The sequence below is a fragment of the Pan troglodytes genome, chromosome 13 (genome assembly GCF_028858775.2).
Source record: "Pan troglodytes isolate AG18354 chromosome 13, NHGRI_mPanTro3-v2.0_pri, whole genome shotgun sequence".
Taxonomy (NCBI): domain Eukaryota; kingdom Metazoa; phylum Chordata; class Mammalia; order Primates; family Hominidae; genus Pan; species Pan troglodytes.
The window spans coordinates 78,122,501-78,176,381 of NC_072411.2; the positions used below are offsets into that span (position 1 = coordinate 78,122,501).

Consider the following 53,881-nt stretch of genomic DNA (forward strand, 5'->3'; position numbering starts at 1 on the left):
CGTGGCAACCTCTTTTGCCATCACTTTTTGCATAAAATATGCAAGATGCTTCCATTCCATCGGCACTGAAACCAAAGATCAAAAAGAGAGAAAGGTGTTGGACCGAAAAGGAGGCGGCGCAACGGCCACCCCTTCCAGCACCTCGGCTTTGTCCTTCCCGGGGAAGGCGGCCACAGCCCTACCCGCCTTGCTCCTGAACGTAGTAAACAATCTCACAAACAACCACCGCTGCCCACGCTCTCCATCCGTCCTCCCGGCCTTATCAGACCTCCGTTCTCCCGCACTCTTCCGGCAGGGTCCCTAATAAGCTCAGGCTGAAAGAACGTTTGCCACCTCCCCCACCCTCGTTGAAAGAAAAGGAAGGAAGAAAAACAGCAGCAGCGAGAAACCTCCGGGGCGACTCCTCCCCCGCCCCCAAGCACCAGCGCACAGCATCCCCCTCTGTCTTTGTTGTGGTTCTCCGTTGCTTCGGGCCACGCGGTTCAGCCAAGCAACCCGGACCTGAGAGTGCACAGCCAGGACTAGCTTAGGGGGCGAGGGGTTGGTCTTTGGGAAACCAATCGCTCAGGACAGAGGTGGAAAGTGGGTCCCGGGAGCCAGAAAAGAGAGAGAAGGGCAGACGGCTGGGTGGCAAATACAAAAATAGAAATAATTTAGGGGGATGCCCGCCAGGCTTTTGCGCCTGCTCCTTCTCCCCCAATTCGGAGCAGGTTCCCTTCGGCCTCCCGCACCCCGGGGCGCCCCCTGGCGGCAGCGGCAGCAGCGGGCAACGCGCGGAGGGCTCAGGGGGCGCACAGGGGACTCCCGGGCACACTCAGAGCGGCGGGCGCGGCCCCCTGGCGGTGGCGACGTAGTTATCTGGTGAGCGGAGCCTCGTCCCTCTGGTCCGGCGGGCTCACGGCCGTCTTACTAAGCACCGCGGCCGAGTAGGGCAGGAAGCCGCTCTCGGAACGCGGCGCCGCCGCGCTGCAGCCGAAGTCCGAGCCTCCCCCGGCCCCTGCGCCCCCGCCGCCGCCGCCGCCACCACCACCACCCCCGCCACCGCCACCCCGGGAACCCAGGGCTGCGGCAGCTGCTGCCGCGGCTGCCGCCGCCGACTGACTGCTGTGGCAACTGAGGCACGAGCAGGGTGCAGAGCCGCCGCTGGGGGGCGCGCCGGCCGCCGCCGCCGAGGAGGCCGCAGCCGCTGCGGCTGCCGCGGCTGCCGCGGCAGAGGCCGCGCTGTTGAGCCCCGCGGCGGCCGCGGGAGCCTGGTAGAGACCAGGGTGGCGGAAGCTACACAGCAGCTCCGGCCGAGAGTAGGGGTGCGAGAGGGCGCGGAAGGTGTCCAGTGGCCGGATGGAAGTAGCGAAGGGCGACGAAGCCGCGGCCGCCGCGCCTGAGGCTGCAGCCGCGGCCGCCGCCGCCGTGACGCCCACGTGCGGGTAGTAGTGCAGCGGCACGTGCGAGTGGAAGGGGTAGGGCAGGCTTCCGGTGGCGGCCGCGTGCGTCATCATGTAGGTGTAGAAGCTGGGGTCGGCTGGGTGCGGCCAGGACATGGCCAGGCGCTGCCGCTTGTCCTTCATGCGCCGGTTCTGGAACCACACCTGCGGGGAGAGACGCGCCGCAGCCTGGGTTAGGGAGCGCCCCGTGTTCCCAGCTCCTGTCCCAGGACCTCTGCCCCTCCCGGACCTCTGAATGGCTTGGCCTACTTCTCTCCGACCAAGCCGAACCCCGAGTACCCTGTGCTCTCCCAGCTGGGAAAGTGTGGACGGCAGTGTGTGGACCGCCGTGGGCACACCGTCCTCAACGAAGAGGGTCCTCTCCCCCTCGTCCGGCTGCTGCTGCTCCTCAGGCTTTTATTCCCTTACTTCTTGCTGCACTTTTTTGTCCCAGTCCAACCTTTCCTCTCCCTCCCGCCACCCACCAGCGCCGGTCTCGCTGAGCACCCGTCTCTCAATCCCAGGATTTGTACGGGGATTCTGGGCAGCCTTTGAAGAGAGGCTGCCGCTCAGCTTTTCTGAGAGGTCGCCGCGCGAAGTCTTGAGCCCTCCAAACTGCAAGGACCTGCCCCTAGGGGCACGGGTCCGATTTTGATATTGAAGGGATGATTTTGTTGGAATCGTTTGCCTTAAATGAGTGGGTAGAGCAATGTCTCCATAAACGGGGAAGGGGACGTTTCCACCCCTCCCAACACTATCTAATAAAGACATCATTCGTCACAACTCTAAATTAAAGAAAGCCCGATCAAACCAGAGGGAGACTTCCACACTCCTCCCCTACCCCGTGGAGATTTTTTCTTTTTTCTGCAGTGTCGAACGCTCCATGAAGGGCTCACCAAATCGCCTAACCTCCCGGCTATCTCTCCCAGACGTATAATAAAATTAATAACCTAAAGTTATATATAAATAAGAACAATTTCGTTGCATTTTTCCCCGCAGGAGGTTGCCCTTTTTTCGTTGCCCAAGAGGAAAATGTTCAGGAAACTACTGTCTCAAACCAATCGATTTTAAAGATACAGTATCCTTTTCTCCGTGTAACGATTTATGCGGAAAATAAATCTCCAAGCTCAAGAGCAAATGAAAAGTTTCACCTCTGGTTCCTGCTTGAGGAACAAAGACCAACTGGGCTTGCCGCCTAGGGGAAAGTGGGGCCGTGGGTATGGGCGAGGGGGCATCTGGCCAGGCGTTGGGCACAATGGAGCAGGGGCGAGTGCTTTCAGCATTGGAGTCACCATTCGGGGGCCTTCTTAGATCCGTCAGGCCGGACAACCGTTCGGATTCGGTGGCCGGGAAATAAATAAGCCAATTCCTTTGGTGACTACCCCCCGCGGATTTCCAGACACTTAGCTAAATCTAGCCACCCAGAAAGGGGAAAGGGGAAAAAGAAACAATCAACCCAGATGCCCCCAGGGAGGCCAGAGCAGGCATGCACTGGAATTGATACCTTGATGGTGGTTTCGGGCAGGTTGAGTGCCGCGGCCAGCTCGCACCGGCGGGGCCGCGACACATAGTTCTCCCGGTAGAACTCCTTCTCCAGGCGCGCGATCTGCTCGCGGGTGAACGCCGTACGGTAGCGCCGCACTTGATCCGCGCCAGAGCCGGAGCCACCCAGCGCCGCGCTCCCGCCGCTGCCTCCGCTGCCTCCATGCAGGCTTCCGAGGCCTGAGCCCGACGCCGACGTCGTGGTGCCGGCAGCCGAGCCGCTCTCTGCGTACCCTGGCAAACAAACGACCAACAGCGCATGAGTGGCTGTAGGACCAACAGCCCGGCGCTGGTGCTGCGCGCGGATCGGGGAAGCCCCGTCAGGAAGGAGAGTCGCTGCCGGAATTGATGGGGTCTGTCATGCTTACAAATTGCTGCCGTTAATGGAATCAATAAAGTTTGGGGAGCCCTTCATAAGCAAATAATAGAAACGGAATTAGGAGGTTTCTTTTTTAATAATTAGAAATTTTCAACCAAGGAGGAAAAGTGGCCGAGGGAAAATGCCTACCTCTGGGCGCAGTTTGGGAAGCTCTGGGTCTCCCATGGTCTGGAGACCGCAGGGCAGCTTTTTATACGGCCTCTAACCTTTATCTGAGTCTTCGGGGTTTCAAATATTTTAAGAGTTCCAACACAGCAGTAGCTCAAACCCAAGCCAATAGGGGGTGAAATCTACTTTTCAACTCTTTCTCCCGCTGACCTAAGCAGAGACGCCGGCGAGGCTTCCTCCGACTTACCCAGAAGAATGCCCCCTCCAGCCCTGAGGGCACAGGGGCAGGGGAGTTCAGAGTAGTTGCCCAGGGTACCTTTCCCAAAAGCAACTCGGCTGCTGACTAGGGGTCTACCGGCTCGCTCGGGCTCTTAGACACGAGCGCAGAAACATTTTCTCGGACTCAGGAGCGAGGGCGGGTGGGCCTGGTGTTCCAGGCTCCGCAGGCCTGAGCCTCGCGGGAAAGCTCAAGGAGCAGAACTGGAAGGCACGGTCCCAGACATGCGTCCCGCCCCCGCCCGTGCTAGCTCGGTGTAGCTTGCTTGTGGAGGGTCTGAGAGGGGCAAAGGCACCGGGAAGGGCTGGCGGGGGCCGCGGAGGAGCAAAGAGGATGGGACTGGAGAGCGCGGTGCGGCCGGCGCGGTTACCTTTGCCATTGTTTTCCTTAAGCTGAGCGGCGCCGAGGCCCCCGGGGGAGCGAAGCGCGGAGCAGCCCACCTCCACGTCGCTGCTCATGTCGGCCTCAGCGGCCGCCTCTGAATAATGGCCCGGCTTCTTGCGGCTCTCGGCGGCGGAGGAGATTTCGGAGGAGACGGTGCTTTCGCTGCCCGTGTGCTGCAGGTTGAACAAAGTGTCTATTTCGAATTTGCCCTTGGCAGGGAGTTCTCCCAGAGCGCTGTGCAGTGGGGCAGACGGCAGGCGCGGGCTTAGGCGAGCCGGGTGCTGCGAATTTTCCAGGGCCTCGAGCACAGCATTGCCAGCCGAGTCGGACAAATTGGAGAATCTCTTGCCCGCCGTAGGGCTGTGCAGCCCTCTCTCCATCAGAATCATCTCTTTTCTTATTCTTTCCATCATCTCAGCTTTCTTAAAAATGTCACAGTGGCCCTGCTGTCCCGTCCTAATGATAGGCTTCGCCTAGGGCTAATTCTCATTCAGCCCCAGCGAACGCCTCTAAATATTATTATCGCTTTCGGAGGGAGGCGGAAAAATTGTGGGATGCCAGAGCGAGGGAATGACTGGTCAAAATGACCCATACATCCTTCCAAGCCCGAGATGTCATTCATCAAAAAGTAGCGCCCGCTCGTCATTAAGGTACGAATGACGCTGTTCGAATAATCATTTATTGTAACAGGTTTATAAGCAAATAAATACACGCTCCTGTCAGTGGGTAATGAAGGCAGCTTCAGAGCAGACAAATAGATCCAGGTAGGAGGCGAGAAGAGACAAGTGAGGAGGAAGGCTCCGGTCCTTTGCCCGCTCTGAGCCAGTTCTGCTCGCCCGGGGGTTTGGCCTCGGGGGTGAAATTGACAGTCTGATTAATAGAGCGCGCCGCGGCACATTTCCCCCTTCATTTAGGGGCATCATTACGCTCTCAGTTTGCTAGGTTGCCCCTTAGGTCCTAATCATGCAGCGCCTTCTTCATTTTTCCTTGGACACAGATACGTATTAAATAATAGATAATGGTTTGACTTTCCAGAGTAGGTCCTCGGGAAGGTTTTTTTTTTTTTTTTTTTTTTTTTTTTTTTTTTTTTTTTTTTTTTACCATTTACAAGCTGGGGGCATAAGTAGGGGGAGATAAGGGGGAGGATGCAGGAAGAGTTGCGTAAGGAGAAGACCTTGCGCCTCTCCTGTCTGGATTACTTATCTTTCGGATTTCAGAACCAAATATGTATTTTATTTAACGAATAGGACGCCGGAGTTCTTTCCCTCCCTATTTCTTCACCTCAGCCTAAATGCTCTCCTCCCACCCCGGGAGAGAGAGAGAGAGGAAGAGAGGGAGAGAGGGAGAGAGAGAGGGAGAGGGAGACGGAGTGAGAGAGAGAGAGAGAGAGAGAGAGAGAGAGAGAGAGAGAGGGAAATAGAAATATCCTAGAGTTTTGAAAGCGCTTTCTTGCTACGTGGCCGCGGAGGTGCATTGGGCCCGCGCCTCCAAACGGAAATCATTAGGTCCTCTCTGATTTTCTAACACCGTTTGCAGAGTGAGATCTGAACTCGAAGTCCCCGGTTTTTTACTTTTATAATCCTGCTGATAGAAAGCCTTCTCGCCTACGCATTTTCCTGAGGGGAAACGAACTAGGCTGGACGATTTGATAGCAGAATTCGACAGCTAACTTTAAACACAGTGGAGATTTACAGCGCCATACGGGCGCTCCGAATCCACTCTCAGGTTGCCAGATTTTCCCCTCCCTCCTCAAATAGAATTATTTGCGGCAAAGGCGCTGGATTTCGAGGTCAAAAGAGGAAAGAGGAGACAGCCTTCTTCCCCTACCTCCCCGCTGCCCTCCCTTCCCCTTTGCTTTTCTTCCTTCTCTCTTTCCTCCCCTCATCAACCCCAGCCCCTTACCTGCGGCCACAGGTATTCCCAGCGTTCGGTCCGGGCGCAGAGAGTCGCCGAACAGCCCTTACAGCAGCTCTCTGCGACCTGGGCTTGGCGGCTGAGCCTCTTGGCGATAACTTTGATAGTCATAATGACGCCGGTGGCAACCATTTTAACGAAGATCAATCTTCACTCCAGGCCGCTCCTCATCTCCCGCGGTTGCGCCCACCCTTCCCTGACCCTCCAAGCACTGTGCCCGCCCGCCAACGGCCCAGCCGGAGAGAGATTCGCGGACACTGGCGGAGGCGAGGGAGGACGGGGATGGGACGCGGAGGTCCGCCCGTGAGCTTCTGAAGCGGCTGAGAGACCCTGACAATCTGGGCGCTGGGCGCGGGTCCTGCATCCCCGCATTTAGCCTCAATCCGAACCCCAACCAGGGCCCCCTCTTCTTTCTCCCGACACACCCAGAACATTGGGGTGTGTTAGGGGGCAAGCTCGAGATCTATTCGTCTATGGCTCTTGGCGCTTTCCTTTTAACCTTAGACCCGTTGGGGGCGCGTCAGGAATGTAAGGGGAAGCGAGGTGTGAAGTATATTTATATACATATATACACACATATAGTCAATGCCAAAAGTTTATCTTCTGTTCCCCTCGGCGCCAACTTATTTCAACAACGCAAGCTTTGCTTAGAAAATCAATTCCACATCTTTAAGGTAATAAACGGAAAGCTCGATAGGCAGGCGGTGCCTGGGGGAACGGGGAACAGGCAGGGAACGCAGAGTGGGCATCCAGCGCACCGGGACTGGGACTTGACCCAGCGTCCACCTCTGCCCCTGCCCCATTGGCCACCCAGCTCCGAGCTCCCTGAGTTCTCATTGCGCCGGCTTTGGGGCCACCAGCGCGGTGGGAGCCCAGCCCTGCCAACGCCCCCACCTGCTCCCTCCCTGCTCCGCAGCCCGGATGCCCAATTCTACCATGCCTGACAGTCGCTGCCCCTGTGACCCAGGAAGGGTCCCCCTACCCAGTCCTCGCTTGCTCCAGGGACTGAATGGGGCACCTTGGTTCAGGCTCGGGTCATGCTGGGGTGGTGGGGGTGGGAGTGGTGCGAGACCCTGGCGGGAGTGTGGGTGAACCGAGGCACTGCTTGAGTGGAAATCCGTGGATGCCTTTATTGCTGTCGTTTGGCGCCCCCATCTGTTTTCCTCGCGGTTTCGGCTGCTGTGAGTTGGTTTTCAAGTCGGAGAGGCAGTCACTGGGGACTAAGGTGAGGACTGACGACCCCTTCCTCTATCACTCAGCCCGAGGCTCTCCCACATCTTCCCTTCCTCTGGGACCCGACGCCTCTGGTCCCAAAGGCTGCGCCAAACCGGACCTCAGTCTGTCGAAAGGGAAAACACTATTTCTCAGCAGCACCTTCATTCATTAGTGGCTTTGGAAACTATTTTTGCACCTTTTAAATGACACTGATAGTGCATTTCTAGCACGTTTATTACAAAAAACATGTCAGAGACCGTGTCAGCGAAACTACTCACAGTAAAAGACACCTATAATGTTTCCACTAAACTGGGTGTAGCAGGCAATAATGTTTCATGAGGTACAGTGACCATTCCATTCCAATATTTAATGTCCCTTAATTTATTTAGAGATTCCACTCCCACTAGTAGTAATATTGGCTAACTTATACGAAACTCTTACTTTGCCATTCCAAGTGCTTTTTACATGTTATCTCAGCTAAGGTTCACAGTAACTCTGTGAGATTTAAACTATTATCCCTTTTCCAGAGATTATGAGCCAGAGGGGTTCAGGGACTTGTGATTTAAACTTATCTCCGATGATAAAGTCAAAAGTGTTGTTTAAAGCCTTGGGCAGCATTTTTTAGGTTAATTCTCTCATTTTGCATATGCCTTATGTAAATACAGGCCTACCTCAAAAACATTGAACCTATATAGACGGTAGTAAGAAGAGTGCAGTTCTGTTGATTTGTGTGTGTATTTTGTTGTAGTTGTTGTTGGTGGTGGTTTTTGTTTGTTTTGTTTGTTTGTTTGTCTGTTTGTTTTTGAGACAGAGTCTCGCTCTGTTGCCCAGGCTGGAGTGCAATGGCAAGATCTCAGCTCACCGCAACCTCCGCCTCCCGGGTTCAAGCGATTTTCCTGCCTCAGCCTCCTGAGCAGCTGGGATTACAGGCATACGCCACCACGCCCGGCTAATTTTTGTAGTTTTAGTAGAGACAGGATTTCACCAAGTTGGCCGGGCTGGTCTCGAACTCCTACCTCCAAAGTGCTGGGATTATAGGCGTGAGCCACCGCGCCCCTCCCTGTTGATGCTTTTTGATGAAATACCCAAACTTGCACGTCTCCCAGAATGTGAAGGCCAAGGCTGGGAACGGGCCTGTCAAATGTTCCGGGTGGTTTGATGCAGCCTCTGTGACCGTCAAGGCCTCTTACCCACTACCAAGGTACAGAACCCACTAGATAAAACAAGAATCCAACCCAAGCCCGCATGCTTTGGCAGAAATTTTTAAGATGGGGTGGGGAGTACAGGAAGGACTTCCTTCGCATGGACTGAAAAGCCCTTTTTGTTCTAAAGGAGTAATGACTTTGAAGAGGCCTAATTTTTTGGTTCGGCTTCCAGACTAAATATTTGTTTCTTGAGCAGCAGCGGGTCCTCTGAGGTGAAGTGGTAAATACTTTTGGCCTATGACTGCAGGTAATAAAAATCTGTCCGGGCTGCCCGAGGGGAGGGGCGCCGGTAAAGCCGTAGCTGCAGCGAAGCCCCGCGTCTGCCGCTGCCGGAGCCTGGCTCTCCTCTTACGCGGGGGTCTGCGGACAATTGGGGCCGACAACTTGCGGGCCCGCCTTGGGACGCATGCTTGCTCGAGAGCTGGGGCTGCAGGGTGCAGTGGGACAGTAGGACCGCGAAAGCCTGGGCTTCGAGCCTCGGGCTCCCTGTCTTTAGGCGAAGTGCGGTTTCCACGGGTGCAGGTTTCGCTGCATAAGGGAAGACTCGGATTTCGAGCCCTCGGCAGGCCAGCTTCTAGCTCTCGGTCCCTTCCGGGTCTCTCCGGTTGCTTCTGTCTTTCCTCCTCCCTCTCCCGTCGCAATCCCGCTCCCCACGGAGGAAGGTCGTGGTGCGGGAGTTGGGGGATACTTTCTTCCTGGGCTCGGTCTACGCAGACCCATCGCCTGCCTCAAGTTCCTGTGCCCTCAGACGCCACGGGAAAACTTGCAGGGACATCTAGCGCCAGGCGTGGGGAACTGCGCGCCGCCGGGCCGGGAAGTGGAGCCGAACACTGCCCCTCCGCCTCCCTCTCGGCTCCCCCTTCGTGCTTGGGCACTTTCCTCACCTTCATCCCTTTGCCCTGCCGGTAAGGACAATGTGGATTCCCCATAGAGACAATGGACTCTGCGGAATGGAGATAGGTAGGTAGACAGACATTTTCTTTTATCTCAAGCTACCGACAGAGTGAGAATTTACTGGACTTCCCAATAGTTTTGCTAGGGAAGTGTATTCCAAGGACAACCCCTCACCTTGAAATGTCGGATAAAACTTCAGCAAATTAGGGTCCCAGCTTTTATTTTCCAAAAAAAGGCAACAAGTTGCTCTGGGCCTCTGGCTCCTGCCCCACCCTCCTGCGTCCCTTTCACAGTGAGATTAGTGCTTCTCTTCAAAGGAAAGAATCCTCACTGTGTTTAATTTTCTCCAAGGCTGGAGAAGTTCTCTCCATCCCAAAGAAGGGCCCGCTGTCCTGCATGAGGCAAACCTGGTTCCACCAAATAATGTTTCTGATTTGGAGGGGGTTTGGAACTGTTGTTGCTGCAAACGATTTTCATTTGATAAAGCCTAATCGTGTTGTGAAACCCAAACGGAATATGTCTCAAAGGTAGAAAGTACTCAAATGTGGCTTCCACTGTCTAGCTGTTGCTAGGGTCCCCTTTTTTCACACTAGGTTTGGTTTGTTGTTGTTGTTGTTGTTGTTGTTGTTTCTTTTGATATCTCCAGGCTGAGTAAAACTGGGTGTTGCCTGGAGAGGGAAAATTAGCTCCAAAGTTGGCAGAACACAGATTTGGTTAAGAACACTGTCCAGCCACTTCTGCTAGACTTAAGATTTTACTTTGGAATTAAGACTCTATTTCTACACCGAATATTTGGCTTCTTACAAGTTAATTAGGAGGGTGTCCTGCACTTCCTGATCTTGGCCATCAAGACAAGTGCTTTCAAAGGAGTCCCCAGGACCCCACTCTGATAGAATCCTGTGATCCTGGCCTTAATGGCCACTGATTATGTGGTTAATTGAGCTCATTGCTGTCTTGGCAAGCAGAGCAACTTCAATAAATCTAAATCACAGCCTGTATCTGCCCGTTCCCCCAAACCAGGACAAGAGCAAAATTTGAAACATCATCTACTAGGATGAAAGGAGAGAATATGACTTCCAGAACAGCACTGATGCTTTAAAAGGATGCCTCTGGAAGAAAAGGAGGAAGAGGAGCAAGTGGTGGGAGAGTACAGTGGGACTTTGGGCACCAAAGGGTCATCCTGAGTTTTTCACCAAAATCAGGAACAGCGGCAAAACTGGTTTCACTGAAGAAGACACACGTTTGGAGACATGTGTAGTCTCCAAGGATTTTCACTTAACAAAGCCTATTTCTGTTGTTAAAAACTCCTGCATAATGCACCCACACACAAACACAAGGCTTGGTCTGTGCTCCTGGCCACCTAAAGAAACTGATTCCCAGTAAGTTTAAACCTGAATGAAATGTTTCTGCAAATTCAGCCTCAAAATTCCTCCTCTACCTGGCATCCCTGGCTTGTAAACTATGTGTCTCATTAGTTCATAAACAAAGCAGCCCTGACTTTGCCTTGTACTCAACCACAGCCCTAGGAGCCAGTAGCATTTGTCCAGAGGTGCTGGGCTTGGGAGCCCAAGTGGACAAAGTCAGACCCCCTTTCCTCAGGGCAAAGCCCTCCCACAGGGCTGGGACCCCAAAGGCTATGCTGGAAGCAGGTTCAGCAGCAGGATATCAAGGGGCAAAGCTCCTAATTCAAAATCTTCCTGGCTTCTGAACAACCATTAGGATGGACAGAGAAACCTTTTGCCCTGCTCTGAGAGGGTCCCACAGGGCTTTTGGAAGCAGAGCCACCATTGAGAAATCCCTTTCAACCTGAATAGTAATTCAGATTTTTCTCCCACTCCTGCACAACTTAATTTGCTGAATGGAAAATTTAGCCAGAAGTGATGGGCTGCTTGAAATCAACAAAACTTGACACATTCTTCCCATTTTCATTTTACTTTATTGTTAAACACATAATTGATCATTAAAATGTACTTATCAGTGAGAAAATGAAGCAGAAGCCCAAGGCACAAAACCACAGGGATATTTAATTTTAAGAGACTGAAAGTTTGTTGGTTCTAGTTATATCTTAGAAATATTTCAACGAATTTGTTTTTTGGAGTCATAAAAAGTTAAAACTATCTTCATGTTTTCTCTGTCTGAGGAAGAAAAAATGAGACAAAGGGAAAATAAAAGCATTTCATGGTGGCCCATGGTTGGTGGTTTGGTACCAAAATTGTTTCATAAAGACCCAGCCAAACCCTCTTTAAAAGTTAGCAATCCTGTCGCCTCGCCACAGTTGGCCTTTTTAAAATGCTGGTTGAACTTTCATTGCTGACTTTTGCCTTCTTTTCCCAAATAGTGAAAAAAATTTTCTCATCAGCAAACTTCTATTCCCTATGATTTCCTGTAAATTCAGGCCCCTCCCATCTCAAATTTGATCATGAACATGTCTAGAACTTCAAAAAGATGAAACGAATTCTCTTGCTTTTCCTTTCCAACACCCCTCTCATAACTTTCCCCTTTATTTGAGCCTTTTATGGTTACTGCGTTTTGCATGTCAACACTCCTAACACCAGCAGCCCACCCTGAAATGCCAGGCCAGGCCAAGGAGGGCCTCCCTAGCTCTCTTCCTCATCTTACTCAGGGCATCTTTGGTCGGGGAACAGTGGTGCTGGGTGACAAGCTTTCACCAATCACAGGCTTAGGGGAGTGATTTTCTTGGAGATGGGCTGGCTTGGGCAGTGCATGCCACAGAACCAAATGGGTTCTGAAGGATCCCATATCCACCCCCAGAACCCTGGGCTCATTGGATCTAATATTGTTCCTAAGGCAGAGCCCCAAAGTCACAGCAGGACTCTCATTGGTGCCCCATTAGTTGCTGAGATTGAGGGATGGTGGGCTGGAGCTCTGAGGCTGAGGAGCAACAGAAAGGGATGATGAGGGATAGGGCTGTAATCCCTAACACCCTGGCAGCTTGGTTCCAGAGCTGGACCTAGCCCCACCAGCACTGCCCTGAGCCCACCTAACCCCTTGAAGTCAGACCGTTTCTCTGGGCTGCTCCTATCACAAAATCCGAATTTGCTTGGAACAAGCGCCCTCTTAATTTGCCCCTCTCAGTTCTCTGCAGTTGGCAGCTTGGAAAAGGAAGCGAAACAAAGGTCCCTGGGAAAGTAAAGTTTTCAATTAATTTGGTGTGAGGAACGGGCGGGAGTGGGTGGTGACTGCAAAATGCGAGGCCGGTCGGCTGCTGGAGAGACACAGAAGTTTCACGGTGGGAGGCTGAGTGGCTTTCTCCCCCGGCGCCGTTCTCAGGGTCTTTCTGCGGGTCGAAGAAGGACCCGCTGGAGCTGAGAGGCCCAGGTCGGAAGCGACTCCCGGCTGGCCCAAGAGTAGAGGCGAATAGCGTTGAGTAGGCATCCATGGACTTTTCTTTCTGGGACAGATTGTCAGGCTCACTGCGCGGATGCCTGTCTTTCATCTGTTTAAGTCTCTGCCGCCAGCCCCAAGGGCGCTTCGTGGGCATTTTCCGAACGGACAGCGTGTGTGTATAGGAAGGGTCTGCTCCAATGCCTCTTACCTGTGTGAAATGCCTTTGCCGGGTACCAGTGCACAAGGTAGGGCAAATTAGCTCACTCGGATTTAGGGTCTAGAAGTCGACTAACTGAGGGATTCAGCAACAGGATAAAAATGGGCCTGTTTTCACATCATTCTGATCGTCTCTGTCCTTCGTCTTCATTTTGCTGTGCAACTCGGGGAGCCGAGGAGAGGTGGCAAAAACAGCGGTTGCCGAGACAAGGCGCAGGCCTTGGCGCCCGCCTCAGTCGCAGACAGGGCCTGGGATGGGCCGTCGCGCACTCAACTCGTGGGGGTGGCTGCAGCGCGTACGCCTGGGTCGGGGGGGACGGCGGGAATGGGAGGTGGACCCTGCAAGGGGCAGGAGAGGGGTGGGGGCCGGAGTGGGTGGGTCCAGCCAGGCCTGGGCCGGGAGCCAGGCTCCCCCGCGTCCCTACCCCCACGTGGCCGCGCGCAGCCAATGGCACGCCCCCGGCGGGCGCCCTCGGGGCGGGAGGCGGCCCCCAGACCGGCCCAGGCCCCCTCCCAACCTGAACTTCGTTTTTATAAACGTCCCGCGATGAGCTAACCTGTTGGAGGGCGGGCGGGCCGGAGGCGGGAGGCTCACAGAGGGAGAGAGGGCTAGAGGAAGAGGGCGGGAGCGAGCGAACCAGAGAGAAAGGAGAGGAGGGAGGAGGCGCGCCGCGCCATGGTGTCCTGCGCGGGGCCAGGGCCAGGGCCGGGGCCGGGCCAGGCCGGGCCATGAGCCGCGCCGGGAGCTGGGACATGGACGGGCTGCGGGCAGACGGCGGGGGCGCCGGTGGCGCCCCGGCCTCTTCCTCCTCCTCCTCGGTGGCGGCGGCGGCGGCGTCAGGCCAGTGCCGCGGCTTTCTCTCCGCGCCTGTGTTCGCCGGGACGCATTCGGGGCGGGCGGCGGCGGCGGCGGCGGCGGCTGCGGCGGCGGCAGCGGCAGCCTCCGGCTTTGCGTACCCCGGGACCTCTGAGCGCACGGGCTCTTCCTCGTCGTCGTCCTCTTCTGCCGTTGTGGCGGCGCGCCCGGAGGCTCCCCTAGCCAAAGAGTGCCCAGCACCCACGCCTGCAGCGGCCGCTGCAGCGCCCCCGAGCGCTCCAGCGCTGGGCTACGGCTACCACTTCGGCAACGGCTACTACAGCTGCCGTATGTCGCACGGCGTGGGCTTACAGCAGAATGCGCTCAAGTCATCGCCGCACGCCTCGCTGGGAGGCTTTCCCGTGGAGAAGTACATGGACGTGTCAGGCCTGGCGAGCAGCAGCGTGCCGACCAACGAGGTGCCAGCGCGAGCCAAGGAGGTATCCTTCTACCAGGGCTATACGAGCCCTTACCAGCACGTGCCCGGCTATATCGACATGGTGTCCACTTTCGGCTCCGGGGAGCCTCGGCACGAGGCCTACATCTCCATGGAGGGGTACCAGTCCTGGACGCTGGCTAACGGGTGGAACAGCCAGGTGTACTGCACCAAGGACCAGCCACAGGGGTCCCACTTTTGGAAATCGTCCTTTCCAGGTAGGGGCGATGGAGAAAAGGGACCGACACGAGGGAGGGGGAGAGAGAAGGAGAAAAGAAAGGACTAAGAGTATGCGCTCCTACTTGGGAGTGGGAGTTGTGCCTGTGCTCCACACCTGACCAGGGTTAACCCAGTGGAAATTTGTCCAGTTCGTGTGAAATCTGTAAATTCCTCCTCTGATTTCAACTGCCTCCGTCACTGCCCTTTCTTTCCTGTGTGCAGCGCAGACACGTTTTTCTCCTAAAGTTGAGAGTCTCTGCGTGCCCTTTCCTTGGGCCTCTCCCTTTTCTCCTAAAGAGACCTTTTTCCTAAGAAACCTGACAGAGTTGGGTCCCCCCATTTTCAAAGACATCACTGCCCCAAGATGACTACTAAGGCTTGTTAGATCAAGCCCACGAACTCCTAACATAGGAACGCGGGAAATCAAAATTTGAGCAAAAGACCTGAGTTGGTATGTGTCTATGTATGTAAGTTTGTTTTTATACAACCGACATTTGCAGAAACTGTCCTCATGAACGTGCCCAATAACCACACCATAAAATTGCAAGCTTGTTAAGATGCCGGTTTGAGAAACTATGATAATCAATCAAATTAACCATTGTTGTTAAGTGCAAATAATCCTTCTTTAATAACAGGTAAGTGTTATGTCTATGTACATAATAAAGACCAAACAGCATGGCATTTTTAAAAAATTTCCTGCACCCCTGCAAACACACACACACACACACACACACACACACAGTCCTCAGCTAGGTGCTCCAAATATCCCAGCCTAATTTTTCTTGTGCTTTTGTTTGTATCAGGGGATGTGGCTCTAAATCAGCCGGACATGTGCGTCTACCGAAGAGGGAGGAAGAAGAGAGTGCCTTACACCAAACTGCAGCTCAAAGAACTGGAGAACGAGTATGCCATTAACAAGTTCATTAACAAGGACAAGCGGCGGCGTATCTCGGCTGCTACGAACCTATCTGAGAGACAAGTGACCATTTGGTTTCAGAACCGAAGAGTGAAGGACAAGAAAATTGTCTCCAAGCTCAAAGATACTGTCTCCTGATGTGGTCCAGGTTGGCCACAGACAGCTTAGAAGCCATTCGGTTGTCTCCAAAAGGCCTTTGGAAAGACTTGAATATGTATTTAATTCCCCCCACCCCCTGCCAATGGTGGCAAATTTTGTGAATTGTTTTTCTCTCTTCCCCTGATCTGGCTCTAAAACCTTCTGCTGCCCAACCTGACTTTGTAGTTCTGATTTTTACTTGTTTATTATTGGTTTTGTTCTTGCCTAGGGTTTTAAAAATATCTGTTTTTAATGTTTTGTTTCTCCCTCCAGGCCAGTATAAAGGGACTTGAAGTATTTTTTAATAATCCGCCCCCAATGAACTTCAGAAGTGCCATTCTGATTTAAGGGTTTTTTTAAAAAATTACTTTATTTGTTCGTTCCCAGCACTGATTATCTTCATAATCCTTTAGGACAGAATGGTTTTCAGTCGTTCATATCCTGTAATTAGGTAATTGAATCATTAGCTCTCAGCAGTTGCCCTGAGGCAAGTGGAAAGGCAGGCACTGCTCTGGGGTCACCAGGAAAGTCTAAAAACAGGAGGCTGAAGGTACTGTGATGGCTTTAAAAGTGGCCACCTTATTAAATAGGGTTTGTATCAATATTGAAATGAAGACAATCTTTCCAACTTTGGGTGTTTCACTTGCTGTTTTAATTGTTTGTTTTTAACACTTTGTAGGTTTGTGTTTTCATAATCTTTAATTTGAAACTCATGTGTCCTCATGGATCGTGGATGCCTTCATTTCTTGAGCTCTCAATGCAGACATTTAAATGGCTGCAATCAGTAGAGTGACCCGCGGATGGCATAAATGCACCTCCTTTTCTTGGCCTTGGATCTATGGGTCTGGGATTGTGGTCATCTCCTCAATCCTCAAAAAGAGGCTGAATCAATGTGGCCATGGGTGGGAACTTACATACAGAACCCAATGAAGAACTTGACTGTCTAAACAAGGGGGCCTCGCATGGAGCTGTAAAGCATCTAACAAATATGAAAAATGTGAAGTTCCAAGGTCCAAGAAGAAAAATAATGATGTTTCTGAAAGTGATGATAAATAATTACTTTTAAAGTGCTGCATATTTATACAATTGAGAGATTATTTTTGTAAATGCAATGTCTGTGAGCTGGGATACATGGGCAGTGCTTCAGACATTTAAAAATCACTTTTTACTCCTAGGGAGATGCCAATAAACAGAACTCTTTTGTTTCTTCTGAGTCCTTATACATTTGTTTTATTTTTTCAAGTTTGTGTTTCTTCTTGAAACGATTCGTATTTATTACAAAATCTTGGTATCTTGAACACAATTATGTTCTCTATAGATGAAGGAAACTCAACACTAATTCTGGTTTCTGGAACCTTCATGCTCTCCACTTTTGGCCCCCTCCCTCCCTTTTGCCCATGACTTTAACATAAGTAGTGATGTTTTAAAATGAGGATATCATTTACAGTGTTTTAAATGATATTTTATTTTATACCAGGCCAGCTCAAAAGACAATAAAATTTTACTTTCCTTTCAGTATTGTCAATTTATTTATATAGTTCTATTTATTTTTTAATCCATATGTATTTGTATGCCTGTGCATAGAAAAACTTACTCACTTGAAAATTTTCAACCTAGAAAGACCATTATAAACATCTGGACTAGGAAGGTCTTGAAATTAGAAAGACATACCCATATTTGGCAATCGAAAAAGAAACATTTCAAGCTTATCCCATATCGCCTTCTCCGGGCAGTCTGCACAGAGCAGTTGACAACTGAAAACATAAAACCTAAACTTTCAGACGCAATTTTTAGGCACTAGAATTTTCTGTTTGAGGCCTTTTTGCCACTCAGGGAAATGGCCGGTGAGGAACTGGATGACTCCTCATGGTTAGCTCCCCACACAATCAACTCAGTGGTTGCTAACGTTTTCGTGTGTAAGTTACATAGTGATATTTAAAACCTCACTTAGTGTGCAAACTCTCCTGGTGGGAGGGCTCCCTCATGACTTTGAGAGAGAAAACGCAGAGAGCTAAGACTTGGAGCTACTTTCGTTTTCCCTGTCCCAGCTTGATTTCTTTCAAATCTTACTGCCGACCGTGGACAGCTAACTTCGTTTTTGAGGGGGAGGGACAGAGACAGAGAAACAGAGAGATATGATCGCGATTCAATCTCTGCAGAAGAAATAACCCGTGTACAAGGGGCCACACCATCCCCCACCTTACACTTCGGGAAGGGTCGTTACCGTTTTTGTGGTTTTTCTCAAAAGATGTGTTTTCATCAGAAACGGGCACCATTTTTCCTTTCTCCTCATCGCCAACTTCCCCTCCATTTTTTGTGAGTCCCACACTCCGGAGTTTCACTCCATTTCCCGTGTCTATTTCTCGGGTTTCCCATCGTGGGTAGGGGAGATTGCCTCGAGGTTTTCCTTTCATCTCTAGTTTGCATGTCACTTCCCCCCCTCCCCCCGCCTTGGAGAAATGGTAGGTTTGCTGAAGCTTAAAACTGTGCTCAAACGCTCTCTGGAGGAATTTGGATTGAGGGCTAAATCAATAACGAAGAAGGCTTTGTTATTCATATGCATTCCCTTTATATTCCAAATTGCAGAGGGAGGAGAGGAACTGGTAAGTGGCCCAGGCACTGGGAGGGAGGCCCTCGGGGAGCCCGGAAGGCTAAGGTGGCTTGGAGAGAGGCCTTTCCTTCGGTTGGAGACAGGCGGCAGGAGAGCTCCTCAGAAACCCGGCAGGTTTTTAGCGCCGCGGGTGGGGGAACGAGGTCCCCGTGTCGCGTGATTCAAGAGGCGAAGGAAGCACTGGAGCCGGGACCCACGGTCAGACAAAGGGGCGACTGCAGTGCTTCCCCGCCTCTGGCAGCCCCCTGGGTCCCTCTGGCTCCGCTGTCAGGGGCGGCCTTGCCGCCAAGATCTCCGGCTTTCGGAGGCGCTAGGCTGCGTCTGAAAGCGGGCTGTGACCGCGCGGGCTGGCGACCCCAGGGCGGCCGCACCGCCCTTCACTGTTGATCTTGACCGTGCGGCTGCGCCCCGATAGGCATGGAGCGCGCTCGCCATCTCCTGGGCGTTGGGCGGCATTGGCAGAGCTCTCTATTCGCTCCTCAGCCAAATCCTGTTCCATTTTCTCAATCACCAGCCAAGCCACCTCCCGCCACTACTTTCCACCCCGACCCTCCCTCGATCCGGGTCCCCAGCTCGCATAAGACTTTGCCTGCCAGACCTCGAAAGTCATAAACCCGGGGGATGAAGTGGGAAGACTGCCCAAGGAGCAATGGAGGGAACCTAGTTGTTCTTGTTTTTCCTGTTTTTCACTTAGTTCTTTTATGCCTTTAGTCCTGAGGCGCAAACAGCTGTTGTAGGGCTGCCTAAAGGTCCGAAAGAGACACCCCTCGGCTTGGAAATAACGAGGAATCGTCGTGCACTGAAACGTGAGGAGAGACTGCAGGGACCCCTGGAGCTGGAGCTTTCGGGAGTAACGAAGCTGCAGCTCCTCGAAAATAGGATGGGTTCCCCAAAATAAGAGCTCTTAGGGATCTGAGGCTTGTATTCCCTTAAGTATCTAGGAACTGGGATTGCAGTTTGTGCTTGCCCCCACCTCCCAAGACAGGACGAGAGCGAGTGAGTCTCTATGCCTGGGCTCCTAAGGAAACTCTCTGGCAGAGCCAGAGGAGCCCCAGACGTCCCCACCCCCACGTCCTCACTCCCTCTCTCCCCCCAACCAGAGCAGGAGGAAGAGGCCGATTGCGTTCCCCAGAGCCACCCAATTGGTCGCCATAACTCACACAATAAAGTGGCAGCGCGGCGGTCAGTCTTGCCCTCCGGCGGCGCCTGTGTGGTCTCAGTGCGGGAGCCCGCGATCTAACCAATTCCAGCTTGGCTCGGAGACCGAGGGTCCTGCTGCAGGCTGAGACTGGCGCCGGTCACGGGGTCTCCCAGGGTCTTGGGATCAGAGGCAGGAGGGGAGGACCCCTAGTCCTCTGGCCGGACTAGGCAAGAGGGCCAGCTGCGGGGTCTGAGCACACCGCTCCCGGCTAAGAACTGCTGCCTTTCCCACTTCCCTGTTTGTCAGACCCGTGAACTCCCTATCCCCGGCACCCCTGGGGGCGCTGAGGCAAGGAACTCTGCTAGCCAGCTGCCTCCGAACGCCCGCTGTTCCCCGGCCAGGTGGCTCTGGCTCTTCTGCCTTTCCACACCTTTCCACACCCAGTCGGGGGAGTTCGTCCTGCTTTGCCCTCCACTTGGTGGATGGGGACACCTCGGAGTTCTGGTTTGCAGTGTGTAGTCCTGGAGGGGACTCCTGAAGATAAAAGGAATGTAGCCTTTGGCCACGATTGGTGGATCGAGCTGATGGGTTCCCTGGCGGACATTCTCCATGGACCTTTATGGCAATTTCCCTATGATCAGAGTTCTTAGCCATGGGGACACAAACCAGAAATAGTGTGGCCTCCTTCCTGGATCCCAAAATTGGGTAGTTTGCGATGCCCTTTTTGTGTCTGCGGCCTGGGACTGAGGGCTCAAGTAGCGAATGGGTCTTTGCTGCCAGATCCTCGGGCAGAGGTCTCTGGAGAAACCCTCTCTGTGGGAGTGATTGGGGTAAAAGTGACATTGCTCAGGCCAAGGGACAGAGCTCCTGGTGCCGCCGGACCGCGCCCTCTCCGGATAAGTCGAGAGGCGCCGGTTAATGGAAAATGCCTCCGCTGCAACTTAAAGCCGGTAGAAGCAAGCCGGGCCCAGAAAGCCTGCGGAAAACGAATCGCAAAGCCAATCACGACCAAGAAGAGTCCCAGGGGACACTTGGGCAGAGTCACCCTCTTGCCCGATGTCCCCAGCTGCTGAAGCCGGGCCTGGAAACCCGCAGACAGTTAGTCTTCGCTCAACATGATTTGGCTCTGCTGGCAGCCTCGTCCTTCGCCATCGAACATTGCGGGTGTTATCATAATACTCTGAAGGGGGGGAAAACGGGTCGGGGGGATGTAGGCGGTGCTGAAATGACCGGCTTTGAAGAACCTGCAGGCAAAGTTTCGTCCAATCGTCTGAGCCTGTCCTCTTATTCCCGGTTGTAACTAAATACTGTTGCGAGCGCAGCCGAAGCCCTTTGTTGGAGATGTGTGAGCGCAGTCTCTACAGAGCGGGCTATGTGGGCTCGCTTCTGAATCTGCAGTCGCCAGACTCTTTCTACTTCTCCAACCTGCGGCCGAATGGCGGCCAGCTGGCCGCACTTCCCCCTATCTCCTACCCGCGCGGCGCGCTGCCCTGGGCCACCACGCCCGCCTCCTGCGCCCCCGCGCAGCCTGCGGGCGCCACTGCCTTCGGCGGCTTCACGCAGCCCTACCTGGCTGGCTCCGGGCCTCTCGGCCTGCAGCCCCCAACAGCCAAGGACGGACCCGAAGAGCAGGCTAAGTTCTATGCGCCCGAAGCGGCCGCTGGGCCAGAGGAGCGCGGTCGTACCCGGCCGTCCTTCGCCCCCGAGTCTAGCCTGGCTCCTGCAGTGGCTGCTCTCAAAGCGGCCAAGTATGACTACGCTGGTGTGGGTCGTGCCACGCCGGGCTCCACGACCCTGCTCCAGGGGGCTCCCTGCGCCCCTGGCTTCAAGGACGACACCAAGGGCCCGCTCAACTTGAACATGACAGTGCAGGCGGCGGGCGTTGCCTCTTGCCTGCGACCTTCACTGCCCGACGGTAAACGGTGCCCATGCTCCCCGGGCCGGTTTGGGCCGGGATGGGAGGTGGGGTTCAAGGGAGAGTGTAAGGGGAGGTGAACAGCCTGGGGGCGGGCAATAGACAGAGTACGGGCTGGGTTGACGTGGGTTGGGGCTGTGTTGCAGGCCTGCCGTGGGGGGCGGCCCCGGGGAGGGCCCGCAAGAAGCGGAAACCCTACACGAAGCAGCAGATTGCGGAGTTGGAGAACGAATTCCTCGTCAACGAATTCATCAACAGGCAGAAACGCAAGGAATTGTCCAATAGGCTGAACCTCAGCGACCAGCAAGTCAAAATCTGGTTCCAGAACAGGCGTATGAAGAAGAAGCGCGTGGTGCTTCGGGAGCAGGCGCTGGCGCTCTACTAGCCGCGCGCGTGGCCAGGGCCGGGTTGGATCTGCCCTTTTGGACAGAGGCCTTGTTTGGGGAGGGGGATCTGGGGCTAAGGCTAAGGCTTTTCCTTCGGTTCCTTCTCTGCTGGTCCCAGAAGCCACCAAGAGATTTACAGACCAGGCCAGCTGGGCCTCCTTGCTTTCCTCAGTCCCTGAGAAGCCCGTGAGAAACGTGCGGAAGTACCAGTGCAACTCTGGCTGGCCTTAAGGCTTCCACGTTGGGGGACTGAGGCCAACTCTCCTTGCTCCTGGCTGGGGCATTTGCACCCACCGCTCATTCTTGCTCCCTGGTACCTGGATTTTTCTGTTTCCACCCAATTCGTTCTCCCTTTCCCCCTCTCTCCAGCCCCTTCAGCGTATAGCAGTCGCCTAGTTAGGGCTCAGAGTGGAAGGCCTCCTGAGGGAATGGAAAGGACTGTGGGTACAATTAGGTCTCTGCAGCAGAAGCCCTTTGTGGCAAGGCCAGGATCTTCACTCTGGAGAAAGGAAAGGGCACCATCCACCCTCCACCCTCCTGTCTGCTCTGGCTGATTTGAGAGGACAAAAGCCACACTAGATCTGCAGACTTTGGGAGGAAAAGGGAGGGAAGGGGAGGGGCTGGGTAGTGGGGTAAACTTGGAGATATCTCGAAATGAGAAATGCGAAATAGGATGGCCTATTTCCAGCTGGGTAGAATACGGTGGAACCTTCGTTTCCTGAGATGGGATGAGAGAGACTGGGGCTCCAGACAAGTGCCATCTCCAGACAAGACTGGCAAACATTGCCCTACTCCCACCTTCTCAAACATGCCTAGGCCAGGCCTATGAACCCTGTAACTGGATCCCCAGAGCCTAGCTCTGGTGAAAGGAGCTGTTGGTCTGCTTTGAAGCTCTGTTGCACAGGGAGGAGGGAAAAATATCCAGGGGAGGAGAAGGGAGTGAATAAGAGGAGGAGGGGTACTGCACTCCAACTGTAAATATGGCTTTCCAGTTGAGGTGAGTAAAGGTGTTGGTGCATCTTTCTTTCTTCAATTACCTTAATGGAACCCCATAAGGATAGGCCTTCTCAAGAGTCAAGGGGAGGGGAAGGAAGTCTCTTAGATTCTCTGCCCTGCTAGCTGCTCTTGACAAAGCAAAGAGGACCAGAAGTTCCTCTCACCGTCTCTACCATCTGCCAACTCTACCAGAGGCTCAGCTACTGTGCCCCTTCTGAGGCATGTCTGGCCTGTCCCAGTGGAGACTTTAAGGCCCTGGGCCCTGCCAGCCTTGCCTCATGGAGGCAGGGGTTCCCAAATGCCAGGTGGAGTTGTTCTGGGTGTACTGGAGTGTCCCGCCTTAATCTCAGTGAACCAAGCCTCCCCCTGCCAGCTCATTCCACTATCCCTGCCTCTTCTCCCTCTCCTTCTGACATGTAGCACTCCTCCTTTGCAATTCCTAGCACGATGCACAACAACTCAAGGATTCAGGATTCCTTCCCAAAGTCCAGTGATTTCTTTTCAGTGGAGGACCTGGCCCTAAACCTGGAGTGGGCCCCTCACAGAGAGCCCTGAGCCTTAGCCCAACTGACTTCAGTTGATATTTAAACTAATTTCATTTTCTAGGCTATCTAATAGTTATCATGCATGTTTTGTTTTGATTTTGTCAAAAACAGTAGCTTGTATATATCAGACACAATATATACAAATGTTTTGAGTGAAAATAAATATCCAGGTCTGAGCCAAGCTGTCAAGGGGCTGAAGTCAATTTTTCAAAATGTTTTGGATTCCACCTTAATGTTTTTCAGGCCACCAAATTCATTTTTCTTTTCTGGTTGTTGTTTCACCGCGGGTGTTGACTGTTCGTTAAATGAGAAAATGGCTTCCGAGGCAGTCAGGAAATGGTGTGTAAAAGCCTACGAACCAAATATGTTTGGAATATCCAAAAGGGAAGGACCATGGCAGATCTGAGTGTGTCTCACACATTAAGGGGACTCTCAGTTTGTTGCAAGCTGGGACTTCCACACTTAGCCTAAATTCTCAAATTTTAAAGCTTGCTGGTATTCGGGGTCTGTAAAGATTTGAGGTTCTTCAGATGTCAAAACAAAACATCTGTCTCCACCGAGTTTTGGTCTGACTTCTCTGGAACCGGCTATGTCCTGCTAAATCCTTGATACCAGCAGGTTTACCAGGCACCCAGCAGACTCCCTTGGGAAATGGGGCCTCAAAACTCCCTAGTCCATCTGAACCTCTAGCTTAGTCCAGGAAAGTCAGGGCCTGCTTGCTACTCATTTTCTTGCAAACCCCAGCTCCTAGCTGGTGGAGGTGGAAACTAGCTTTTAGCTAGAGGAAGAATTAGCAAAACCACTAAATCACTAACACTGAATATTCAACATTTCAACTCCCCTTCCCAGAAGCAAATTTGGTGTATAATTGAAATTTTTAATTGTTCTTTAATTGTATACACACACACAACTATATATACCTATATGTATATATATTCAATAGGAGAGAAAGAAGCAAGAGCTGCCAAGGCCCTATGGCTCAAAAGGATTCTCCACCTGGCTGGGCACATAGAGGCGATGGTACCCAGAGCAGGATCTCCAAGTCTGAGTCTGCATTCAGAGGTTTGCCTCCTCAAAAACAACTGAACAAAGGCTGAAGCCGCACTGAGCCCTCGGAAGGCTGGGGAAAGGAGGAGGAAAGCATATGAACTCAGATCCAGGCCTTAAGACAGAAAACACGGAGGCCGTTTCTTTCCAAAATATATCATTAAATCATCGTGTTCTTTCCCTTTAGCCTGGGATGAGTTGGGGGAGGGGATATTCATGGAGATCACTCCTCAAAGAAAATTAAATTATTCTAAATATAAAAGCATATCTCTTGGTTCAGCAGTCTTTTCCAAATCTATCCTGTTTGCTATTTCACACAAATACAAAGACTCTGGTGTCTCCTTCCATAGCCCGGGTTCCCGCAGAGATTTGGAACCACTAGGAAATTTGTTAAAAAAAAAAAAAAAAAAAAAAAGCTGAAGAGAAAGGACGCTAAAATCTGAGTGCTCAACATTCCCTTCAGAAAGACAAATGTGTCCTCTGAAATGCTGCAGTCCAAGCGGGCCTCTTGACCAAGAAAACGGTTTTAAAACGAGAAAAAAACAGCTTCATCTGGCATTCAATCAGTTGGGAACTCAGAGGGCGGCGGGGAAGGGGGGACGCTTTTAAGGCCTGGGGGTTCTCCCCCAGGGAGGCGGGCTGAGGAGGCTTCCGGGATGCCGGCGGGTGGAAGAGAAATCTGGAATCGTTGTAAATATTCATGTGGGGGGATGCCCCTTCACCCTTCACCCGCCTCTCCCAGCTGCATTCCCCCCTCAGTGATAGTGGGGGAGGGCAAGGCGACTGCCCCACTGTCCTTAGACAAAGGTGATCTCCCCATATTTTTGTTCTCCAGTCGCTTGACTTAAGAAGTCCATTCCGAAGGCTCTGCAGGGAAGGAACTGGCTCTGGGTGTTTTCCCTGCATTTCTCTTCTTTCGTTTCTTAAAAGAGCATAAATAATTAAAGTTTGGCAGGGAGGAAAAGCTTTCTTGCAGAACTGTAGTGGCAATAAATGAAATGACTCAGAATCCCTTCCCCAGTCAGCTTTTACGAGAGCTGCCAGACAGTGTCTGTTCACGTTCTCCAGATACCAGGGGCGCCCTGACAAAGTTAAGGTCAAGTTAGTGTCTTATCTTGGGTGGCTCAAAATCACCGCATCGCGTCCCGGCGCTGTGCGGAAAGCTCTTTCTCGCGGAGCGGCTGGCTGCGCCCCGAAGGCCTGGTGCGCTCCCTGCGTTTCGGGTGGGGCCGCGCAGGCAAGGACAAGGCCACAGAGCCGGGGTCTTCACGGTAGGTTCTCGAGCGGGACGCGCGGGTCCGGAGGCTGCGGTTTTCCCTGGGTTTGGGGAATTGGGGTAGGAACTAGGAGGGAGCTGGGGCCAAAGAGCCAAGCGGGCTGGGACTGGAATGACAGCGCTCTGGGTTGTGGAGTGGGTCGGGGGGCAAGGGTCCGCGCTAAGGAGCCGAAAGGGGCCGGCTGCCCCCTTCCCCTATGCACCGGCGCGCCACTGCAGATGGTTCACCCTCCCCCGCCAAATCGCTGCTCCCGCCGGAGCTGCCGTCGCCATGTCGTTGAACTTGAATGGTTCGTCCTCCCCTTTTCCCTCTTCGGCGGTCAGCAGGCTCCATACTGGGGGCGCCGGGCTGCCTGCACCCCACCCCGTGCCGCCAGCAGAGAGAAGGTGCGAGAATTTTGCGAACCCCCAGACACATAAAGACCCGGATTGAAGTCCTCGCAGCTGCCCTGGGTCCTGAGCTACCGCAGGGCCAGTGTGCAGCGTCCAGGGAGCCATTTTAGGAGAGAGATCCAGGGGCGTCGACCACGAGCCCGAAAGGGAGAGGCTTGGGCCTGGGATGGAGATGGGGAGGCAGATAAGTGTGCTGGGGGTCTGGGTTGAGGAGAAGAATGTCAGCTGGAATCTGGGCGGGGGTGCCAGCTGCGGGGAGGGAGCACACAAGATGGGCAGTTCTAGTTGGGGGAGGCTCGATGCCCTCCAGTCGCCACAGACCTATTTGCGCAGTGTTGGGGGAGGGAAGCAGACATGGGAAGGGGCGGAGGAAGGAGAGAGGAAGGGAGAAAGGGAGGGAGGAGAAAAAGAGGAAGGGGGGGTACATCAGCCAGAAAATAGATATTAGCTCAGACCACCCGCCTTTTCTCTGTCTGTCCGCACGGTGGGCAGAGCGCACAGCACCGGCACTGCAGCAGCCCGGGCCAGGGAGGGAACCAGCATCACAGCCAGCGCCGCCTGCCCTGGGTATAGGACTGAGGCCCAGGCCCCAGCGCTGGGATTGCCTGGGCGGAGGAATCTTGGGGAAAGGGGCAGCCTCCTGCCCTCGGTTCTGGGATTTGGGTTTGGGAAGAGACGGTTTACCTTTGAAAAGCGTCTGCTCTCTCGGAGGTGGGATCCCAGGCCTCGCCTGGACCCATGGGCTAGGAGAGGGTCGCGGCAGGCTGGGAGGAGAGTGAGGCCTTGGGGGAGTGGATGGGGTGCCCCACGAAGAGTCTGCCTCAGAGCCAGGTGACACAGAGGGGCTCCAGGAGGGAGTCAGGCTCCGCTGAGAGCCCTTAGAGAGACAACCTATCTTGGGGGAGGGGCTGAAGTGACCATGCAGACCCAAGGGTACCAGAAGAGCCTCGGGGAAACGCGGCATGGATGCGCAGGCCTTGGCGGGGCTCCGAAGCAGTGAAGGGTCTGGGTATAAGGCGGACACCCAGGCTAGGCCTGAAAGCAGAGGGGTGAGGAGGACGAAGGTTCGAGTATGAGGGGGTTGTCTCTTGTGGGGAGCCAGCGGGAAGCCAAGCACCCTGAGAGTAGGACTCCAGATCCTTTTGTTCACCAGACTCCCCAGATTCTAGGGAGGCCGGGGACCACGGGCTGAGCCCCCTCCTGGCTTCAGTGCTGAAGGAGAAGGCAGAGAGGCAACGGGGAGAGAGACAGAGACAGTGACACACAGCTTAGAGGAAAGGAGGGGAGAGGATGAGAGGACAGAGAGAGAGAGGAGAAGGGAGACAGGAAAGCAAGAGGAAGGAAGAAGGAAAGCGGAAAAGAAGAGGAAGGAGAGAAGTGAAGACAGGAGAGAGAAGGGAGAAGACTGAAGAGAGACCAAGCAAGGAGAAAGAGACACAAGAACAGAGAGGGAAACCAGAGAGAAGGGAAGAGAGCCGGGTGGGCACGAAGGCCCCGGCCTGGGTGAGTGCCTACGTGGTGAATGGCCTGGGTTTTTCCGAGGCCAGCACTCGCACCCTTGGGGTCAGAACCGGAAAGAGCCAAGTCACTCCGCTCTGAACGCGCTGGGCAGAGAAATATGTAAATCAGGGCTCCCTGCGCCCTGGAGAGTGTCGAAATTACGCCCGCCCGGTGAACAAGAAGCAACAAGCTCCCAGGCGGGTGAGCTTCAGAGGGTGGCAGAGTCGCGGGGGAGGGAGCGGCTGCAGTAAGGGGGGTGGGGTTCGGAACCTCACACCCTCACACCTAGTTCCTAGCTTCTAGGGAGCCTGGAGCCGGGGCTTCCCCCCCTCTGCTCGCTGCTTCTCTCCCTTCCCCCTTCCTCCCCCTCTTCCCCCTCCTTCCTCCTCCCCGCCGGCCTCGGTCCGCGTACTTAAAGCGGCGCGGGAGGGCGGACGCGGGCGGGCGGCCCGTTCGGGCGGTGGCAGATGCGCCCAGCGGTGGCAGCGGCCAGCGGCGCGCAGGTGACCGGCCTGAGGCCCAGCCTGGTCAGGGAGCGCCCGGGGAGAGCTGGCGGCAGAGGGCAGCCGATCCGCCCCCAGCGCGCGCGTCTCGGCGCCAGGAGCCGTCCCGGGGCGTGTTGGCGAGCGTTGATATAGATATAAGGACATTTCTCTTCATGGCGTCACGTGACATAATTACCACCAGAATCAATCAAGATGAATTGCACGTCAGCGCCCGGTGGGGATTTTTGCTTAGTTGATCCTGGCCCAAGCCTCTTGTGCAATCGATGGCTCAGGTTGGCTGCGCGGGGAGCGGCCAGGGGCTCGCTGGCGCGCACGCCGCGGAGCCATGAACGACTTTGACGAGTGCGGCCAGAGCGCAGCCAGCATGTACCTGCCGGGCTGCGCCTACTATGTGGCCCCGTCTGACTTCGCTAGCAAGCCTTCGTTCCTTTCCCAACCGTCGTCCTGCCAGATGACTTTCCCCTACTCTTCCAACCTGGCGCCGCACGTCCAGCCCGTGCGCGAAGTGGCCTTCCGCGACTACGGCCTGGAGCGCGCCAAGTGGCCGTACCGCGGCGGCGGCGGCGGCGGCGGCAGCGCGGGGGGCGGCAGCAGCGGGGGCGGCCCCGGCGGGGGCGGCGGCGGCGCGGGGGGCTACGCTCCCTACTACGCGGCGGCGGCGGCGGCGGCTGCGGCGGCCGCGGCGGCCGAGGAGGCGGCCATGCAACGCGAGCTTCTCCCGCCCGCGGGCCGCCGGCCGGACGTGCTCTTCAAGGCGCCTGAGCCGGTGTGCGCTGCGCCGGGGCCGCCGCACGGCCCCGCGGGCGCCGCCTCCAACTTCTACAGCGCGGTGGGCCGCAATGGCATCTTGCCACAGGGCTTCGACCAGTTCTACGAGGCAGCGCCCGGGCCCCCGTTCGCCGGGCCGCAGCCCCCGCCGCCGCCCGCGCCGCCACAGCCCGAGGGCGCAGCCGACAAGGGCGACCCCAAGACCGGGGCTGGTGGCGGCGGGGGCAGTCCCTGCACCAAGGCGACCCCTGGCTCGGAGCCCAAGGGGGCAGCGGAAGGCAGCGGTGGCGACGGCGAGGGCCCCCCGGGAGATGCGGGGGCGGAGAAGAGCGGCGGCGCAGGTAGGCACCGGGTACTGGGCAAGCAGTGGGCCCGGGGGCCGCGGGGGAGGGGGGGCGGCGGGGGCCTCCCTCTGCTTGCGCCTTTTTATGTGCTACTTTATAAGCATTCGAAGAGGTTTATACATCCTATAAGATTTCCCGGGCCGTTGTAAAGTGTGTTTATGGTAGGAAACCAATTTAGGTGGGCTTAAGGTAGACTTCGAGGAGGACATTAATCGCTGTAGAGAGCCTTTTCCCAGTTTTGGGCAGGGGGTTGCTAGATACCATGGAAGGAGGGAGGGAGGGAGATTTCAAGCCAGTGTGAGTGCATACACCGGAGCCTCCTGCTTTTAAGGGAGAGAGGCGGGGGGTGGGGAAGTGGGGGGAGTTTGATCCTTGCACTGGACTTTATCCAAGCCGCTAGCTGACGCGCGCCGCTGGAGTCAAGCAGATGCCCCGGCGGGCCTGCTCTTGTCTCTCTTCCCTCAGGTTCCAGTTTAGAGCCTGCCTTGCCCTCTGCTTCCCCACCTCCGTGCCAGGCTCTGTGTGTGTGTGTGTGTGTGTGTGTGTGTCCGGGCGTGAACACATGTCCACGCCCGCACTCTCTCCTGTGCCCGCCCATATATCATCCCCCACGACGCAGGCAGGGCCTTTCAGCAGCAGCAGAGAACGTCCCCAACGGGGCCAGGGCCTGGCCCTCGCTCAGTGGCCCGGGCGGGCGGGTGGGGGCTGTCAGGCAGCGGCCTCTCTCACCCCTTGGTCTCTTTGCCTTGCAGTTGCCCCTCAGCGGTCCCGGAAAAAGCGCTGTCCCTATACCAAGTACCAGATCCGCGAACTGGAACGCGAGTTTTTCTTTAACGTGTACATAAACAAAGAGAAAAGACTTCAACTCTCTCGGATGCTCAACCTCACTGACCGGCAAGTCAAAATCTGGTTCCAGAATCGCAGGATGAAAGAAAAGAAACTGAACAGAGACCGTCTGCAGTATTTCACTGGAAACCCCTTATTTTGAGAGCTCCAGGAAGCGCCCCCTCCCCAGCCCCACTCACCCACCCTCCTTCCCACCAGCCTGCTCTCCGCAGGCCCACTGTCCTTGGGTTTAATGACGTCTCTTCTCTGTGGAACTTCACGATTCCTTCCCACGGTCAACTCGGGACCTTCCAGCGACCACTGCAGCCTGCGGACGAGGCCGGGACTTGGCCGAGCGGATCCTAATAAGGGGAAAATGGTAAATGCAAACGTCCCTTTACAATTTTACCGCCAATGTGCTGTCGTTCCCCCTCCCCCTCTCCGAGTCCTCGTGGGGACACGGCGGGGTCTGTAGGAAGTTGGGCCGGGTTGGGGGTGCTAGAAGGCGCTGGTGTTTTGCTCTGAGTTTTAAGAGATCCCTTCCTTCCTCTTCGGTGAATGCAGATTATTTAAACTTTGGGAAATGTACCTTTAGTCTGTCATATCAAGGCATGAGTCACTGTCTTTTTTTGTGTGAATAAATGGTTTCTAGTAAAATGGAGGTTACAGCTTCAATACACTGTATGAATTCTCCTCTTTGAGGTTTAGTGCCTCCTTAGGATATTTTAGTGGCCAGAACCCATGCAACTGAAAATCGAATGAAATACTTTTTAGTCCCACTAAAATAGTAGTCGTACCCTCCCACCACCTCTAGGTTACACTGGTTTTAAAAATCATGTTAGTGATGAATTTCTGAATTGACGATGTGACCAAGCAATGCTGGTGCTGCCTTCTCCAGGCAGTAAGGCTGGGGCAGCAGGAACCTATGAAGCAAACTCCCACCCCCACCCCTAGTCTAGTGAACTTGGGATTTCTGAAAAGACAGCAACCATTTTTAAAAACTGGTTAGAAAATCCAAATGATCTCTTACAAGCTAACAAGGAGCCACAGTCCCTTAAAAAAGAAGAAACCCAAATTAGAACCTTCCATTGAAGGGAGAAGTTTTCGAAAAGGAAGTCATCAGTAGGTGGAGAGGGCTTGCTGGTGTCATAAGTGGACCTGGAGCGGGGAAGGTAAACCCTCCCTGCCCCCACTGAAATAGGGCCAGGAGCTGCAGACCCTCTCACGGCATTTATCGCTTCAAGTTAAAGAATGTGGTGAGGGCTCTACTGCACTTTATGTTGCAGGGCCAGGCCAGGCTGTTTACAAAACCTTGAACTGTCTAGACAACACCATAAAAGCCAAAGTTCTAAACAGCTTAATTGGGTTATATTATACACCTTCTGGTGGGCCCAAAAGAGATTTCCGCAATGTGCAATAAACTGGAGAAGTGAGAAAAGCTCTCTCTCTGAAAAGAGTGAAGTGAATCTTATGACTCTTAACCTCTCCTAAGCCCAAAGACAAAATATAAATCTATAAATGCACGGTACCCCATGCATCTTCCAAGGAGTCATGCACTTCAAAATGCAATTTTAAAAATTGCTAAGCCTTATTTGGGAAGGAAAAATAAGTGCATAAATGTATGCCTTTGAACTTCCAAAATGTCAAGGTCATCACCTTTAACCTTTCTGAATAATTAGGCGCCTTAAGGTTCTTGATTTTCAGCTGCCACCCACTCTCACACATACATGCTTACACATATAGAGAGCCACACACACATTTATGACCACACAAAATCATACCAGGAGCTCACCATAAATCTAAGAAAATTCCTAATTTCAGGATCAATAACCTTAATTTCCCTGCAAACGTTTGTGTAATGCAATAGCAGTCAACTTCTTTTTAAAAATACTGATTAGATTAAAATGCCTTCTAGCTGCTTTCACTACAGCTAGGAAAGGCTGAGAATTCTGGCGGGGGGTCTTAAATAGTGGTCCCCTTTGCTTTAATGAAGAACTACAGTTTTAAAATCAAGCCTTTGAAAGAGGAAGTTCTGTGCAACCTTACACCTTCATTAAATTTGAAAGCAATTTGCCACCCTGTGAAATAAATTATTGCACTTTCTACAATAAGGAACAAAAGGAAATATAGTTATAATGCTTTTAAAAGCATCCTTTGGTGAAAGATGCAATGGAAACAAAGCCTACAATCGAAAAATATCGTTAAGAAGGGGATTCCTTTGGTATTCTAGACATCGGTTAAAATGTCAGTGCCCTAATAGTATGATCGTTCCATGAGCTTAAAACTGTTTTTTTTTCTTTCTGTTTCCATCTATTTTTTAAAACTGCATCTAAACGTAGCAAGCTTGTGTGCCCACTACCCAAGGCAAGCCGAACCCGAGATACCGTTTTCCGTTTGCAGGGGCCTGGAGATCCACACGAGGGCGCGCTCACGTTCCAGAAGCCGCGTTTGACCAAGAGGCCGCGGTACCTTGTCTGTCCAACACTGGATTCTAATAGGCGACCTCAACCCCTTAGAAACAGGCGGCAGCTAAGGTGTTTGCTAATTTATTTGTTCTAAGCAGCCATGAGGTGTGAGAAGTTGTATAGAGACAGAAAACGGAGCAACTAGATTCACGAAACAGCCTAATCTTTGTCTCTTTAAAGACAAAGCTGTTGCAAAAGAATACCTTGGTATAACCAGATGGTGTGGAGCAGAGTTTTAAAAGATAAATGTATGCATTTTGAAAGATACCATAGCCACTGTTAGTTAATTAAATTAGGGAAAATCAGTTTTCTTGGTTTCAGTGTGGAGAGCCTTGTCTAGGGTTGGACACCCCCTACTTAACATCCCCCTACCCCCCGCAAAAAAAAAAAAAAAAAAAAAAAACTTCATCGGTTTTACCCTCTCTCAGACCTCCTGGGATGATTAAAAGGCTTTTGTTTATAACAGATCAGGGAGCGGGCCACTTAGCCAAATGTCTCTCAGAAAAAAATAAGACGCATGGGGGACTGGGAGAATCGTTCTGGGAGCCCGCGGCCGTGCCTGGAGTGCGCGGCTACCAGTGGCGACCGGGTGGCGCCGGCAGGACTGTGAGTTGGTGTGCCCAGGCCGGGCTGGGCTGATGCGGACACGGGAGGCAGCAGGCACTCGGGGGAAACGTTTATACTTCAAGGCGTTGTGGAACGGGGAATGTATTTGAAGCAAACGGGCTTTGCGTTTGACAGAACACTGGCCCCCCTTCCAAGTTGCACGCCGGTCTTGAGCAGAGTTGAATTGTGGCTCTCAGAAGCAGTGCATTCTTTGCGTGCCCTCCTTCCTCCAGCAAAGCCCCTGACCTTGGGGAAGGCCTGTGTCCCCGTTCGGAGTTCACAAGAGAGGAGACAGGGCTCCCGGACATTGGCCTCTCTAAGGGAGGATGACTGCCCCCTTTCCCTCCCCGAAGTTCATTGTGAAGAGCCTGCAACCCCCAGAATTAGCGCTGGCCTTGTTGGCCCTCCAAGCCCTGGACCAAAGGCCCTGGGGCCTGCCGCTTGCCCCTCTCCCGGAGCTGGCCTCAGCTTTGGTAGGGAGGCCGGGGCTCCAGTGAGCCCCCCGGCGAGGCTCCAACGAGTGGCGTGGGTGTTCCCCGCAGGCAACCTTGGCTCCACTAGTCTGACCGCCGGTCCAGCTTGTCTATAGTGACGCTACCTTTCCCGAGGCTGAACGGGGTCCTCGGTCTATGTGAAGTGAGAGCTGCCCTCCCTAAATGTCGTTGTGTTCCTCTCAAGGCGGCCCCAGCGGCTGCACATCTGGCTGTGCGGGGGCCCCTTGGACTTGGCTGGCAGCCGCCTGCGAAACACCGCTTCTCAGCGGTCTGCAGTTCCTTTCCTCCCTGCGCCCAAGATGGGCCTGACAAGGGACCGGGATCAGACCAGAACCTCTGGGGGCTGAAGACCTCTCCCCACCCCCATCTTTCAGAGTGTGTGGGGCTTGCGGAGAGTGGCCTTGGATCCTGAGGCGCCAAGGTCTCAGACTCTGAAGTGGAAGGGAAATGCGCGAAGTAGGAGTCTTTTGTGTCTGTGCAGAAGGAGGTTCTCCGGCCGACGGCCCTTGTTGCACGTCTGGATAGACCCCTTATTGCATTGGTGGTAGACTCCCCATTTGCCCCCTAGATTTCCTTTCACCTTGGCTTGGAGGTGCACAGTGCAACCCGGAGGAGCGCCCGGGGAAGACAGCTTTTAATTGACTCCATCCGCTCTGTCCCCAAAGAGTGACACAGCCCAGAGGTGGCTCAGAACCCTAATCCGGGGTAACCCTAAGAGCCCACAGGTCCACTCAGGCCCAGGGCTTCAACTTTTCTTCCAGGAGACAAGAGTGCAGATGCAAGCCACTTTTTGATTACAAATGCTAATTTCTTTTTCAAGCTGTTCTTTTAATTTTTCCCTGGAAAGAACTGTGGCAGGGAGAAGGGCGTCTTGGTACAAATATGGGTATTCATCTCCTTTATGGTGCAATATTGATTTATTATTAATGGTAACTGCTCCAACTGATCTAAAGATGATCGAAAACATCAGCTACATTAAATACTCATAAGCAAAATAAAGGCTGGCCTGTAGAGCACTGCCTTTTTATTCCATTTGTCTCACCTCAGCCTTAGAGTCTTAGGCACACTTTCCATCCTTTGGGGCTCGGATCATTCTTTTGTATTATTTCTATCTTGCTCAATTTTTTAATGATAAAATATCTCAAAATATTGACAGTCTCTTGTCTCAAGGAGCGGGTCTGAAAGCAGAAATTTTAAAGATAAAAAATAGAATTTTGTGAGAACAGATTCAAAATTATGTCTGATATACACATTTTTGTCTGTTAGTAAAAACCTATTTAACTCTAACCAATATGGGAGTGACTTTGAGCTCAAAGCCACTGAAAGCTGAAATGGAAAGGTCCCCAAATTCTGAAGACACATCCTGCCTATTCTGGCTCACTGCAGACCTACCCGTCTGCAAGGAATTGCTTGTTTTTAGCCTGTATGTTTTCTTCATGTATAAATAAAGATTATGAAAGGGCATTTGATGGGCATAAAATTCCCGATTAGATTAAACAGTCTTGCCTTTCTTAGAGTAGGGAAAATTGGGCAAACAAGTTCCCAGCAGCTCTCCTGGCCGAGAGGCAAAAGGGCGACACTCGATACTGCTGGAGCGCCAAGCTAGTGTCAGGGCGCCTGCGGCAAGCGAGTGCAGCGGGCACTTCATTCAGCTTTGGGCACACTTAGCCCTGGCTCAAAACAAGATCTCTACTATGCGAGAAAGCAAATTTCAGGGCGCTGGTCAGTGGCTGTTAGCTTTGAACAGTACCTTAGCAACCTAGAGTCAAAAGTTATGTTTTGTCTTGTTTTGTTTTTCCTGCCATCCTCAACCCCCACCCCCAAGCTCGAAAACAGCCACCCCTGTGGAAAGGTAATGTTTAAACCTCAGGCTATGCTGGGATGCTGCAGCCAAAGCAGTTAGAGGCGCCAGGCTTTTAACCTGACAATGATGTTGTATTTGAACAGCTGCGTAAAGGTTTAAAAGGTCTGTCTCATTGCCACCGCGGAGTTTCTAAAAAGAGGTTATTGTTTGGGCGAGAGCACCGAGAGGGAACAGGCGAAACGGTCCCAAGGCCGAAAATAATGTTCAACGCTTGTTTCAACCAGGCCAGGGGAGATTCCTTTTTGGGAAGAGGGATAAAGGGTTTTTTGGGAAAGGTTTTTGTAAAGGAGCGGGCGGGCTACTAGGTCCCCCAGAATGCTGAGGCGCTTTAATGAACATCAGGCCCCAAAGAAATGTTCTATTGAGGTGGAAACCCAATTTACCCACAAGTTCAGTCTCTGGGCCTGAAATCCAAGGCCAGCCTATGCCCCAGCGAGTACGGGGAAAAGAGAACACAGATGCCCTCCCGGACTGAGAACTGGTTCATGGTCAGAGTTTCTGGGGCCGCTTTAGTTTCTTGGCTGGCAGGAAGGGAACCTGGCAGGCCGAAGGACGGCTCCAAGTCCTGGCCGGCCCCTCACTCAGGGCAAGTCTTTGGAAATCAAGGTTAAAGCTCCCCGCTGCTGCCCCGAGGCCCGGGCTTCCGCAGGGCGGCTCACCCGCCTGCAACAAGAGAGGGAGGGAGGAAGTTGTTGAAGTTTCTCATAAAACTCTGAGTTTCCATGGTGGTAGTGGTGGTAGTGGTGGTAGTGGTGGTTCTTTAATGAGCCGGACCACAACCCCAGACCATATCCTCTTTATAGAAGTTTCCCTCACCAAAGGAAACAGAGAACTAAGATTCCCACCTCCTTCCCCTCCCTTACCCAAGCAAAGCCTTGTCAAATAATTTTAGGAATTGTCCAAAACTGTAAAACTCAAATTCTGACAAAAGTATAGCTTTTAATATTTGACAATTTGTATTAAAACAAAAATTGACCTTCTTGGTTAGCAGCGAAGGGAAAAAAATCAATAGTATAATTTTCAATAATTCATAAAGCGAACGCCATTATGGTAAATTTAACTATTAATCTTATCCTTTACAAAGTCTCGATTGATTTGTTAATAAAGTATCTTCCTGTGTGTGGCAACAGCGGGCATAACTCTTTAAAAACCTTCAGAAGCAAGAAAATTACCAAGTAGCCCAAGAATGTAGATGAGAATTTTATTGATCGCCCTGATTCTTCTTAATATGTATTAATAAATTCCACAGCCTTTTGTACCTTGCACTTGTCAGAAACCAGTGCTTTTACAAAATCCATAAAAGGAAAACATTTTTCTTTGCAGAAGAACCAAAATGACACCTTTGCATTTCTCTGTCCTTCTTGGCCCAGTCAGTTTTCTAAAACTTCTGGATTCTGAGGGTCAGAGTTTCCCCTTTTCTTAAATTATTTTTTTCTTTCTTCCTTCCTTTTTTCCCTCCATTATCAGGGTGTGGGGAGAGAAACCTCTGTTTAGTTCTCCTGCAGGGAGCCCAAGGGACGCTTTCGCGGATAGTGAACTGCTGGCAAAGAATTGTCTCTGGGCTGAAAGCTCCCAGAGGTCCGGCCCCGCAGAGGTCAGGGTGTGGTTCCTCTGAGAGCCGAAGGCTCGTGTAGCCCGCCGGGGCGCATAGGAACCCGGAGCCAGGCAGGAGGACCGAGCGGGAGGACAACGCCGGGACCGACCCATCCATGGGGATCCGGGCCCGGCCAGCTGCTTGGCCTCCCGGCCCTCGCGGCCCTTTTTGCCTCCGCCCTCCTAGAGACACCTTGGCCGCTTCTTAGCCCCAAGGGATCTTTCCTTTGGACCCCTGGGGTGGGATGTCTCAGGGCGGAATCCGACTCACCTTCCCGCTGGGCTGCCCGGGACTAAATTAACCAGCCTGCGCCCCCACCCGCTTGTCCTGGACCCGGCCCTCTTAAGCGCGTTCTGCCTGGGTGTGTGTGTGGGGAATGCTTCTGTGCGCTGGCGCCAGGGCACTCTGGCTTCCCTCCCCGTCCGTGCGTGTCCACTTGGAGGCCCCTAGAGCTGAGACTTTCCTTCCGCCGGTTGGGCCCAGGGGCCGAAGCGGGGGACGCGAGTGGGGCGGGCTGGCCGAGCGAGCCCTGGAGAGGCGGACGGGAGGGCGCCGGAGAGCGCTGGGCCGGTTGTCTCCAGCGCGCACTATCGCGGGCGCGTAGTAGATGTCGCTGTTGTCCGTGCTTACGCGGCCGGCCGGCCAGGCTCTGGAGCACGTGACCCGAGAGGAGGCTGCGGCTCAAGGCCATTTTCAAATCTCATTGGCTTGGTTGTCATGTGGTCGGCAGAGGCATCCACAATTACACGGGGAATGTTTTCCTAGAGATGTCAGCCTACAAAGGACACAATCTCTCTTCTTCAAATTCTTCCCCAAAATGTCCTTTCCCAACAGCTCTCCTGCTGCTAATACTTTTTTAGTAGATTCCTTGATCAGTGCCTGCAGGAGTGACAGTTTTTATTCCAGCAGCGCCAGCATGTACATGCCACCACCTAGCGCAGACATGGGGACTTATGGAATGCAAACCTGTGGACTGCTCCCGTCTCTGGCCAAAAGAGAAGTGAACCACCAAAATATGGGTATGAATGTGCATCCTTATATACCTCAAGTAGACAGTTGGACAGATCCGAACAGATCTTGTCGAATAGAGCAACCTGTTACACAGCAAGTCCCCACTTGCTCCTTCACCACCAACATTAAGGAAGAATCCAATTGCTGCATGTATTCTGATAAGCGCAACAAACTCATTTCGGCCGAGGCCCCTTCGTACCAGAGGCTGGTCCCTGAGTCTTGTCCCGTTGAGAACCCTGAGGTTCCCGTCCCTGGATATTTTAGACTGAGTCAGACCTACGCCACCGGGAAAACCCAAGAGTACAATAATAGCCCCGAAGGCAGCTCCACTGTCATGCTCCAGCTCAACCCTCGTGGCGCGGCCAAGCCGCAGCTCTCCGCTGCCCAGCTGCAGATGGAAAAGAAGATGAACGAGCCCGTGAGCGGCCAGGAGCCCACCAAAGTCTCCCAGGTGGAGAGCCCCGAGGCCAAAGGCGGCCTTCCCGAAGAGAGGAGCTGCCTGGCTGAGGTCTCCGTGTCCAGTCCCGAAGTGCAGGAGAAGGAAAGCAAAGGTCGGTATGAGCAGAGTTGCCACCCCAGCGGGGCGCGCAGCCCGGGAATCCGGCAGAGAGGGAGTGCCGGGGTGCCCAGCGCCGAGCCGGAGCCCGACTTGGCAGGTGCTGTTCCGCCTGGTTTTAGAGGGGTGATCTCAGCCCTGAGATAGTCCCCGCTTCTCCCCTGCTGCCCTGGCCCTCTCCGCCAGTCCTGGCCCCACGCTGATGGCGCCCGGGCAGAGGAAAAGCTTGCCGGTTTTATTTTTCCTGAGCTAGACCTGAACACAACAAAAGAGCGCAAAGGAGACCTGCGGCTCATAAACACGACCCCAGAGCCTCTTTTCTCCTGCTCAGATTTGCAGTTCCAGTTTTGCCTTGATCCCAATGATCATGTTAAGGTGATCCAGGGCACCGTGTTCGTGTTCAAGTGTATGCACCCCGCATCCTGCGAGCTTGGGGGTGGTGAGGGGAAAGAGATGGCTGGGCTGGTTGGTGCTTGAGTTGGGAAACAGGGCTTACTGCCTTTGCTGGGCTAGGTAACCTTGGCTTTGTTTAGGAAAAGTGCTGCAGGCTTTGCAATCCGTCGGCAAAGAGGGCAAAGGCGGAGGGGGAGAGTGGAACCCGCATCGCCCTCCCTGCAAGGCCAGCCTTAGGGCTGGGCTAAGGCAAAGAGCCAGGGATCTGGCTTTTTGAGAAGGAACCCTCCTCCTCTCCCCCAGTGCTTAGAGGTGGGCCACAGTAGGGGGCTCCCTTTCTGGGGGAATGCTTTAGTGTGGGGGCAAGAAGACATGAAAATTAAGGAAATTCTGGGGAATGCAACAATACCCAGGCAAGGTGGGGGAAGGTGTCTCGCTTCCCCATTTATCTTTTGAAAGAGAATGGGCACCTATAAACCTGACTGTCAGGCTTCCTGACTACCTAGGAGAGGTGGGGAAGAAGTGGCAGATTTGGGGACCTGAGGCAGCAGTGGGGTTGGTAGGCTTGTCCAGATCGTGGCGTATTCCCCTCCGTCCCTGTTAGGAGCTGAACCCTTAGAATGTTGCTGGGGAGATCTGGAAAGTTTACTATTCTACTAATGCTTTGTACAAGTGAGAAAGTTGAAAGAGAGAGCGAGAACCCAAATGCAGACTGTCCTGCCATCATGTCATTTAAGTAATGTGGCATCAATGTAAGATTCCCTTCCAAGGCCCACTTCATGTGAGTAATGTTTAATACTAGCATTTTCCAAAGCGGCCTGGCTGCCAGCAGGGTCACGGCCAAGGGTACATTTGAACAGTCTGAAGAAAAAAACCAAAACCAAAACCAAAACCAAAACAAAAAACAAAAAAAAAACCTCTTGATTTTTTTCTTCTTCTCCCTTTAATTTTGTTAGAGGAAATCAAGTCTGATACACCAACCAGCAATTGGCTCACTGCAAAGAGTGGCAGAAAGAAGAGGTGCCCTTACACTAAGCACCAAACGCTGGAATTAGAAAAAGAGTTCTTGTTCAATATGTACCTCACCCGCGAGCGCCGCCTAGAGATCAGTAAGAGCGTTAACCTCACCGACAGGCAGGTCAAGATTTGGTTTCAAAACCGCCGAATGAAACTCAAGAAGATGAGCCGAGAGAACCGGATCCGAGAACTGACCGCCAACCTCACGTTTTCTTAGGTCTGAGGCCGGTCTGAGGCCGGTCAGAGGCCAGGATTGGAGAGGGGGCACCGCGTTCCAGGGCCCAGTGCTGGAGGACTGGGAAAGCGGAAACAAAACCTTCACCGCTCTTTGTTTTTTGTTTTGTTGTATTTTGTTTTCCTGCTAGAATGTGACTTTGGGGTCATTATGTTCGTGCTGCAAGTGATCTGTAATCCCTATGAGTATATATATATATATATATATATAAAAAAACTTAGCACGTGTAATTTATTATTTTTTCATCGTAATGCAGGGTAACTATTATTGCGCATTTTCATTTGGGTCTTAACTTATTGGAACTGTAGAGCATCCATCCATCCATCCATCCAGCAATGTGACTTTTTCATGTCTTTCCTAACACAAAAGGTCTATGTGTGTGGTTAGTCCATGAACTCATGGCATTTTGAATACATCCAGTACTTTAAAAATGACATATATATTTTAAAAAAAAGATTAAGAAAACTCACAAGTTGGAGGGAGGGGGACTTAAAAAGCACATTACAATGTATCTTTTCACAAATGAATTTAGCAGTTGTCCTTGGTGAGATGGGATATTGACGATTTATGCCTTGTAGCCTTTCCCTTGTGGTGCATCTGTGGTTTGGTAGAAGTACAACAGCAACCTGTCCTTTCTGTGCATGTTCTGGTCGCATGTATAATGCAATAAACTCTGGAAATGAGTTCGCTCCCTCTGCTTTCTGAAATGGAAATATGTTATGCTGGAAATTAAAGCCTATGGTAAGATTATCTTCTGGTTACACTCCCTGTTTGGGGCATTTGGGCAGGGGAGTGATAGACTAGTAGGGGAAGGGAGATGGGGGAGAAAAGCTGGAGGAGGCCTAGGGTGTTGGATTTTGGCAGTGGTTGGGGGAGAGGAATTATAAGCTAGCTTGAGAGTGAAGTTTTCATAATTAGGAGGAAGGGGAGTCTCCTCTTTCCTTTCCCAGTCCCCAGTGATAGTACCATAATTGCGCTCTCAATGGGTGTGAGCTTTCCTCTGGCCTGAACCTGGTAAGTAAGCCTATACCCCAAGCCACTTTCTCCTCAAAGCTTCCCATTTGTGTGTTTTCTCCTCTTTGGTTTTGGTTGTGTTGTTTTTAATGCTTTCAGTGGCGTCTTGGTGATTTCTGGCTGGCGAGCAATCATCAGGGGCTAGGTTGAAGCTAGTCTTGCCCACCTGGAAGTTGCCGGCCTCCATTACAGGAGCAAGGACAAACAGCAGTGTAGCACTGCAGCGGATCCAATTCTGCCCCCTTTCCCTCAGCCCTACCCCCATCCCAAGTGCAAGACAGCCAGACCCCAGAGAAGCCGAGGATGGGTGAGTTTTCCCATCCCACTTTGCCTTGATCTCCTTGTGGACAGGTTTTATGCTCAGTCATTACCTTTTAGTGGCCCACATGAAATTTTTTTAAAGGAAGAAATGAAAAGATTTTCCCCAGTCAGTCTTTCCTCTATTTAATTACAAAATGCTGGTGGGAACTGCTGCATCTGGGATGCAAGAAAATGCAGAAAGGGTGACTGAAAATTTTGCAAATGAACATGATTTCCCATGAAGTCTAATGTTCCATTCGCTGCCATGGTCCAGGAGACTCCCACCAGCTTCCACCGGCTTCGACAGGATCCCCACTAGAGAGCCCAGACTTATCTAGTCCTGTCGGGGAAAAGGGAGAAGAGGCCTTGCAGGAGAAAGCTAACAGAAAATTCGTTACCCGAGGTCCTGCCTGCAGTTTCAAATAGCTTCCAGCAGTTTTACAAAACACATCCTTTCCATTTCTTCCCTTTAAATGTTTCCCTAAGAACGATCCATTTAGGTGCTATAAGTCCTCAGCCAGGGAGTCTCTGGGACACTGGCATTCAAAATTTTAAACTTCCGCCCCAAAACCAGGAACATTCCAAGACAGAACTCTTTTAGGGGGCCATTTCCTGGGGGTGGGGGAGAGGGCTTGGAATCAATGCTAGATTGAAAACGTTATAATAGCTTTGCCCCAGACTTAACACCGGTTGGGCAGGAGGAGGGTAATTTTTTTTTAGCCGTTTCTCCGATCATGTGGGGAACACCATTAGTTGTTGATAGCGGGCCATGTATCCGAGGAAAGCCTGAGCTACAAGGCAAAGGCATCCCATCTGGAACAAAATCAGAAAGCTATTGGCAAAGGTAATCAATCAGGCCATAAATAGCCATTTACCCGCTTCCTTTTCGGGGCTGGAGGTGGGCCGGGAGCCCTCCAAGGGTGAGCTGGGCAACTTGTAGAGCGAGGAATATGCCCTCCGCTGCCGGCGCCCCGGCCGCTTTTGTCTGGGCTCCCAGCCGGGCTTCCGAGGCTTTGTACCATGGATTTGGGAGTGACAATGGGCATTTCCCTCAGATTCAAGGCTGCTCAACCTCACCTCTGTAGGGGGAAAAAAAATCAGAAGGGAGTGGCCCAAGGACCTAGCCATTCGGCCGAATTTTTTAGACATTTTGGGAGTCTCCTCCGAGGCCTTTAAGTGCGAACCGCGCGAAGCGGCCCTGCCCGGGGAGACTCGCTGAGGCAGGGCTGAGGCGGCGGGCGGGAGCAAGCTGCTCTAGCATTTGGGTTCTGCCCTGTGGCGTGTTCTCTTCCAGGGCCTTTCCAGCATCATCGGAGAAGACGAAGCACCCTGGCCGCCACTGTCCGTGCTGCGCCAACTCGCCCGGCCGCCCGCCCGCCCTTCTGAGGGCAGGCAGAAGCCCCTCTGTGTCCTCCACCGCCGCGCCCCGGCTCGCCCCTCGGGCCGCGGCGTGTGCCCAGCCTCACGTCGGGGTGTGTGTGGCCGCGCGGGCGTGTGTGAGTGTGGCAGGGGGAGTGGGCCCTCCGAGCTGCTCCATCCGTCCGTTTTATTAGGGACACATTAATCTATAATCAAATACACCTCATAAAATTTTTATTGAAAGGCATAATATCATTACAGAGGTCTTCCACCTGTTTTAAACAACACGACAAGCTGTGAGCAAGCGTGTGTGTGGGGATGTGTGGGGAGGGGTGGGTGTGAGTAGGGAGAGAGGCGAGGGGAGAACAGCTCCCCTCGGGCGCTAGGGGCCGCCCCGAGGGCCCGCCTGCCTCGGGCGACACCGGCCTGGCGCGCCCCCAGCCGCTCCGTGTGCCCTGGACGCGCAGCCCGCGGCTCGGAAGCTGGAGAGTCAGCGACGGGGCCCGACTGCGGGACCGAGGGCGGCAAGAAGAAGCGAACAAATAGTCCCCAGCGCCTCCTCTGGATGCGGTCGCGTCTGTGGTCCTGGCAGCCGCTGGGCGGGCCAGGCCAGGTCGGGCCGGGCCGAGCCGGGCACATGGACCTGGGCCTGCGGGCTCTAATTGCGGCGCTTATGTTGATGATTTTTTTTTTTAAATCACAGCAGCCCCCAGTTTAGCGGACTGATTTACTCCCGGTATTGGTAAATATGATCACGTGGGCCGCGCGACCAATGGTGGAGGCTGCAGCCTGCGAACTAGTCGGCGGCTCGGGCGCCGGCGGGGAGCTGCTCGGCGGCGGACAGTGTAACCTTGGGTGGGAGTGCGGGACGCCTCAAAATGTCTTCCAGTGGCACCCTCAGCAACTACTACGTGGACTCGCTTATAGGCCATGAGGGCGACGAGGTGTTCGCGGCGCGCTTCGGGCCGCCGGGGCCAGGCGCGCAGGGCCGGCCTGCAGGTGTGGCTGATGGCCCGGCCGCCACCGCCGCCGAGTTCGCCTCGTGTAGTTTTGCCCCCAAATCGGCCGTGTTCTCTGCCTCGTGGTCCGCGGTGCCCTCCCAGCCCCCGGCAGCGGCGGCGATGAGCGGCCTCTACCACCCGTACGTTCCCCCGCCGCCCCTGGCCGCCTCTGCCTCCGAGCCCGGCCGCTACGTGCGCTCCTGGATGGAGCCGCTGCCCGGCTTCCCGGGCGGTGCGGGCGGTGGCGGTGGCGGTGGCGGTGGTGGTGGAGGCGGCGGTCTGGGCCCCGGTCCCAGCCCTAGCCCCAGCGGCCCAGCCAACGGGCGCCACTACGGGATTAAGCCTGAAACCCGAGCGGCCCCGGCCCCCGCCACGGCCGCCTCCACCACCTCCTCCTCCTCCACTTCCTTATCCTCCTCCTCCAAACGGACTGAGTGCTCCGTGGCCCGGGAGTCCCAAGGGAGCAGCGGCCCCGAGTTCTCGTGCAACTCGTTCCTGCAGGACAAGGCGGCAGCGGCGACGGGGGGAACCGGGCCTGGGGCAGGGATCGGGGCCGCGACTGGGACGGGCGGCTCGTCGGAGCCCTCAGCTTGCAGCGACCACCCGAGCCCAGGCTGTTCGCTGAAGGAGGAGGAGAAGCAGCATTCGCAGCCGCAGCAGCAGCAACTTGACCCAAGTAAGTGCAAAAGAAATTGCCCCCTGATTTATTGCTGAAACCTGTAAGGCTCGAATGTGCAAAACTGATAGTTTTACTAACCTATAAAAACGTCTAGACGCCTACCCAAGACTAGGCGAGCAACATGCATCCATAAAAAGAGCTTCCCATAACCACCTACCCTGGGCGCTCAGTTTGTACGGTAAACAGAGCGCGGGCATTAAGGCTTTTTATGATAATTCCCCCCAAGTTGTGAAAAGCGACCATCCTTGGTGAAATTAATTTAACGACCTCTCTTCCCCACCCTGTGGTCTCTCCCTGCCTCCCCTCCTCCCCTCTCTCCCCGTCTCCAAACCTCCCTGTTTGTAGACAACCCCGCCGCGAACTGGATCCACGCTCGCTCCACCCGGAAAAAGCGCTGTCCCTACACCAAATACCAGACGCTTGAGCTGGAGAAAGAATTCCTCTTCAACATGTACCTCACCCGGGACCGGCGCTACGAGGTGGCCAGGATTCTCAACCTAACAGAGAGACAGGTCAAAATCTGGTTTCAGAACCGTAGGATGAAAATGAAAAAGATGAGCAAGGAGAAATGCCCCAAAGGAGACTGACCCGGCGCGGTGCTGGCGGGAGCGCTCAAGGGCAGCGGATTTGTTGTTGTTGCTGTTTTCCTTTGTGGGTGTTTGGTGCTTGATTTCCAGAAACTCTCCAGCGACTTGGATTTCTTCTTTTTTTTTTTTTTTTCTTTTTAGATAGAAGTGACTGTGTGGTTGGTCTCTGAGGTATTTGGGGGACTCTGTATTTGCTCGTTTACGTGTTGGAAAAACCAAGTGGCTTTGGGGTTTCGCCCTATCCCACTCCCTCCCTTTCCTGCTCCATTGGTTCCTTAAGAAATGCTATATTTTGTGAGTGCAAGCTGGCTTGGGGAGCCCTCTCTTGTGTAAATGTCCCCCATGTTTCTGAAAAGTGCTGTAGTTTAGTCCCCTCACCCCCAGCACTGCCCAAACAGGGGCCAAGTGCGCCCCAATTCCAAGAATGAAGGCAGAGCGACAACAGTGCGGACACCCCGGCTGCTAGCCCACGGTGAAGCCCGGCCGGGTTGCCCACCAGTTGCGAAAGCCCCCTTTCCTCAGGGAGCACGCGGGACCTCGGTGGAGATCTCCAGTGAGGCTTAGAGGAGCCCAGGGCCTCGGGCGGGTTGGGGTTTGTCCTCAGTGCATTGGACGCGCTGCTTTCTCCCCTGAAGGCTGGGCTCGCGTGGGCGGCCGCGGGTGGTGGCCCTCCCGGTTCCTGCCCGAGGACCAGTTGTAAATGTTACTGCTTCCTACTAATAAATGCTGACCTGATCAAATGGAGCCCAGACGCTGGCCCTAAACATTGTGTGCCTGCTTTCTCTGCCTCTCTGCAAAATATCACACTCAGGATATTTCTCCTCTACCCCTGGGAATGAGACATTGTTAAAAATTCAGGGCCCTTCCACCTGACAGATCTCTCTGATGTGTCTCTGCCTTCTCTGCCTCACATCCCTTTGTGTAGGCAGATGCAGCAGCACAGACCCTGTGGGGGGACATTGGTGCCTCCCCAAGCCTGGTTCAAGGTCCTCCACGAACTCTGTGCTTGGGCCCAGTGTTAGCCTTGCAGAAGCGCCCAGAAGAGCCAGCAGGCCCCAGAAGCCAGGCACTTTCAGGCTGGGGCTTGGGTACACAGCACCCTAACCTTCCCTGGGCTCCTGAAGCCCCAGATGCCAAACCCCTCTCCAAACAAGGGAAAGGCCAACTCTGCACTCTGGAGCAACTGTCCCAGCTCCGTGGGGCTAGCTGGCTCCGGGAGGTCCCAGCTGGTCAGGCTGTGAGCTTCTGCTCCTCCCCACCAAAGCCCCAAAGTGACCTTAGCGATCAAAATGGTCAAGGCTCTCCTCCCCAGCCACCTCCATTTCACCGCCCCCTTCCCCCCACCCAGCTTCTGTGTATGTTTAGCCCCCAGCTTGGCCCTCTGAGGGCTGCATTCAGGGGCTAAAATGAAGGTCATTGTAAGTGAGGGTTTGGGTGAGCACAGCATTTGCAGGCCAAAGAGGCAGCACTGCCAAGTGGCCTGAGCTGGGTGGAAGGTGGGGGCGGTGGCAGAGATCTTGGGGGATCCCAATGAAAGAGGGGATGCGAAGAAAAAGCAGAGGGGGGCTGGGAGGGAAAGCCAAGGAAGGCCCAGATCCGGCAGAAGGTGCTGCGCACCCCTGCCACTGTGGCCAGCTCGGTACCTAGGGCTCTTTGAAAACAGGAAGAGCCAAGGTGTCATAAAGCCATCTAGCCGGCCAGACGTCTGGAGGTAATGAGTTTACGACAGGCCCGGTGCTTTGCTTTGAAACCATCTCATTTTGATGTTTGTGTTTGTGGGAGAAAAGGAAAAATGCAGACAAAACTGGGTCTTAAAATCTAGACAATAAAATATAAACAAGACTGCGTTGGACCAAGAAGGCAGGGGCATGGGAGCCCCCGGGTGAGGTGTGAGCACCTAGGAAGTAAACATGAAAGAGGTAGGAAGGAAGAGGTGAATGAATTTCTGATTTTTGAAATGAACCAGGTAATGGAAGTAGCCTAAGGAGATGGCATTTTATAATATTTTGACTATGACCACGGTTTAGCTGGTTCTTTAGAAACAAACAAACAAAAAAATTGGCCTGTTATCTGGGGATAGGGCGGTTAGTGATCTTAGGTCATTTACCCAGATGAGAGTCTCCCAGAAGTGTGGTTCGCGGGAAAAGATGAAGTTAGATGCCTATTCACAAGACTCTCTGGCCCTCCACTCCAAACTTTGAAGCAAAATGTTGTTGAAATTTATGTCTATTCACTTATAAAAAAATACAATTGTTACACCTAAACTGGAGGAAAGCAGTTTTGAAGATGAGTAAAAAGATTAACCTAACAGGAAACACTTAAGCCAATTGAATAGTCATTGCTTTAAAAAAAAATTCTAGTGGAATGCTTAGTTCAATGACTTTTGATATATATTTTTAAAATCCCATTTATTGTCCATAGAAATTCAAACAAACAGAAGCGCAAAGGGACTTTCCAGACAGCCACTCAGAGATCCAGCAAAAAGCTTTTGATTTGGCTTCGATTCCCCCCAAAATCGGCCACCTAAGTGGGCCCCAAAGCATTAAAGTTACAGTGTTAAAGTAGCAAATATTCATGATTTAATTCTAAAAGCAACAGCTGTAAGAGAAAAACAAAAACATAACAATACTTGATTTCTGTAATTTCTTGGTTGCCAAAGTGTCTGGTTCCTCTGGAAAATAAAAAGCCTCTTGGCAGTTGATATTTAGAAAGTTGTAGGTTTTGTTAAATCTAGCCTGTCCTATAATTGTTTTAAAAGGCACAGCTGGGCGGTTACAGCATGGGGACTTTTGGTGTCTGGCAAAAGAAGGGCTGGAAGCTTTTGGAAAAGACACTACTGGAAGCTGTTGGGAGCACTGATTAGAATATCCTAGGCATGCAGGAGCTCCTGCTTGCTGCTCTTGACTTGTTGACAGTCACAGGAATGAAGCATTATTAGTGTCAGCAGTCCAAGCCCCAAACTGAAGAACGAGATTAGAATTGGTTTGAGATGAATAAAAATTAAATTCAGTGGACTGGAGGTGGCATTTGGCCACTAGAGAGCGCTGTTGCTCCACTTTCTGATCTCGTAAAGCTGGAATTGCGGCGGAGAAAGGTTTTGATTAAAAATATTAACAATCTTATTTTTAATCCGAAATTAGGATAATTTTAACCAAAAATAAACAAGGTGTACTATTAATTTCTGTGTTTGCTGGGCATAAAATTTTGGCTCGATCATGGCTTCAGAAACTGGACTGTGGCACAGCTGAAACTATGAAACATGATAAATTAATGTATTATATCAAAACAGAAAGCTGTAAAAAGCATAGATCTTTTCTTACTAAGTTAATCGCGCTCTTTTTCTACTCATATTATAAACGGAATGCTTAAATAAATGTTAAAAACTGTTTTGTCCCAAGAGGAAATGTTGTAACGTTTTCTAAATTTGGCCTGAATGTCTATAAATGAATTTTCTAGTGTTCATTTTTCTTTTATTCCCCCGAGGAATCACACAGTTCTACAAGATGCCTGGTATTGTTGAGATCCAGGCTCTTTCATTTTTTCCCCCCATTCCATTCCAAAATCCACTCATTTATCCAGGGTTCAAACACACACACACACACACACACACACACACACACACACACACGCCAAACTGAAAAAAAGGGGCACAATTACAAAGGTAGCTCCAAGGCTTTATTGACAATAATAATCTTTTAATTGGGCATTTGCAAGGTTGAAGGACAAATCCTTAATTGTCAGAATCAATTCGTTCGCCTTCGGATTTAAAGAAAGTCATTATACTTGGCAATAACCAGCAGAAAAAAAACCCCACAAAAACAAACAGCAACAACAAAAAAACCCTTGCTCTCCACCACCCCAAGTCTGCACTCCTTACTAATTTAAAAATTAAATAAAGCATGCCTTTGTCATCTCTAGATTCATTAACGATTCCTTTACCTTTCAGTCATTCCCAGTAGAAATAATTGAGTCGGACATTATCACCTTGCTATGTCTGTCCATCTCGATCTCATTTTCCTCATTTGTAAAAATGATATTTCAGTCCACCCGGACACAAGTCAGGATCGCGCTCGCAGGCTGGGCCAACCCACAAGGAGCTAGGGGTAGCTGAAATCGCTCGCCAGCCTGCGGCATCTCTGAGGCCGTCTGGGGTTTTCGGAAATTTGCATTTGGTGTGGAAAGCCGGCGTGGTGCGTTTAGCTTGAGCAGGGGCGCCTTGGAGGTCTGTTTCCAAGGCTGGGAGCCTGGCGCCCTCACGACATTGTACCTATCCCGAAGGAAACGGGGCTCAGTCACCCAAAGAGCCCACGAAAAAGGCCGAGCAGGAGAGGGGAAAACACACACACACAACAGAGAACCATTGCATTTATTGGACATTGAAACTGGAGCAGAGAGGGAAAGGAAGTGTGTGGGGAGGCGGTTGGTAGGGTAAAGCCAGACAGCTTTGGAGAGAGCTGCTAAAATCGGGAATATCTTGTCGATTCACACTCGACTGGGCCACATGACTCGGGCAACTTTTCTTCATCTCTGCTCACAAACTAGGCTGAGCCTTCTCTTTCTCTGCTTTGGGAAAAATTCGTAACTTTGAGGCCTGCGCGCTCTCTCGGCAGTAATTTCACAGGCTTGGCGGAGGAAGTAGGATCGTTAGCAGAAGATGGGCCGCCTGCAGCTGCCTGGAACCGGCGCGATCTGAACGCCGGCTGGGAGGCTCCTGGGGGGAACTCGCGGTCGTCTGCCCCCCGCGCTCCTCCGGGAACCGCAGCCGGCCCTGGTTCGCTGCGCGCCGGGGCCGAGACCCGGGAGCCGCGTCCTGCCCGAGGAAATGTCACCCTCCCCAGCGCGAGCCCTTTTCCCCGCCTCAGAACGTTTCTGTCCGCTCTTCTATTTACTCTCTCAGCAAGCCTAATGCCCCCTCCTGCATTCTTCAGCCTCCCCCTGCGCCCAGTGCTGACGTCTATCAAGGGTGAAATGATGGAAACTATATTCATGGGCATGATTTCCATTAAATATCAATTAACCTGAGAGCCTCGGCCAGGCTTGCGGTGCGTCAAGGGTAAATGTACATCTCATTTCCACAGGGCCCGCTCGGCTGGAAAAGAAAGGCTTTGATTTGCTTTGATAACGCCAGGATCTGGGGCCACACTCGCGGCTTTTAATTAAACCACTTCGATATGCCCCAACTCAAATGCATGGTCCGGTCCGTCAACACCTCTTGTCCACGTTCCCCGGGCTGCACCCGCGTGTCCAGAGCTGCAAAAGCCACGGGCAACCTCTGCTTTTGCAGCCAGGGGCTCGGGGAGGGAGTCATTTGCTCCGCAGCCTCCTGGGAGTGGCCTCCTTGTCTCCCCCAAGTCTAAGGCTCCGCCGCGGCCCCTCCCTGCCGGCTGCGGTCCGCGTTCCCGCGGCCCCGGGGCACACGGAGCCCTTGGCAGTGCGTCTTTATGGGCCCCCTTTAAGGCCGGCGGAGGCATCTCGGGCCGACCGCGGCGCTCCGTCCGTCGGCCGTAGCGACTGAACTGCGCGCGGATCCTTCCGCGGGGCTCCTCGTCCCCGTCACGCCGACTTTCCGTGCAGTGCTGTGGTGCGAAAATGCCTCGCCGGTGCGCACCGCGTCGGCAGCCTCGGCGGCGGGGGCGAGATTGGCGGGAGGGGGGCGCGGGGGGGGCGCGGTAAGAGGTGGCGGCGGGCAGAGGGTGTTTTTTTTTCTTTTCCCCCAGAGCTGGGGTTTGTAAACCGAGGCCAGATTGTCCCCGTGGGCCAAGCGCACTTTTTTCTTGTCCGGGTGCGCTCAGTCACTGGTGCCTGAGAGGAAACAGTGGAGGCAGCGGGGCAGGTCGCCTGGGGCGTCGGCGATTATATTGCGGCCGAGCCGGGGCGCGCCGGGAAAGGCCGGGAGGGCGGCGGCGCGCGGGGGCTGGGCGAGGCCCCGCGACCCGCGAGGGAGGCGGCGCGAAGCCGAGGCGGCGGGCGCAAGAGCCGGGCATGAGCGCCCAGTAGCTGAGCGCCCGCGGCTGCCTGGCCTCAGAAGCGACGCGCGAGCGCGGGCGGGCGGCAGCAGCGACGTAGCCCGGCGGTCCCAGCGGCGAGAGCAGCCGCCCCACAGGCCCCCGCGGCAGTGCGGCCGAGTCGAGGCTCGCTCTCTAGCTGCTTAGCGCCGCCCGCCCGCCCGCCCGGTGCCGCCGCCGCTGACGCCCCAATGAGTTCGTACTTCGTGAACCCGCTGTACTCCAAGTACAAGGCGGCGGCTGCGGCGGCGGCGGCGGCGGGCGAGGCCATCAATCCCACTTACTACGACTGTCACTTCGTGCCCGAGGTCGGCGGCCGTCACGCCGCCGCCGCAGCAGCCCTGCAGCTCTATGGCAACAGCGCCGCCGGCTTCCCGCACGCGCCCCCGCAGGCGCACGCGCACCCGCACCCGTCCCCGCCGCCCTCCGGGACTGGGTGCGGCGGTAGGGATGGCCGGGGCCAGGAGTACTTCCACCCCGGCGGGGGCAGCCCGGCCGCTGCCTACCAGGCCGCCCCCCCTCCTCCTCCGCATCCTCCGCCTCCGCCGCCACCTCCCCCCTGCGGCGGGATTGCCTGTCACGGGGAGCCCGCGAAGTTTTACGGATACGATAACTTACAGAGACAGCCGATTTTTACGACCCAGCAAGAGGCCGAGCTGGTACAATATCCTGACTGTAAATCGTCCAGTGGTAATATTGGCGAGGACCCAGACCACTTAAATCAGAGCTCGTCTCCTTCTCAAATGTTTCCGTGGATGAGACCACAAGGTTGGGATGCATTTTTTTTTTTTTAAGAAGGGAGAGGGGGAGAAATCTGCTTTCATCTCACGTTCTGGCTTTAAAACTCCCGTTCCCTCTCCCCCTCCTTTTCCTTCTTGTGTAGCCACAGTGGCTCTTATTCATAAAGTAATACAGACTTTTTTTTTAAAAAGTAGGAACCATGTAAAGATGATGGGGACAGAATAATTGTGAAGACCTCTCTGCTCCTCTTGCCTGCACACCCTATATATATCGGAGCTAAAGAGCGCTGTGTATATTTCACCCCGTAGACCCCCGTTCCACAAACCTCCAGCAACATGCAGAGGTACCATAACATTTTTTAAACGTTTATTCCCCCCCCCCTTTTTTGTTTTAATCAGCAGCTCCTGGTAGACGAAGAGGAAGACAAACCTACAGTCGCTTCCAAACTCTAGAGTTGGAAAAGGAATTTCTTTTTAACCCCTATCTGACCAGGAAAAGAAGAATCGAGGTTTCCCACGCCCTAGCCCTCACCGAGAGACAGGTAAAAATCTGGTTCCAGAACAGGAGAATGAAATGGAAAAAGGAAAACAACAAGGACAAATTTCCCGTTTCCCGGCAGGAGGTGAAGGACGGGGAAACGAAAAAGGAAGCCCAAGAGCTGGAGGAAGACAGAGCCGAAGGCCTGACAAATTAACTTCTACCTTTAAAATTTTACCACAGACTATTAAAACTAATAATCACCATATGCTGTGGACACCACCTATTTTCTTTGTTGGAAAGGACCTTACCTGTGTTTCAAGCTACCTTCATGTCACTGCTCTTGAGGTTTCTGTGCTTTGAGAGGGATTTGGGTGTTTAAAAAAGTTTCTAGTATCACATAGAAGCTGTCCTTGAGCTGTCCTATGGAAGGGTAATTTGATACTGACCTTGTAGCTATATTTTTATAATGGTTTTTAATGTCTGAGCTAGTGATTTGCCTCAACAACGTAAACTTCCTAATGATTAGCACTTAATAATTGCATATAAAATGCTTTATTAATTAAACAAGTGCACTTGAACATTTTAATCTTTGTGGTGAGTAAATTAAAAGGAGTCTATTAATTTTAAAAAATATGTCTGCAGAATACTTTATATTATTTGATTACAATGTATTATTTATGGATTTTTTATTCTTTCCTTTATAATGAATAGTTCGGGTGCGTTTTGTTTACTCCTAAAAGGTTTCTTTGCGTATTTTCTAAATGTAATATCTCGGGGAAAATATTAGAAAAGCATGTCTTAGCTGAAGAGTGTAACGTGTAGTCCAGCTCTGCAGCTTCCTTAAACTTAAGGAAAAGATTGGGCCAGTGACATGAATTTAAAGACAATGTCCAAGTTGACAATTATTTTTCTATAGTCCATACAAATTAAATAATCTGGCAACTCTGGCAAATCGCCTTGTAAAATGCGTCTCATTTTTTAACTTGCTTTCGTTTTGAACCGCCCTTGTAATCGCCTGAAATCGCTAGTTCTTTATGCGGTGGCTGCCGCTGTGTTCTGTTATTTTCAGTAGGTGTCATATTTATTTGTTTGCCTTTGTTCTGTTCGCCGCTGGTTTTAAACCAGCTTGCTGTGTGCATCTCAGACGTCGGTTGGTACGTCCTCCGCTGTTCTTCAGGAAAGCGATAGCCTCACCTATTTGAAACAAGCCCTGAGAGGAAACGCAGAAAAACCTGAGTGTAAACAACTCCGGAATGTCGCTAGCTCCTTAGCAAATAAATGAATCTCTTTCTGGAGCTAGTGTCTTTGAGCGCCGCAAATACCCCTTTTCCATGAATCACTAACAATCGCCTGGGCTCGCACGAAGGAAAGGACTCGCTCAAGGCTTCTGTTTAGTAAGAAAGGGGTGGGGTTACACACATTCCGCGCTGTTTAAAAAAAAAAAAAAAGGCCGCAGGGGCCCCTTCTTTTTCAGAGAGGACGGTCTAGTCTATCTTGCTCTAAATAATCTTGCTAAGATGCTCTGAGAGCTTTGATCCTCTTAAAGGACTCAAGTTGTAGGCCCAGTGGGGGACAACGCAGAGTCCATGTTACACCACAGCTTATTGCACTGAGCCGGCGTTGATGCTGGGGTTTGGCATCTGTTATTAACAAGATATCCATTTTCCATTGGAGGCTGCTCCTGCAGCTGCCATTTTACAGGGGAAAGTGGGGGGAAGAGGAGCGGGAGAAAAGAGGAGAAATTCAAGTAAAGTAACAT

The 53,881-nt window shown here is 53.0% G+C and overlaps 7 protein-coding genes across 10 annotated transcripts in view; 6 read left to right on the forward strand and 1 right to left on the reverse strand.

Annotated features, from left to right (window-relative positions):
• EVX2 (even-skipped homeobox 2) overlaps positions 1-4,937 on the reverse strand; it is a 6,595-nt gene extending 1,658 nt beyond the window's left edge. Inside the window, exons 1-3 of the mRNA XM_525966.6 lie at positions 4,098-4,937; positions 2,926-3,197; positions 1-1,586 (exon numbers count right to left, since the gene is read on the reverse strand). The exon at positions 1-1,586 is cut by the window's left edge and continues 1,658 nt beyond it. Of these exons, the coding sequence (XP_525966.2) occupies positions 855-1,586; positions 2,926-3,197; positions 4,098-4,524 (1,431 nt within the window). The 5' untranslated portion in view covers positions 4,525-4,937 and the 3' untranslated portion in view covers positions 1-854. The remainder of the gene's footprint in view (positions 1,587-2,925; positions 3,198-4,097) is intronic.
• Positions 4,938-13,462: 8,525 nt separating this feature from the next.
• HOXD13 (homeobox D13) lies at positions 13,463-16,939 on the forward strand. Its single transcript, XM_525967.6, has 2 exons — positions 13,463-14,413; positions 15,218-16,939. The coding sequence occupies exons 1-2, from the start codon at positions 13,633-13,635 to the stop codon at positions 15,466-15,468; spliced, it is 1,032 nt and encodes a 343-aa protein (XP_525967.4). The 5' UTR covers positions 13,463-13,632; the 3' UTR covers positions 15,469-16,939.
• Positions 16,940-20,480: 3,541 nt separating this feature from the next.
• On the forward strand, positions 20,481-24,377 carry HOXD12 (homeobox D12). Its single transcript, XM_515926.7, has 2 exons — positions 20,481-21,135; positions 21,282-24,377. Exons 1-2 carry the CDS (start codon positions 20,562-20,564, stop codon positions 21,518-21,520), a joined length of 813 nt encoding a protein of 270 aa, XP_515926.1. The 5' UTR covers positions 20,481-20,561; the 3' UTR covers positions 21,521-24,377.
• A 1,818-nt stretch (positions 24,378-26,195) lies between these two features.
• HOXD11 (homeobox D11) lies at positions 26,196-30,396 on the forward strand. Its single transcript, XM_515927.7, has 2 exons — positions 26,196-28,893; positions 29,649-30,396. The coding sequence occupies exons 1-2, from the start codon at positions 28,110-28,112 to the stop codon at positions 29,882-29,884; spliced, it is 1,020 nt and encodes a 339-aa protein (XP_515927.2). The 5' UTR covers positions 26,196-28,109; the 3' UTR covers positions 29,885-30,396.
• Positions 30,013-40,706, forward strand: HOXD10 (homeobox D10). 2 transcript variants are annotated; one of them, XM_054678826.1, is made up of 3 exons: positions 30,013-30,100; positions 32,122-38,306; positions 39,661-40,706. In XM_054678826.1, the coding sequence occupies exons 2-3, from the start codon at positions 37,352-37,354 to the stop codon at positions 39,936-39,938; spliced, it is 1,233 nt and encodes a 410-aa protein (XP_054534801.1). In that variant the 5' UTR covers positions 30,013-30,100; positions 32,122-37,351; the 3' UTR covers positions 39,939-40,706.
• Positions 40,707-41,743: 1,037 nt separating this feature from the next.
• On the forward strand, positions 41,744-45,660 carry HOXD9 (homeobox D9). Its single transcript, XM_016950081.4, has 2 exons — positions 41,744-44,306; positions 44,655-45,660. The coding sequence occupies exons 1-2, from the start codon at positions 43,508-43,510 to the stop codon at positions 44,894-44,896; spliced, it is 1,041 nt and encodes a 346-aa protein (XP_016805570.1). The 5' UTR covers positions 41,744-43,507; the 3' UTR covers positions 44,897-45,660.
• A 4,748-nt stretch (positions 45,661-50,408) lies between these two features.
• HOXD8 (homeobox D8) lies at positions 50,409-53,087 on the forward strand. Of its 3 annotated transcripts, XM_009443667.3 has the most exons (3): positions 50,409-50,496; positions 51,522-51,669; positions 52,041-53,087. In XM_009443667.3, exons 2-3 carry the CDS (start codon positions 51,645-51,647, stop codon positions 52,334-52,336), a joined length of 321 nt encoding a protein of 106 aa, XP_009441942.1. In that variant the 5' UTR covers positions 50,409-50,496; positions 51,522-51,644; the 3' UTR covers positions 52,337-53,087. The 3 variants fall into 3 exon arrangements, with proteins under 3 accessions (XP_009441942.1, XP_009441941.1, NP_001074950.1); XM_009443666.4 differs by lacking the exon at positions 50,409-50,496 and having other exon boundaries at positions 50,938-51,669; positions 52,044-53,087; NM_001081481.1 differs by lacking the exon at positions 50,409-50,496 and having other exon boundaries at positions 51,093-51,669; positions 52,041-52,336.
• The last annotated feature ends 794 nt before the right edge of the window (positions 53,088-53,881 follow it).

What these genes read in the sequence shown, in the direction of transcription:
- HOXD9 (XM_016950081.4), top strand. Translation starts at nt 43,508, where the DNA reads ATGTCTTCCAGTGGCACCCTCAGCAACTACTACGTGGACTCGCTTATA. An exon ending in GCAGCAGCAACTTGACCCAA is followed by an intron (nt 44,307 to 44,654) that starts GTAAGTGCAAAA and finishes CCCTGTTTGTAG; the next exon opens with ACAACCCCGCCGCGAACTGG.
- HOXD11 (XM_515927.7), top strand. Translation starts at nt 28,110, where the DNA reads ATGAACGACTTTGACGAGTGCGGCCAGAGCGCAGCCAGCATGTACCTG. An exon ending in GGAGAAGAGCGGCGGCGCAG is followed by an intron (nt 28,894 to 29,648) that starts GTAGGCACCGGG and finishes TTTGCCTTGCAG; the next exon opens with TTGCCCCTCAGCGGTCCCGG.
- HOXD10 (XM_054678826.1), top strand. Translation starts at nt 37,352, where the DNA reads ATGTCGCTGTTGTCCGTGCTTACGCGGCCGGCCGGCCAGGCTCTGGAG. An exon ending in GCAGGAGAAGGAAAGCAAAG is followed by an intron (nt 38,307 to 39,660) that starts GTCGGTATGAGC and finishes TAATTTTGTTAG; the next exon opens with AGGAAATCAAGTCTGATACA.
- HOXD13 (XM_525967.6), top strand. Translation starts at nt 13,633, where the DNA reads ATGAGCCGCGCCGGGAGCTGGGACATGGACGGGCTGCGGGCAGACGGC. An exon ending in TTGGAAATCGTCCTTTCCAG is followed by an intron (nt 14,414 to 15,217) that starts GTAGGGGCGATG and finishes TGTTTGTATCAG; the next exon opens with GGGATGTGGCTCTAAATCAG.
- HOXD8 (NM_001081481.1), top strand. Translation starts at nt 51,093, where the DNA reads ATGAGTTCGTACTTCGTGAACCCGCTGTACTCCAAGTACAAGGCGGCG. An exon ending in TCCGTGGATGAGACCACAAG is followed by an intron (nt 51,670 to 52,040) that starts GTTGGGATGCAT and finishes TGTTTTAATCAG; the next exon opens with CAGCTCCTGGTAGACGAAGA.
- HOXD12 (XM_515926.7), top strand. Translation starts at nt 20,562, where the DNA reads ATGTGTGAGCGCAGTCTCTACAGAGCGGGCTATGTGGGCTCGCTTCTG. An exon ending in GCGACCTTCACTGCCCGACG is followed by an intron (nt 21,136 to 21,281) that starts GTAAACGGTGCC and finishes GCTGTGTTGCAG; the next exon opens with GCCTGCCGTGGGGGGCGGCC.